Here is a 70,267-nt window from a genome sequence, read left to right on the forward strand (position 1 = left end):
GGAGTCTTATTTTTTGCTGAGGAGCAGGTCAATGAATTCCTGCCAGGGCTGCCCCGTCCCTCCCTCGGATGCTTCTGGCCTGTTGTGTACCCATCTCCAGGCACCGGGTGTCCTCTGGCCATCGCGGGGGTGTGGAGGAGCCATGGGGACGCTGCCTGCTCTGCCTCCACCCCATGCTGCCCTCACACACAGACGGGACCCAGGCAAGGGACCTCATGTGCACGTGTTCAAGGCCAGGAGGGTCCACAGACAGTTCCAGACACAGGTGAACCTTTGTGGTCTACCTACGCGGGGAGGCTGTGAAGTGAACCACCTCTCTGTAAACACCTCCCCATCCCCAGCCCTGCCACTTCATCCTTGGGACCAGAGAGGGGCTGCGTTCAGAGCCCACAGCCCAGCACTGGGTGGGGGGCAGAAGTCTTTGGCAGCAATGCCCAAGGTGAGGGGGTCCTAGAAGGCAGGGTCGGGGAGGGCAGGGGGAGGAGGAGGTAGGCACAGAGAAGAGAGACTGGGTGCCGGGGATGGCTGGAGGGGGACCCAGGAGAGGGGCGGGACGGGGAGGTGGGGCCAGGACCCTAATCGCTGGACACGTGGTTCTCGTTCTGAAGCTGGTGCCAGCGCTCGATCTTCTTGTCTTTGTTTTTCAGACACTCGTACCAGTGTTTCAGACGCTCTCCCTTGGCTGAGATCCCCAGCTGGCAGCCTCCTGGAGGTCAGGGAGGGCCGAGGGGGACAGGTGGTCAGGAAGCCCGAGTGTGAAGTTAGGGGGAAAACTGCCACCAAGCGGTGCCAATGGCCCCCACCCGCATCGAGCAGCCCGGAATCCATTCTCCGTGGATTTCTGTGGATATGACGTGGTCACCATCCTCGTCACTATTACCCTTGACTCTCTGTGCCTCAAGAGCCTGCAATGGCTCCCTACTACTGCCCCGCTCCTGGCTGTCTTGCCTGTTTCTCTCTTTTGAAGACTTTCTACAGATTGTCACCCTGTGCTCAGACGGTGCCCTTTGCCTGGACGTCCCTCCTTGCTCTGTCTTTAATGACTTCTCTTCCTTGTCTTTTAGAAACCCTCACCTGGACAGGCAAGCAGACTGAGGGGGGTTCCGGGGCACCTGCTTTCTGCTGTGGGTTAATTAACCCTCTTCGCCTTGCAAATCCCCAAGCTCTAAGGGCCCTTTCCTCTGGAGGCCATCCCAGATGGTGCCAGGGTCAGCATCCTGGGCCCCAGAGACCAGGCGGGAGCTCAGCCCCCGCAGCCCTGGGCGGGGCTCCCTGTTCTGGGAGGAGGGACGTGGGGTTTCCTCGGGAGTCGGGAGCACTCACCGATGTAGTCGTTGGACTTCCCGATGTCGTAGTCCCAGACAGAGATGTCCAGCGACTTCTTGGCCAGGTCACTGTGTTTGATGTCGTAGAAAAACTCCTGAGGACAGCAGAGGAAGATGAGAGAGGTCCCGAGCCTGCAGCAGCGAAGGGGCTGAGCTCCAAGGTTCATGGGCAGCCCTCGGGCTGGGCCGCCTGGGGCCAGGATTCCTCCCACTCTGATCCTCCCAGTAATCCCCCTTTTACCAACTCTCTGTACAACAAAGCCCTGTGATCCTCTTTCTAGTGAATTCTCGGTTCAAAATGGGAGCCTGCTGGGTTTCCTGGGCCTGCTCGGGTTTCCCCAGAAGGCAGATGACCAGGAACTCAGGTGTCCCTGCTGGTAGCTTTAGGAGGGGGGTCTTCCCCCTTCTTAGGGAGTAAGGCCGTTGGGGTGGACCTAGTGGTAGGTGTTTCTAAATAATCCCATTAAAAAATGACTCTTCTAACTAATTATAAAACTCATTCTTGTTCATTGTTAAAACATAATGGAGAAAAATAAATCCCCTGTAATCCAGCTGTCCAAGAATAACCTAGGTCACGATTTGCCCAAGCTGCTCCACATTTTAAAAAAATGACCTGATATGGAGTACACAGTGTTGTAGCATCTTTTTTGCGCTTTATGACCTACGGTAAAATCCAGCTTAGCGTGTTTGCAAATATCTTAAAAATATATTTCTACATCACCGTTTTTTTTTTAATCCCCCCTTTTTCCCCTTTGAGTGTAAAAGAGTGGGATTTGTTCAAATGAGAAGAAAAAAGACCGAATTCCTGTAGGGGGAGAGGGGGACCCAATAGGGGTTTCCTGTACATCACCATTTTAATGGCCATTTGGCTATACCATAAGCTAATCCCTAATAGTTGGGTATTTCTATTAGTTCCATTTTTTCACTATCATTAATGATCATTATTTACAATGATTTCCAGGGAGTTTCGATATTTAAAGATGGAGAACAATGGGTGTTCTGAGATGCCGGATGCCATTTGTATAAGATAAGGAGGGCTGGGTCACATGTAGATTTGCTTTGGAAATATTTAACTGAACGGCCTAATTCCCCAAATCAATGGAAGTGGAAATCCTTTGTAGTTTTGACGTGTTTAGACAGGCGTCCTCCACAGCTGGCCCGGGCAGCTTCTCACCAGCAGAGTGCCCATTCCCCCAGATGCTCACAGACCTTTTAAAGTATGTCGGGCCGTGTGCTATGAGCTCTGCTGGTGGGTGGTATTGCTTTGCCTGTTTCCTATTGTTCACTGGTATTTGGGTTCCTTGTTCTGTGGCTTGTTGGGATCCCAGGAGAGGCTGGTGCAGGAGGGGAGACCTGGCTCCTTATTCAACATCCACAAGCCTCGGCTGGGACATGAGGTGACCTGTTGAAAGGGCCCCGGGGGAAGGGCAGAGCGGAGGGGTCAGGATTCTCTGGGTCCTGTTCACATGGTCCCTTCCCCATGTGGACGTACCGTAGAGTCCCTTCCTGCTTGACATAGAATAAACCCCAGTGTTAGCTGGTTCTGCCCAACCTCAGATCTCAGGGGTCCAGAAGGGAGAAATGAATGGGCTGATGGGCACCAGGGCAGCGGCTCTGGGCATGGGGTGGCTGAGGGGGCGGCCCGGGCTCAGAGTTAGGTCCCCGTCAGCCGAGCATTCCTTCTGTCTGTGTCTCAGGTTTGAGGTGGAAACTGCACACATAGGTTAGATTAGCGCTCAGCGCCTTTTCTGCTGTCCTCTGTCCTGTCCCTCTTTAATGTAACGGATTCTCCTGGGGCCTAGTGTCCGCCAAGCTTGTCAGCAGGTGACTGAAACCCAGAGGGACCGAGTAGGTCACAGGGAAGCACAAGACCTGGAAGCGCAGGGGATGCGCCATCTGCAGGAGGCACCAGCGGTGCACCAGGACCTCCTTGGAATTCCGTGTGACTGGAGGTGAGGGCGTGGAGGTGAGCTAGAGAGGGGTGCGTTGCCAAGCCAAGAGATTCGAGGATCCTGGTTGAGTTTGTTGAGCAAGGGCAGCACGAATCCACACGTGTGTTTTACAGAGTTCACACTTATTTGCAGGGGGAGGCGAGTCAGGGGTCTACTGCAATAGTCCAGGCACGAGACTCCTGGGTCCGAACCAGGTGGCGGGAGGGAGAACAGAGAAGGAGTTTGACGGGCACCTAGATGGTGGTATTAGCAGAACTCGATGCCCTGGATGGATGTGGGGACAGGCAGCACCAACTGGAGTGGCTGGCCTCAGCCTCTGCAGTATACCCCCCACCCCCCGTGGTATTCCTGATCTGTGGGCCTTGGCCTGAGCCTCGATTCCCGCCAGTGACAGGGAGCTCATTCCCACGCCTGTGGCTGCTCGAGCCCATCGAGGACAACAAGCTCTGTGGATGTGCTCCACGAAATCCCAGCAGGAGTCTGTTCCTCTCACCCACAGGAAGTGCCCCAGAGCATGACCCAGGACGGGGCAGCCTCACCTCGTTAAATTCAGGATTCAAGGTTTTCTTTTTAATCTGAGTCTTGTGTTTGGCCTTCTTCCCCATGTCTGGTTTCAGCCAGCTGTAAGGGGACAGGATCTGCTGTTACAGATGACATTTAATGACGGGAGCAGCACTGTGACGGCCCCCCAGGCTCCTTCCAGCCATGGGATGAGAATGGAGGAGCAGGTCAGGAAATGAGCCACCCCTGGGGCCTGCAGGCTGCTGGGCAGGCACCAGACCCCCCGCACACATGTCACCCTCACACGAGCCCCACTTGTTGTGTTCCTACTGCCCAAGGTCCAGAGAGGTTGGGACATGTGCCCTGGGTCACACAGCCGACAATTATACCCAGCCGTTGTATCTGGAGCCTGTGTTCTTAGCTGCCACTTTCTCCCAATCAAATGGGGGCGCGTGGCTGATGGTACCTGGCACTTTCACCCCTTAGGCTGCCCCTCCCCTTAAGTCCTGGTGAGATTCTAGGTGTGTGGCGGGTTGGGGGAGTGGGGGGGAGACAATTCTGACCTGATGATGTCATCCCACTGCTGCTCCCTTTGACCTGGGAGGAGAGTTTAAAGCCCTCAGTAGCCTTAAGACCCTGTGTGGCTGGGTCCCTGCTCTATCCCAGCCTGATCCTGCTGCACCCTGTTCTTGCTCTCCTTTCCACCTCAGGGCCTTTGTACATACTGTTTTTTCTGTCTATAAGTCTTCCCTGGTTCAGGCACAAGGTTTGGCACATAGTAGATGCTCAGTCAATATGTTTGGGATGGACACTGCATACTTTAGGGACAATGTTTGACAAAAGTCAAATGTTCATTATCAAAATGTGTAAATAACATTCGTTGCCAATAAAGGTTTTTTTTAATCTATGCTAAAAACTTTTTTTAAAAAACTTAGACATTTAAACATAATGCTCTAAATTTTGCAGATGTCATTTGGATTCTCTCTGCCTGAGGCCATCACTAGCTGAGCTACTTTGAACATGAGTGTAAACTTACTGTTTGTGCCTCAGTTTCCTGACATGTAAAGAGAGCACACATTTCTGTCTCATTCACAGATTTAAAGATAATTTTTAGAAGAGTCACAAATAAGGAATTGAAAATTCCCCAAAGCTGAAAAAATTATAGGGCAATTCCGGCTTAAACATCCTTATTTGATTGTAAACTGCATAACGGTCTCCCATTACCTTTCCTGTGAGCTGGTTCGCTGGGGGCCCTCTGGAAGGATCAGGTTGGGAGGGGGATTGTTTTGGGGAAACCTCTGCCTGGGACTGAGACAGAATGGAGCCCAGGTCACTCCCTGTGGGGTGAGCTCCTTGTCCATCTTGGGCCTTATCCAAATCTCCCTGAGAAATCAAATTTAGCCCTGATGAGGGCTCCTGGTTAACAGAATCATCACTGGGAGAAATTCTGGAAGAAGGTTCACCGTGGCCTGTTCTTTCCCCAGGGCTCAGGGCTCACTGGGGGACAGTGGAGGTGGGAGTGTCCCCCGGTGGGAGAGAACATTAAGAAACACTCTGCCGTGAATAAGGAAAGTGATAACCACAACAGCGGTATTTACTGAGCACCTACTATGTGCCAGACCTCACAAAAGTGCACCTCTTGGGTCCCAGAGGGCAGGTGATGAAATTGACTGACAGGTGGATAGAGCTTTGAACTGTGTTCTATCTCGTGAGTTTGCAGGGACACGTGGTGGCTCATTCCTGGAGTGTGCAGGGTCCCCTGGAGGCTTTGTGTGGACCTGCACTGCAGCCGGAAATTCTTCCTGCCTAGATTTCCTTCTTGCCCTCTCCCCTCTGCAGGGATCAGACTTGTAATCGGGGTCTGTCTTCTATAGGGACCTCCTCTGGATGCCTCCTGGATCCCTTCACAGACATTTCCCCCATGAATCTCCTGCATATCTCATTCTTTCTTAGAGAATCTGCACTAACACACAGTGCTATTCTATTTTACAGAGGAAGACACTGAGGTTCAGGGAGGCTAAGCTACAAACCCCAGGCCACACAGCCAGAGAATACTGGAGAATTGGAGCTGAGAGTCAAACCCAGGCAGTATGAACCCAGAGCCTACCCTCTTAATTATTCCACAAAGACACATTTTGCTGCCACAGGGTAAGGCAGGATTCCATAGAGGCGCTAAACATGACTATACTTGGTGTAATTGTAATTGCTCTATATGGGTGGGCCTCTCTAATTCAGAATCTACAACGATCCAAAGTCTGAAGCTTCTTGGGGGAGAATTTCACCCCCAATTTCACGTGATCACATTTCACGTCATGTGATCAGCCTCAGTCAGAAAGCAGGTGCACTACAGATAGTCCATAAATTCGCCTCTGACTCTGTGTGGGGAAACCTCTGCCTGTAGTGTGTATTTCAAACATAAATGAATTTTGGGTGCAGAATTGGGTGCCACACACAAAAAGTTTCGCTGAGTATGTGCAGATTTTCCCAAAGCCCCAAACATCTGGATTAACAAGATATGACCCCTGTGATCGGGGCTTTTGAGGAATAACCTACAACCTATAACCCATCTAAGGTCTTGCAGCATTTCTAGGATGAATCTGGGGGAAGCCGGGTGGGTGCTTTGGGGCTGGGGCTCTGGGCTGCAGGAGAGGGTGCGGCTGATTCCTGGGGGCTGCACATGGGGTCATTGCCACCACCTGCCACTCCTTCTCCCAGGAGGGGGCAGAACTGCCAGCCTCGCAGGGAGACCCCACCTCCCCCTGGCTCCCATCCTGGTGCGCAGTTCACTGTGGGCCCGCCCCTCCCGGGCCTCGGGGCGCGAGGGTCTCAGGAAGCTCCCTGGCCCCGGGAGTCCCTTCGTGGTCCCCAGGCGCGGACTCACAGCTTGACGAACGGGTCCGAGTAGCCGTTGGCGTCCATGGCGGCCAGGTGCACACAGCGCACGATGCCCACGATGAGGCCCCCCTGCTGTGTGCTGTACATCAGGGACACCAGGATCTTGCCTCGTTCCTCAATGTCGCCAATGCGCTCCACCTGCTGCTTGGGGCGGGGAGGCAGGGTAGGCTCGTGGGCGGGGGTGGGGGGTGGGGGGTGTCCCCGAGCAGCGGGCCAGGGGCAGGGTCAGCACCACGGACAGCGGACGGACCCACCCTGATGGGCGCTGAGGCACCGGGGCCAATGGCCGGCTTTGACCCCGCCCGGGACTGAGCCCTGACTCTGAGCAGAGGCTGAGCCTGATGCTGGCCCCTCACTGGCCTTGACCCTGACCCAGGGCTGAGCTTGACCCTTGACTCTGCTCTCACCTCTCCCTGACCAAGTGCACTCCCTGGGGTCCCAGGAAGGACCTGGGTGGGAGATGGGCAGGGTCCGCCTGCTCCCGCCCACGGAGGGACCCGCTCCTGCTCTGGTCTTCCGTGAACTTGGGGGAGCAAGGCCAGGGGCATTCTGGGCGCGGGGGCTGCTCTGCTGCAGGACGGGGCTGGGGAGGAAGGGCAGAAACAGGAGCAGGGCAACCAGCACAGCACCCCGCCGCCCTTGACGCTCACCTCTTCCTCGTAGAGCGCCATGCCGCGGGCCGACCCAGTGGTCCCTGCGCGCTTCATCTGAAAGGAAGGAGACAACATTGTCTATGGGGCTCATCTCCTGGAACCCCTCAGGCAGACCACCCGTGATATAGGTTCTATTACAGTCCTCAATTTACAGATGAAGACACTGAGGGTCAGAACACGATCAGAACATCTCACACGTAAAATGTAAGATTTAATTCACTCGGATTGAGCGGCTCAGGGGGGTTCTGGCCCACCCGGTGCTTCTTCCCCTGTGACTCCTGAGCTTCTTTGGTAGACTCTCAGGCTTTGAGAAGCACAGTCTGCAAAACACTGGTTAAAATTCAACCTTAGAGATGAGGAGAGCCAGGATCAGAGGGAAGGGGTCAGCATTTAGTAGGCGCCAGTCCTCAGTGGGGCACCATGTGCGGGTTGGTGGTCGAACAGTGTCCTGGGACCGTGGCAGCCCCCACCTGTTCTGCCACCTCTGTCACAGGCCAGCTCTGTCCACCTAGCAAGAGGGAGCTGAGGGCCCCACTGGGGGCCTGCTGGGGTCCTGCCCAGCTGGACTCACTGAGTGAGGGTAAGAAGAGGAAGTCCAAAGGGCCGGGTGCTACCAGGCCAGGGCCCGCGGAGGTGGCTCACAGGGGGCTGCTCTGAATGACAGAGCTGTGCCTGGGGTTCAGTGTAAAGTGCCCCCCACAGTCTGCCTTGTGTGGGGGTCTTCCTCCTGTGCTTCAGCTATAAAAATGTGGCCTGGCTCCCAGGGAGTCCATCCCCAGGCTGGCCGTTGGGTGGAACAGGCTGCAGCACCCCGCCTGGCCCCCTGGATCCCCACGGGGAGCTGGCTGCTGCCTGGGGGGCTGGTGGCAGCGAGCTGTCGGCTCAACCCAGGATTTCTGGAGAGCAGGGTGCTGCCTCTCGAGAGCTCCGTCCATCCCGGACTCCGGGCCTGAGTTACCAACTTGGTTTGCTGAGTTCCTGTTCTAGAATTCCCCATAAGCTCTGGGGTGCTGCCTAATTGGGAAACCTCAATTTGATACCTGTTCTTTCTCTAAGGACAAGTGCCACCCCCAATGAGAACCATGATCCTACTCTGTATCACTGTCACGTGTAATCCTTAAAAGACCCCGTGAGGTGTGTACTACAGAGTCCCATTTAACAGGTGAGAAAACCAAGGGCCAGGGACATGGGGGCTGTGCCAAGCCCTGCCTCTCTGTATGGTGTCATATGGCTTTGGGACGGGCAGGAGGGTTAGGAGCAGTGTTCCTGTGACAAAAGCTGATCATTTACGATGCTTGCTACACAGTGGGCTCTGTTCTGGGCTTTGTTTGTTTGCGTTAAACACAACCATCTTATGTCACCGCTACGATGTCCATTTCCTAGGCTCAGAATGGCTCAGTTCACCACGGAACAGGAAGGGGCAGCTGGACCTTGACCCTTGACCCCAGGGCACCTTGGGAGAAATGATGTTAACTGGGATCTGCCTGGCAGAGGGGACAGGGCCTGATGCTACCTGCAGAGAGCGCCCCCTTCCTCTCCACAGAGGCCACAGCGCTTGGCCCCGGTGGGTGCCCTAAGGGTACCTGGTGGGTTTGACCCCAGAACAGACCCAGGAAGGTGGCAGGCACCCCTGCCTCTGGTCCCCCATTGAATCACCAGGCCAGGGCACTCACGGGGATCACCCGCTCCAGACAAATATTGAAATTCTTCCTCTGGTTGGGCTTCAGTTTCTTGAGCGAGAATCTGGTCTCCCCAATAAACTCATTGTGGCCGAATTTGTCCTCGTCACAGACGGAGATCCTGCCATGGAATAAGGGGGTGGGGAGGAGAGAGAAGCAAGTGCTGCACTCCTACTGTGTACCGGGCTTATGGCTGATGGTGGTGAGGGACGTGGGGGTGTCTAGGGGTGAGGGTGTCCTCTGTGTGGACCCCTGGGCTGGGCACTGTTTATCTCTTCCCGATTCACGGTAACGTCCACGCGGTCAAGTGCGCCTGGTCAGCACGCACGGCCTGACCACGCGAGCCCTGCACACACTGCTCAGCTCAGGATATGGGAGGTTCTAGGGTCAGCAGCCTCTGGGACTCCCTGCCTCCTGGGTCACCCCTCTCTTGGCCTCTGGCTGCATGGAAGCCACTTGTCTTGCATTTGGCTTTCAGATAAATAGAGTCGGAGAGCGCGAGCTCCTTCCCATAGGGCTTCCTTTGCTGAGCACCATAACTGGGAGACTCAGCTGTGCACCTTCGGCCTCTGAGTCCACCAGTTCTGCACCCGTGGGTCAGCCCCACCAGGGGCGGGAAACATTTGAAAATATTTTCAGCCTGCACTGAACGTGCATAGGTGTCTTTCTTGTCATTATGCCCTGACCGGACACTGTGACCGACCACTATTTACGCGACATCCACATGGTGTTAGGTGATAAGTCACCTAGAGGTGACCTGGGATGGCCAGGAAGACCTGCAGGCCGGGATGCCTTCGCTCTGCCGCTTCAGACACAGGCCTCCTGCCTCTGCGGACCAGTGTCCACCCAGCCCTGGGACCACTCCCTGTGGACACTGCTAGAACTCGACGTTGTTTTGGTAAATGGAATAAGGAAAGAATGATGCAGGGGATTTTTAAAAGGGGGACACCCAGGAGCTGTGCCCCAAGTCTCAGTTCTGCCCGGCCTTGGTCCCCTCTCGCCTCCCCCCGCCCTGAGGTACCTGAGGGTCTTCCTCTGCATGTCCTCGTCCGTGATGCCGTGGTACACAAGGGTCTCATTCCAGACAGGGTTCCGGGTGTTCCGCAGGGTTTTTGTACGTAGCTTGTTGGACTAGAGCCCCGGAGAGATGGACAGACAGATGCCCACCTCAGTGGGAGTGGCCCTGGAGACCCATCCCGTGAGCTTTTTTGGGGGTGGGCAGTGGCTTTTCCCAAAGGAGCATCCCAGGGCTTAGTGTTCCCAAATGCATGCTCTGAGCGTGTGGCATGTCCTCTAGACGGTGGCCACAGACACATGGGTTAATGTTGTGCACTGCTCCCTCCTTAAGGGAAGGAAGAAGAGACGTCGTCCTTTGAGACGTCCCTGGCACCTGTCCTTTGAGAAGCCAGACATCTTTACAAGTCAGGGAGGTAGAAATGAGTCTCCCGTCCCTAGGCAGGGGACACTGGGACAATTCCCTCCATTGCCCCAAATAGTATCCTTCCTGCCTGAAATGCCTTAGAGGAGACAGAATATGAAACTTTGTTCCAAGAGAGAAGAAATGTCACTGCATCAGAAGAGGAGAACTGGTGACAAATCTAATCCACGCTGACATGTAAGTGGCTCCTATTGGATCTTCTGACAAGGCGGGTTTGGAGTTGACAAAAAAGTGTCTTCAATGGCGGGGGGGAATGAGTTAGATATCATCATCCTAAGTACATGTGGGAAGTCACGAACTGTGTGAGAATACTTTGTGACCCATCAGTGACTTGAAAAATTGTGCTCTATATGTGTGACATGAAGTGAACTGCCTTCTGCCCTGGTGTATAACAAATTAGAATAAATAAATATGTAAAAGTGTGCCTTCATGGGAAGCAAAGGCTGCTGGGAGTGGGTAGAGTTTATGAGCTGGCCACGGCCAGGTGAGGGACTGTTTTTGATCCAAATAAAGGAAGAGCTGGGCGCTATGGTGCACACCTGTCATCTCAGCAGCTCAGGAGGCTGAGGCCGGAGGATTTCGAGTTCAAAGCCAGCCTCAGCAAAAAGCAAGGAGCTAAGCAACTCAGTGAGACCCTGTCTCTCAATAAAATGCAAAATAGGGCAGGGGATGTGGATCAGTGGTCAAGCCCCCTGAGTTCAATCCCCAGTACCCCCCCACCAAAAAGCAAACAAACAAACAAAAAACAACAAAGGAAGAATGAGCCAAAGTGTGCATGTGTGCACATGCATGTGCGTCCATGTCCTCTTTTGTCTTAGGGGGCACCTGAAACTTTCAGAGGTATTTAACAGGTGGGGCCCCCACCCCTCAGACACAGAATGCTGTCTGAAGGGCTTGGCACTAAAATCTGGAGAAAGTCACTCGTTTCTGTCCAGAGAGAGCCTTGGTCAGCACTGGGGAGCCATACCCCTCACGGCTTTGCACTCATGGGGTGGGGCCTAGATTGGGGGCAGATATGGCTATTTTAGGCTCTGAGCTGAGAGCCCTGTGGCTGCCAAGGCCCAGGCTCCAGCCTGCAGAAATGCCCAGGCCAGATGGTACCTTGCTGGCTCCTGGCAGGAGGTGCAGCTTCACATAGGGATCGGCCAGGCCATTGGAATCCATGGGCTTCAGTCCCTGCAAGAGACGGAGGCAACAGAGGTGAAGACCTGGGGAGGGCTGGGGTCCAGGCGTCCTGGGCAATGGGCATGTCCCCTGGCATCTGCCCCTCCTGTCCATCTACCCTGTGTGTTCCTCTTCCAAAGAGAAAAAAGGGGAACATGGTGTCATGGGAAGAGCACAGGGATCAGGCAGACAGGGCTCCAAGGCATGTCACTCCCTAGCTGTGTGACCTTAGGCAAGTTTCGTAACCTTTCTGGGCCTCAGTTTCCTCACTGGACAATCTCACCACTCGTTTTCAAGGAATGGGGAGATTTAAATGCAGTCCCACCTGTCAAGTGCCTGCTCCCCACCGCTTGGAAGCCTACATTAGTGCCTTTGTAGCTGTGGCCGCAGGCCCCCTGCTCCGGCTGAGGCTCCAGCTGGTCATGGGGAACCAGGCCCGGGAGGACACAGTGCTATTCTGCCTTGTCAGCTGTCAGGCCGAGCTGCGAGCTGGCATGACTTCCCAGGTGGCCCCTCCACGCCACCCCACCCAGGTGCTGAGCAGCCCTGGGCAGATCCTGGCTCCGCCCCCTAGAGGCAGCCAGAGGTAAATGCACCCCGGTGGACCATCCCAGGGTAAGTCCCACCCCCCCAAGGAATCTGCTGTGGCTAATGACTGTGCTGCCCTCATCACTGTCACTGTCCCAGGTAGGTGACAACAGACAGGCCTGGCAACCCATCCCCACCTGAGTCTCCTAAGAATGCCAGAGCATCCCGGGGTCCCCCAGGCCCCTCACCCACCTTGGCCTTCACGATGGTGCACTGCAGAGAGCTGTTGTCCTGGTCATAGAGCAGGCTGAATTCCAGGGCACCCAGGGTGGCTGAAGGGGACAGAGACAGGAGCTGGGAGGACACTTGTGTATTCATTCAACAAACATCTCCCGAGCACTTTCTATGTGCCCGGGCGGGGCTGGCCATGGAGACGACAGGGGGAGGAGGACACCGGCCCTGCTCTGGTCGCTCCCTCTGGCCGACCCCCCTCTTCACAGCCTCCTGGGTCAGTTAATTGTTTGTGCACTTGTTTAGTTAATGACTCCCCATCCTGCTGGATCGAGAGCCCCAGGAGGGCAAGGGTGGGCACTGTCTTGCTGACAGCTGGGTCCCCACTGTGCATGGTGAAGGACACACAGTAGGCCTCTCTTACTGGATGAAGGAACGAATGAGTTTGAGCCTTTGCCCTTCCCATTGCCTGGAATGCTCCCCCTCCACATCCTCACATGGCTCACACTGTCTCACAGAGAGGCCCCCCTGACCCCTCTGTGTGCCGCGGCCACCCTGGCCATCACGCCACGTCTTATCCCCTGCTCCGTGCTCTGTCTCCGTTTGCAGTGAGCTCGATTTGTTAACAATCCCTGCACTAGAGTGTTGGCTCCGGCGGCTCTGCCAGCTCGTCTGCCCATCATTCCAGCCGAGTTGTCCCCAGTTCTCCAGCAGTTCGAGGCGCCTGGCTCATTGAATGTTTGTCAAACATAAAGACATGAGCGGCGAGTGCCGGGTTGTGTCTGAGGACAGGCTTGTCACCAGCCGCATGGAGAGGCTTATGGAGAGGGCAGACAAGAGGCTGGGAGGGTTCCCCTATTGCTGGAGGGCTGGGGGACGTTCAGACACTGGGGGGCAGAGGTCCCGTCCAGGACAAGGAGCAGGACAGGGCAAGGCAGGCAGATGGCTTCTACCCGCCCGGAGAGGAAACAGCCCGTGGCCAGCAAGGCCAAGGGGAGCCTGAGACCCCTGACCCAGGGGAGAGCACGGAGATCATGGGGACAGCTGACGCTCACTCAGCCTGGCCTCTGACCTGTGTGAGCTCTGACAAGTCCCTAAGCCTCTCGGAGCCTCGCCCAGGCCATCTACAAGATGGGGCAATAGCAGGAGTTTCCCAGGTTCCCAGGAGGATGAGGTGAGCACAGGTGCCCAGCACACCTGGGCGGGGGGTGCAGAAGCAGCAAGTGTGACTGTCCAGTCCCCTGATGTCCAGATCACATCATAGTGACTCTTCTGTGTTTAGCACTTAGGGGGAGGATGGAGCCAGTCACGAAGCCCCTCCCAGGAGGGACCTCAGCTGACCACCCGTGCAGGAGGTGCCCTCTGTGCAATGAGGCGAGTTGGCCCGGAGGACCGAGGCCGAGCTGCTGGCCGCTGGGTGGGTCAGCTCCAGAGGGCTCTTGGAGCACCCATGGGACCCAGATGCTGCTAACCCTGCCTCCCCAGCTCTCCCGGCTGCACCCAGGAGAAGACTGTGCCCCCACGCGTCCCTGGGCCTCGGGGTCTGGGAGGGGCCAGATGCACAGAAGCCGGGGAAGGTGAAATGCTGGTTAGAAGTCCTGCCAGAGGACACCGTCAGGCAGTTTTTCCAACTGTAGACGGGCACACCCAGGATGGGGCTCCCCGGCCTGTGACAGCTCTGTCTGACTGAGGGAGAGGACACCCGCACGGCTCCTACCTTGCTGTCTTAAAATGACCACGGTAACTTTGATGTCGTGTGTGTTTCACCAGAAAACTGGGCATTTATCTTTAGGAAGCTGATCTCATTTGGGGAACTTGGAAACACAGGTTTGTATTTTTCTAACTCTAACATGTACGAGGGCTGGGTGGATGGGCGGACCCAGGGCGGGCCCTGACTTCCTGGGGTCAGCTCCTGGGGTGGCTTCTCCTAGACACTGCTTCTCAGGTGCCACCTACTTGCTTCATCGGAATCGTAGCTGTTGGCATCCTCTTCCTCCTCCGGGGGTGGCTGGCGGGCGGGGGCGCGGGCAGGCTGGGGCGCAGCTGCAGCTGCTTGGGAATAAGGGCCCCCAACTCCCCCTGTTCTCTCTTCCCGGGCTGGGGCCGTGGTTCCCGTATAGCCAGGGTCGCTGGGAGCCACTTCTGTAGGGACATGAGAGAGGACACATGAATCCCTGTTTTATACTAACAGTATTTAAGGAAGCGTAAGGGGCCTGCAGGTTCCCAGGCCATCCGTGGGCCGTGCATTGGGGCATGGGAACCTGTGTTGGACAGCAAACCCCTGGAGGCGATTCACACACGGGCAAAACAGACCTCTCAGGGTGCTGAGCAGTGGTGTGGACCCCAGACAGACAGCTTGGGTTTGTATTGTGGCTGTGTGACCTCAGGTGAGTTACTTAATGTCTCTGAGCCTCAGGTTTCTCATCTGTAGAATGGAAATCATACCTGAGTGTACTGTAATAGTAGTGGGTATTATTTTACACAATGCCCTAATTGCACAGCACTGAAACAGTACCTGGCACATTAGAAAGCAATGGCTACGTGGTGGCCCTGAGGGTTGATGATGGATGGCCACGCTATGGATCCTACACAGGGATCACTGCTGCTTACTGGGGGCTTAACACACACTGGGCTCTGTGCTAAGGTTTTTTTATTTATTAGTTTGCTTCACCCTCCTAACAACCCGGCTAATAGATAAGAAAACTGAGGTTCAGGGAAGTTCAGTGACTTGTCCTAGGTCACACAGTGAGAAAGTAAGGGAACAGGGATTTGAGACCTGACCATCTGTGCTCTGAACCCCATTCTGTGTTGGCATTGCCTGTCTATCGAATCAGCATGGATGACTTGGAGGGTTAGCATCAGGGGCTGCTTGGACCCCATCAGATAGTCTCAGAATGCAGGCTGAGCCCGTGGTGGGTACTGATTTCACCAGGGCAGTAAGCGGAGGTGGCCAGGTGGGTGGTGACGGAGAGGCGGGCACTTGGGAGGGAGCAAACACTTGCCTGGTCTCTGCTCTGGAAAGCGCCCTGCTGGCCCTGGCGCGGGTCTGCTGCCCCCTGGGGACCCTGAGGGTGAAGGAGAGAAGGGGTATAGCAGAGGGGCCATGTCACTTAGGCGCCTCCTCCTCCGCCCCCCCCCACCCCCCCTCCACCCCCACCTCACCTCCTCCTCGCTCCGCCCCTTCTCCTCTGCCCCGCCTCCTCCTCCGCCCGCCACCTCCTCTGCCCCTCATCTTCTGTCCCGCCTCCTCTGCTACAGCCTCGCCCCTTCTCCTCTGCCCTGCCTCCTCCTCCTCTGCCCTACCCCTCCCCCCTCTGACCTACCCCTCCTCTGCCCTACCCCTTCTCCTCTGCCCCACCCCTTCTCTGTCCCGCCCCTCCTCCTCCTCTGCCCCGCCCCTCCCCTTTGCCCCGCCCCCTCTTCCTCTGCCCCACGCCTTCTCCTCTACCCCGCCACCTCCTCCTCCTCTGCCCCACCCTTTCTCCTCTGCCCCACCCCTTCTCCTATGCCCCACCTCCTCCTCCTCTGCCCCGCCCCTCCTCCTATGCTCCTCCTCCCCCTCAGCACCTCCCCTTCTCTGCTTCACCACCTCCTCCTCTTTCTCCTCTGCCCTGCCCAGCATCTGCGCCTAGAGGATGACTCCTCTTAGGCGTCTCAGAAGATCTTAGGTTCAGTGAAGGCTGCATTGAAGAAAGCCCCGCAGCTCTGTAAGAAGGAGGGAGGGATGGGGTCGCTAAGGAGTGATGGCCTGGACAGGTGGGTGGGTGAGTGGCAGGTACCTGGCTGTCCAGGCTGAGGAGGTGCTGGGCTGGGCACCGAGGCGGGGGCGGGTCTCGAGGCCTGGACAGAGTTGGCTCGTCTCAAACCTGCAGGGGAGGGAAGGAAACAGCCGTCAGGACTCACAGGCGCACACCTGCGCAAGCGCATGCACACACTCGTGCGCACTGTAGGCAGGAGCTCGGTCTCTGATGAAGCAGCCCTCCACCCCCAGCTCTCCCCGCCCTTGCCCGGGCCCCCTGGGTGTTTTCTCTTTCCAACACTGAGCCCCTGCAGGTGAAGCCCAGCTGCAGCATGGGTGTTAAAAGGCACAAGTTTGTGATTATGTTTCTGCTGGTGACTTGACACAAGTGACCTGTTCTCTTGGGCCTGCCTCAACTTTGTCATCTGTGGAATGGGGATTACAGCCCCCACTACATGGGGCTGTGATGAGAGCACAAAGATCCAATCCAGGCACAGTGCTAGAAGGGATGCTTGGCCCACAGGCTGTGCTCAACGGGTGTCAGTCAATATTATTTCATTATTATTGAAATACTGCCATTACGTGGACCTGCTTTCGCATTCCAGCCTTTACCTTTATAAGCTGTGTGACCCTGGGCTCCTTGCTCAGCCTCTCTGAACCTATGCCTCATAGAATTGACAGCTCTACTGACCTTACAGTAATCACAAATTAATATTTACTCACTGTATACCATGTGCCAGGGACTTTACATATGAGCATTCAGTTAATCTCTACACTAATAATCCCATGAGGCGAGTGCTCTGTGGTCACCATTATACAGGTGGGAAAACTGAGGCACAGTGGGATAAGGAGCTCATCCAATGTCTCATGGCTGGTTAGCAGCAGTGCCAGGGTTTGAACTCAGGCAGCTGGTGTTGAGTCTGTGTCTGAGACTCTTGGATGAGGCTGGCAGGGGTCTGTGAGAAGCAGGTCCTGGCTCCAGCATGTGCTACATTTCGGGAAGAAATCCCCAGACTCTTATCTTACTGTTTGGATCATATCTTTCCTGAATTCAGATCAGCTCTTTTTTTCTGGACAGATGCTCATGACAGAGGGCACCTTGCTAGTGCTGCCAAGCCTTACAAACCCCCAAGTCTTGTCCTGCATCCTACATTAGCACCGCTGTTTGTTTTGCTCCTTTGCATTCTTGTATTTATTCATTTGTGCATCAGCAAATGTTCATTGAACATCCACAGAGTGCCCAGCCCTCTGCAGGGATGGGCAGCAGAGGTAATAGATGCCATCTGTTACCTCCAGGAGGGTGCAGCCTGGTCAAGGAAGGAGATGGACACTGAGTCCATGAGAAAAATAGCAACCAGAATTCTCTGGGGGCTTCCAGTATACCAGACCCTGAGCTGCTCAATGCTGCATGTGGCACTAGGGTCCCCAATCTGCAATTGAGGACCTTTCTTTCTGTGTTTTAACTTTGCATCCTGTGGGCTGACAATATTCACTCACTAGTTCTGATTGTCACTATAGGTTCCTTTAGGAGTGTCTCATGCGATCTGTGATAGAAACTGTTTTGCTTCTTCCTTTATAAACTTTCTGCCTCATATTTTTTCCTGTCTTATTGCGATGGCTGAGATCGCCAGTGCAGTGTTGAATAGGAAGGGTTGAGAAGGGAAGATGGCAATAGTAAGGAAGCTGATATCACAAGGTTGTTGTGAGGACTCAATGAACATGACAAGGGCTTACTTGGGTGTCTGGCTTTTGGAATGCTACATAAATGTTTGCCATCATTAGAACAGTAGGTGCTCAATAAATGTTGGGTGGACAGATTAATATTTTGTAAATTCCTGGTTATTCAGTTGGAAGTGAGGGCAGAAGGATAACCTTACAGTGGAAGAAGAAACTTGAGAATTTTATTCTGGAGTCACAGAAGAGAAAAACAGCAGTCTGGGACAGAAAGAGAACAATTGGCTATGTGCAACGGGGAAGCCATTTGGCTCTAGTACAAGGTAACACTGTTTCTCAAGTTCAACCTCTTTTTTTCTTGGCATAGGAAGCCCTGCCTGGACTGGCTCTGGGATATCTCCAAGGGAGGGCTGTGGTGTAGAGTAGTTCGGGTTGTGCACTGTCCAATTTTAGGAGGGGCACCTCTATCACCACTCCATATTACGGACTCCTGGACCACTGTTAGCCTGGCCATGCGTTGTCTCTGGACCTTTGCACATGCTGTTCCTCTACCTGGAATGTATTACCCCACCCACCCCCACCACACACACACGCTGAATGTGCTGTACCTAGTTTATTTATTTTCCTGATATAGTTCTCCCTTAGAAGCCACCTTCTTTGTGAAGTCTTTCTGGGACTCCAAAAATAGATGTTCTGGGTTCCCAGGTCCCTCTCAATGTCCTCTTGGGGGCTTCCTCTGGAAATGCATATACAGAACTTGGTGCCTGGCACACCTTGAACACTCAATAAATGTGAGTGATAACCCATCCTCCTTGGTCTTGGCACCTCTATTATGGCGGTTATAAATCTCTCTTGCTATTTCTGGGTTATGTTGCTTTTCCTTCTGCTGGAGTGTGAGCTCCTAAGGTTGGGACAAGGTCTGCATGATACCTTTATCTCCATCACTTAATACCAGGCTTGGAGTATAGTAGGTGCTTACTAAATAGTTGTGGAGCCTGGCATGGTGGCGCACCCCTGAAATCTCAGTGGCTCCAGAGGCTGAGGCAGGAGGATCTCGAGTTCAAAGCCAGCCTCAGCAACAACGAGGCCCTAAGCCACTCAGTGAGACCCTGTCTCTAAATAAAATACAAAATAGGGCTGGGATGTGGCTCAGTGGTCGAGTGCTCCTGAGTTCAATCCATGGTACCCAAATAAATAAATATGTACTTGTGGAATGAGCCATGTTTTATGACAGGGGCTCTTTAGGAGATCCCGTTATGGAGAGTATAGCAGAAGAGCATCAAGTCCCTCTCAGAGAACCACTGGAGGGGTTTCCACACTGTGTCAAGGGTGGATCCTGAGACTCCAGGGTTAAGCTCTGGAACAAAAGAGTCTCACTGGCAATTTGTTCCCTGGAGCTACTCTCAACCCCGCCAGCCAGTAGGAGCTACAGAGCAGCTAACGGCAGAGGCTCTGCACGGGAACTGCTTGGGTTCTGATACCAGACAGGCCATGACTTTTATGTGACTCTGGGCAAGGTTTCTTTATTAGCCCCTTTTCCATATCAGTTAGGTGAGGGTGACTGGTACCGTTGACAGGGCTAAACACCTGCAGAGTTTGATCACATGCCTGGTGCAGGGTCGGTGCTCAGGACACTTGAGTTGTGATACTAACTGTGCATTCAAGTCTGCAAATCTTGAACAGCCTACAATCTACCGGAAATCTTAGTGCAGCTAGAAAACAAGGAGAAAGAGCTCAAATCGTAGTTGTGCTCAATAAATATTTGCAAACTTGAGTTAATGGAGAGAGACACACGTTGGTGTGAATCGGACCAGGGAGAGAGACAATGGCTAGTGCTGCCTCCCGGCCCCGTCTCTGGGAATTCAGGGCAGGGAGTGGTTAGCTCAGCTACAGGTGGAGCAGGAGGAATCCCAAAGCGCCATCCACCCAGGGGACATTACATTGACTCCTGAGGGACAGGAGCTCTAAGTCCGGCTTAGGATTGTCCTGGGAGTGTCTGTAGCCCCAGGAGGCAAAATGATATAGAGATTAAAAGCATAGGATTGGATATACAAAAATTAGATCAAAATGGACCAGAGACTCAAATGCAAAAGCTAAAAATTCTAAAATTCTTAGAAGAAAACACAAGGGGAATCTCCATCACTGTGATTTCTTCACTATGACACTAAAACTACAGGAAGCAGAAGAAAAAGTAGATAGATTGGACTTCATTAAAAAACAACAAACAATCTTCTGTGCATCAAATGGAAAGTGAATAAGCAACCCGTGGAATGGGTGAAGGTATTTACAAATTGTGTATCTGATGAGGCATCAATATCCAGAATCCACGAAGAGCTCCTACAACACAACAGCCCCCACCCCCTGACTTAGAAAATGGGCCAAAGACCGAAATAGACGTTTCTCGGAAGGAGACATACAGAGGGCCGATGAGCACATGAAAAGACGTGTCGTGTCACTCATCTTAGGGAAATGCAAACCAAATCTACAATACCTCAAGGAGCCCTTCACACTCTAGGATGGCTACTATTTAACAACCAGACAAAACAACAAAGAGAAACCAAGAAAAACCAGAAAATCACAAGCGTCAGAGAGAATGTACTGAAACTGAGACCCTGTGCACTATTGGAAGAAATGCAAAAGTAGTGCAGACACTGTGGAGAATAGCACAGCGGGTCCTCAAAAAATTAAACATAGAATTGTCATTAGATGTGGCAATTCTACTTGTAGGTATAACCCCAAGAGACTCAAACAGGTATTTGTATGCCGTGCTCAGCAGCACTATTCACAACCACAATGCCCCACTGACGGATGGATGGATAAATAAAATATGGCATATCCATGCAACAGAATATTACACAACCTTGAAAAGGAAGGGAATCCAGATACATGTTACAACTTGGGTAAGCCGTGAATATATTACAGTAAGTGAAATAAGCTACATACAAAAAGACAGATACTGTATGATTCCACTTACATGTGGTATCTAGAATAGTCAAATTCCTAGAAAGAAGAGTCATGGTCACCAGGGACAGAGAATGGGCAAAATGAGAAGCTACTGTTGAATGGACACAAAATTTGAGTTTGGAATGATGAAGAAGCTCTGGAGATGGATGGTGGTGATGGTTGCACCACAGTGTACTTTCTGTCACTGAACTGTGCATGAAAAAAAAATTTGAAATAGCAAATGATACTTCTAATGAAACACAGAATTTTAATACATTTTACAAAAATATAGAAGACATAGAATAGAAATTTCACCTCTGGCAAAAAAAAGACAAGCTTTTGTGATAAGATGTGGGTTGAATTGTCATTTTAACCAGTCATGGGTAATGTACCCCAGGGAACGTGGTGGCTTCACCACCTGTAAGATGGGAATCGTGACATCTCACAGCTGGATCTGGGGTGTGGCAAGGGTTAACTGGGATGGTTTGTGGGAAGTGCCTGGGATGGCATCAAGGACACAGTATGCACCCAGTAAGCATTTTGGGATGTTGTGGATCTAGAAATTCATTTTTCTCTGTCCATCTGAACCACAGGTTCATGGAGGGGTCTGGGAAGCTGATGGCATGTGCCCAATTTTGTCACCAAGAAGAAGGGGGCACTGAAGTGCTATGCCATGAGCCCCAATTTGGAAAGTAAAGACCCAAACTCAACATGGGACCTCAACATTCAGCCTGTCTGACTTAGACCTGGGCTCAACCGAGGTCTCAGACAGGTGCATATGGAACATAGATGTCCCCAACCTATTTGGCATTTTCTTTAAAATCTAGGGTCAGAGGACTCTCCCCAGTGGGCACCCTTGCTGTGTAAATCTGCCCCTGGTGGGCCCAGAGGTACCAGGCTAGACGACAGCATCTGTGATGACAACCTGGTCCTGCTGACCCACCCCATCCTCACAGAGAGCAGAGGCCACGTGCCCAGGGAAGGGAGAGCTTGGGAGGGTCTTGAGAGTGAAGCATCTTTACTTTTCTCAAAGCCAAGGGGTATTTTCCCTCAGGTATTTTTTTTTAAAAAACAAGGCAAAAGGAACTGGGGATATGGCTCAATTGGTAGAGTACTTGCCTCCCATGCACAAGACCCTGGGTTCAATCCCCAGCACCACACACACACAAAAAGGCAAAAAATCATGTTTTTCTTACATATGATGATAGGGTAAGAAATGGACACAATCAAAATCATGAATGTCCAGAACCTGAATTGGTCATGATCCTGTGTTTCCTCCAGCATAGACTAGAACCAGCATTTAGAAGAGTCCATGGTGCATAGTAGGTACTTAATAAACACAGCATGAAAAAATGAAGAGAACACACTGTCCTCTGCATTCTTTCCAATTCTCCTCGTTCAGGGGCGTAACTGGGTTTCCCCATCTTGCTTACCCGCTGGGCTGCGGCTGGCGTCTCCAGCTCCCCCACCTTGACCATGGTCCCAGCTCTCTGGATCCCGGGTAGATGAGCTCATGCGGGCCTCGGAGGCCCTGCGCACAGGAGGCCCATAGCTTCCTCTCCCTGGAGCAGATGCTGGGTCAGGTCCTGGAAGGAAAAGCATTGAATAGATAAAGGGCAAAGAGGAACGGGGTAAAAGGACTCCTGTCCAAAATTGCAAGGCAGGCGGCAGAACCCACCTGTTTTGGGACCCGGGCCCCTCCTGTCTTCAGTGTCAGCTGGAGGGAGAGAAACAATAGGGAGCGTGATTTTCTGGTGTCTGGAGAGTGATAACTGAAGAAGCCCTCAAAGGGGTTCGTTCACCTCTCCCAGGACATGGAAAAACTCTAAAACGTCTCCTTCTGGTTTCCCCTCTGATCTAGTTCCTCTTTACCATGTGATATTGTTTCCTTGGCACATGCGAACACACACAAACACACAGAGAGGCTTAAAAAAGAACAGCCCGGCTGCACAATCTGGCAGCCCAGAGGGAGCAGGGCTTGCTCTGCCAACAGGGTGACCCAGTGGTGGAGACTGGGCTGCAGCCTCTGCTGAACTCGGCAATTCCTGTAGGCAGTGGAAGTCGCTCGTGCCTTGCCAGGAAGAAAGCATTTGCCGAACGTCTTTTGGGTGCCGAGCACTGAGCAGGTACCTTAGGAGGCCGTCCCGTGGGAGACACGGGTGGATGCTGTAATTTTTGAGACCTTCAATTAGGACGGTCCTTCCAGAAACTCGGCTGCGCTCCTCCCCGGAGCGGCCATTAGGGCCAGATTTTATCACTTGGTGTTAATTGAAATTATTGCGAGGGCCTTGTTGGGGCAGCCTGAGTGGCCTAATCCAATTAAGATAAGTGTGTTTTTATTGAGGCTGCCTTTTTCTGGATTCTTTTAGTCTTCACTTTAATATTTAATAATAATAATACTCGGATCAGCGCGATACCATCAATAGTAGTGATAATTTTCTTTTACTAATTTCCTTTCTATTCATCTTTCACTTTTAATTTGTCCAATTTCACATTTGCTTAGGGCTGAGAGAAAGAATGGGAAGGGCCAGAAAGGCCTTCCCAGCAACACCCCCACCCCCATCCCCATCTCCACCCCCACCCCCACCCCAGGGCTCCAGTGTGTCTCTCTCAATTCCTAATTTTAACTTCCCCTTCTTTGATACCTCTACACATCCCACCAGGAACAGGAACGATAGCAAAGATTTTTGGCAGCCTGGCTTCTCTGGAGAGTTCCCTGAGCTGCCACCAACCCAGTGGAAACCAGCCCACCGCAGGGACAGCTCCAGGTAGACCAGTTGGCCGGGAGCTGTCGGTGGTGCTGAAAGAGCCCCTTGTCCTACCTTGGGCTGGCACGCGGGCCGTGTGCTTGGGCTCAGGGGGCTGCTCTGGGGCAGCAGGCTCACTCGTGGGCGGCTGGGGCTTGTTCTTCTTTATGGGCATGGGCTGTGGGAGGAGCTGCTTGGGGAAACCCTTGAAGAACCAGGCTCCAGAGCGCTTCCACACCTGGGGAGGGAGGAGGAGCTGTGGCCACCACTCTCGCCTTCATGAACCAATTTCAAGATTTTTTTGCTCTTAGTCCACGGCACGTGGACACAATGGCAGTCACATTTATTGACTCCACATGCCAGCCCTGAAAACTCAATCTGAAGGGTCTGATGAGACCCATTTCACAGATGGGGAAATGTAAGGTCAGAAATGTTATGGGTGTCCTGACAGTGCAGAGCCTGGGAGTGGAAAGGCGAGGGCTTGGCGTCAAGCCGTCCATCTCTTGGATGGGGCATGTTCTCTACTGCACTCCTGGGAGAGAGGGTGATCTGCCCATAGCTGTCCCAAGACCTCTGGCCTTTGTGCTGCCCTGTGGGTTAGGGCCAGGCAGGACAGTGTGCTGAACATCTCATGTCGATCCTTTTCCACCCAACTTTGTGCCCCAGAGGGCTGCCCAGTGCGGACAGGAGTAAGTGGGCTTCGGTGACCTCTGTCTTCAGCAGGAGTTGGCAGGACATTTAGGCCATGCTATGTGTTTCTTTGGTTCCCTCCCTGCTGGCTGGGCAGTGGTTGGTTCCTGTCTTCCAGTCTGCCAACTGCTCCCTCCCTAGCCAGTCGGTCCCAGGAGTGGTCACAGCAGGCCTGTGTTGCACAGGACACTTCCCTGCCACCGACTCCCCTCCACCCTGCCCTGCTCCGTGGAAAGGGCATCTTTATGGAACTCTCCTCGATTGCCCTGCTGGAGAGTGCCCACTGCATCCTGCCAGGCCCCTGGCTGCTACTGATGGGGACATGGTCATTGGGACAGTCTCAGAGGCAAGGCTCTGTAGCAGGGGGGTGAGCGGAGAAGAAACTGTGGGGAGGAGAAAGCATTGCATTGAGATAAAATGAATAATAAAAAGCAGGTCTGGGAGGAAGAGAGAGAGAGAGAGAGAGCGAGAGCACGCAAGAGCGCAAAGGGAGAGACGGCAGAGGGAAGAAACCATGGACACAGGACCAGGAGGAGAAATGCCTCAAATGAAGGGGAGACTTGGAGGAAAGAAAAATGGAGAAGAGACTTGGGAAAGAAGGAAAGAGAAACAGCAGATGTTGGAAGAGGAAAACCCAGAATGCGAGAGACAGATGAGGGCAGAATGGCAACCAGAAGGCTGAGGATGGAGAGGGAGGTGGGGAGGGAAGGCAAAGTCTCAGGCACAGGTGAGGAGACAAGAAGTTCATCCAACCACCCAGAGGCCGTCCTGCCAGTTCACAGCTGGCCGAGCTGATCCCCTTCAAAGTTAAGGCCCAAGACCCACCCAGAACGCCCAGCCTCCAGCCCTCTAGTCTCCCTGATCCCAGGGAGGAGAAGGGGGCCGGCAAAGGGGAGGGGCCACTCACCTCTCTCTGCTCCATGCAGATCTTACAGAGCCACACGGGGTGCGGGCGGTTGTTGGAGGTCTCCACCCCACACTTGGTGCAGACGTTCTGGGGACAAAAGAACCCAACCAGCACTCAGGGGAGCCATGCCCTGAGCTGCTGGGGATGGAGAAGGGTCTGGGAGGGGCCGGAGATCTAGAACTCTCCTTCCTTCGCACCCTTTCTTTCATGATCAAGGTCCATTAGAATCAAGTTCCAATTTGAGTCTTATTTCCAATAATGAGCACTGGAGTCATTCCCAAGCCCTGGAGGAAGGAATTCTCCAGGGGTCCATTAGGGACAGTTTTCAGTAACTATGCAGCATTGACATGATTTTTAAGAGGAAAGACCATACACCCATTTTCTTCTTTCTTCCCTCAAAGGATCCAGGGCAACCTTGGCAATGACCAGTTCAACTCTCCATGGAGAAGGAGGCTACCTGACTACAGGCCATGTCTGTGGGTTGAATTTCTTGACAGCCAAACAGCAAGGAAAACCTGATAAGTCACACGATTCTTCTTATCTGGTTGGCTGAATCAGATAAGTTTTTCAGAAGAGATAAGCTTTCCCCAATATTCCACGTTAATTGCTAAATGGGATACCACGCAGAAGGGACCGAGGGGCATCACGAATGTCCTCCCTCTGGAGACATTAATTGGAATCGCCTTGATCACAATCAAATAGATCTAAAGACAGGGCTATCTCTGGCCTGGCATTGTCAAGTGCAGACAGTTTGGGGCAAAGGGCGGAGGGGGAAGAGAGCTCAGAGAGATTTTCCTTTGAGGACAAATGGTCTCAGAGACCAAGAGCTCTAACTGGCCTGCACAGGGGATTTCTGAGTCTCCTTTACCCATAACCCTGGGTGAGAGGATGCTGGCCCTCCACGCATGAGTGTGTGCACGTGTGCCCAGCACGCTCTTTAGCTGACAAGTAACTCACTAAGACACAGCCAAGTCCATCCTGTGTGGAGCTGAGCTCTAAAGGGACATCAGGGGAGGAAGTGGGATCAGGATGACCTTGGGAGACACTTGGGCATGGGAGCATCGCAGGAGAATTCCTATTTTGCAGGATTCAAGCTCCATCCCCGAGACTCAAGGCCCCCAGAGCCAGCACTGAGCAAGAAAGGAGGGGAGTGGGCGAGGTACCTTCTTACAGTCCTCACACACGACACAGGCTGAGCCCAGCATCCCCAGCTGCTCTCCGCATAGTATGCAGCGGTTCACCCCATCCCCAGCTACGCTCTTCCTCATGTTCTCCAGTCGGTCCACCAGGCGTCTGGAAGCAGAGACAAGGCACTAAGGACCCCACAGGACCAGGGCCCACAAGATTACCCTTCAGTGCCATCTGCCCTCGAGCATCTGACCATGGCTGTGGACCCTTCTCCAGGGAAGCGCACATGTGTGCAAACTTCTAATACCTTCTCAGAACCACCGAAGACTGGCTCAAAGCATCACGCCCCCAATAGCTATTCTATTGACTTACCATGAAGAACCTGCGGTGGCCCTTTCCATCTCAAGTTGCCTTCTCCTGAGGAACTGCCTTCCGAGCTCCAGCCCTGTGACCTAACTATCCACGCGACGTCACCTGGATCTGACACTCATGCTTTCAAACCAAACTTGACATCGTGGAGGCTCTCCATCTCTGTCCCCATCCCTAGCAAGCCTGATCCCCATGCTCAGGAGATGATGTGGCCACAAGTTAACTAGCTCAAACCAGAAGGCTTGGGGTCTTCCTGGACCCCCGGCTCCCCCGACATTCAACGATCCAGCCCAATCACCAATTGCTATGTGTCCGCCTCTCTGACTCTTCTGGAATCTGTCCATTCCTCTCCGTCTTCACCTCAACCCAGCCACTGCCGTCTCTCTTCTGGATAACTGAGTAGCCTCCTCACAGGCTTCCTGTTGCCACCCATGTTCTTCTACAACCTGCTCTTCCCCCCACTGCCATGTTGACATTCCTCAAACAAGCTGGATCCAGTCACCCCCAGCCCCTGTGCCTTGCAGCTCCCGTGGCCCTACGTGGGAAACCTTGAACTTCTTCTTCTCCTCTTGGTCTTGCCTGACTGTCCCCATGCATCGGGTCTCCAAGCATTGTCACAGACCAGTAGCATGAGAGTCACCCAGGAACTTGTGTGATGTGTGCCTTCTTGGGTCCCAGCCCAGCTGAAGCCGAAATTCTAGAGGTGGGCCCAGCAATCTAGGTTTGCAAGCCCTCCGGGTGGCTTGGATGCAACTTCAGGGGTGAGAGCAGCGTCTCTGGTTACACCAGCCTTCCTTCAGTTCCTGTTGTCCCCTGTGCTTTCACTCGCTCTGTCACCCTTGCCTGGAATGCACCCCCATGCACGTGCCTGTGACCTCTTTTTCTGTAACACACACCCCCTTGTGTTCTCTCTGCCTGGGTCCCCTCCTCCTTCAGGATCCATTACTCCCCTGAAGCCTCTTACCACCTACTGTCCTTGCAGGAAGAGTGACAAGTACTTCCCCGGGGCACCTGTCACATTTATAAGCAGCTACGAGATCATCTGCATTAAGCTCTTAGCTGATGGTGAAACCAACTCTGCTCACCCCCGGCCCGGGAGATCCTCTGGGCAGGGACCTGGTCTGCTCTGATCCCTGCTGTGCGCTCGAAGCCACTTCAGCACATCTGGGCACTTGTCTCAATGACTGGGTAGGTCACAGCAGCTGTCTCGTCATGCTTGTATCCCAGTAAAAGCGAGCGGAACTCCATGTCCAGTGGGGCATAATAACAGCTTACCCTAACTCAGCAGCACGTGCCCGGCACAGTATGAAGTGCTTTGCCCCCCTCCCCAGGAGTTCAGCACCAGTGTTATGCCAGTTTTCACATGAGGAAAGGGAGGCACAGGGATTTTAAGTGACTTGCCCAAGGCCACACAGTTGGGAACCGGCAGAGTCAAAACCAGAACCCGAGTCTTGGGTAGGTGACATTAGTTCTTGCTAAATGTAACGTGCACACTGGTGACAAGGGACCTTAGCGAATTGCAGATTCTGAACCACCGGGCTTCTGAGGTGCTGCTTTTCTAGAAAGCTCCAAAGTGCTGCTGCTGCTGGTCCCAGGGTCCCTGAGTAACAAGGCGACGTGGCTGTGTGAGATGACCTGGGCCTGGCCATCCTGTTTTGGCTTCAGGTTTGGGGGGTTTTAAGCGTCACCAAGCTGGAGCCCTCTCCTTGACCTGAGCACTTACTGTCTCAGTGCAGTCACAGGAGCTACTCTGTCCCGGAGGAGCCCTGGCTGCAGGTCCCAGAGCCTCCCCAGGGACCTAGGTCGGAAGAACTGGGCTGGAGGCAGGAGGCACAGAGCTGAAGGCAGCAGCCCTCCCCAGCTCCTCCTCACCTCCCCGTCCTCGCTGGCTCCTCCCTGGCTGATGGGGAGTAAGTGAGACCAGGAGCAGCCCGAAGCCCATGGTCTCAGACCCCTGGACTAACTGGAGCACTAACTAGGACCAGGTTCAGAGAAAGGACTCCATGCTGATTTTCTTAACAAATCCTTCCAGCCACGTTAGGAGTCGAGGACTACGGACTCTTCTGGGACTTTAAGATTCTTAGCCTTACCATGGCGCAAAACAGCATGCCTTAGTAGGAGCTGCGCTTTGAAGTCTGAAGTCTGATCTGCTGCCAGCCCCACTGTCCCGAGGGGAAACGGCCCGTATCCACGGCATGGCTGTGTGGCTAAGCTGTGCCGAGCCGCAGGCCAGGTGTATTCGACGCATTCTCGACCTATAATCATTTCGACCGGGAGCACCCTGCTTTATTAAATGAGAAAACTGCAGCACAGAGGGGTTAAGCAATTTGCCCAAGTCACACAGCTAAGAAGTGGTAAAAGCCAAGATTCAGATCTAAGCGGTCTGACTCCCGAGTTCCCATTCGAACTACTTCTCCACACAGCTGCAGGCCAGGAATAGCCCTGGAGGTCCCCTCGAGCTGTCCCTTCTCTGCCCTGGTTGATAACTCTGCCTTTCCCATCCTAAGGGACCCTCAGTCATTGGCAAGTACCCAGTTGCATGTGCTCTGGGTTGTCATCCCAGCTGCTTCTGTCCCCTGCAGTTGGGACAAGAAACCCAACTGCTGCCTGTCCCTCCTTCTGCTTCCCTAAATAACCCTCTAGAAACCTGGATTTTCGTCCTGGGTTTCGCCTGCTAGGGTTTCAGCTTCCCCTGGGAAACAGGAGGCATCAGGCTACATCAGCGCTTCTCCAAAGGTGCTTCTTGGCCCCCCAGGGGACCCATAGAGCCAGTTCAGGGCTGTTCCCAGTGATGGCCTGGTGGGAGATCGTGAGTGGCCACCATGATCCATGTCTCCCGAGCATGTCTGCATTGATCTGTCCTGCCTGTCTGCGCTCCTCAATTGGGTCTCCTTTGCAAAGCTGGTTCCAGGGTTTAAAAACAATTCGAAGAAGCCGGGAATAGATAAATTTCAGGAAGCCTTTCAATGCCTCTGATTTACAAAATATTATGAGACCATGAATTAGGTTTGAAGGACAGGGAAAAGTGCCCTGGTGACATTTACTTGTCCACCGTCTTGTCTCGATCACTCATCTCCGCCCACTTCCCTAGCAAGAAAATAGTTAGATCTTGCTCTTCTACCCTTGTTGGTGCCGAAGCACAGAGATGGGACGAGGCTTGCCGGGATCACACAGCCAGGCTGGGAACTGGTTCTCCACTTCAGGAGACCATGGTCACGTTCCACAAAGCCCCCAGTGGCTCCCTGCCTCGTGGCCAGCTTTGCTGGGGCCTCGTGGGAAGATAACATGTAATAGAGGATCCCGTTCTAAACTGCAGAGCGCTTGCTTAGGGCAACCAAAGGGTCTCCTGACTCTTCCTGAACAACAAAGGCTATTGATTTACACGCCATTTGCAAACCGACATGAAACCCTGCCCCTTCCTGCCCAATCCTACAGGCCCCATTAGCACTCCAGGTCTGATCAGAGACTGCAGATGGCACCCGAAGCCCCCAGGTCTGAGACCATTATTCCGTTGTCCCAGCTCATGGCCTTGTTATTTATGGATTCAGGACCAATAAAGAGGATGGGCGGGAGGCACAGATGGCCAAAGATGGGGAGTGAGCGGGGAGCTTCCTGAAGCCTGCTTGTTGGGACCCCCTCTCTGCACCCTCAAATGCTAGGGACACAGAGGCTAAGCCAAAGATTTTAAACTCAAAAATAAAACTGCAGGAAACTAAATCAAAGTGTGCCATAGAAGGACCATGAGGCTACCAAGGGGTTCATATCCTGGAGATAGAGCAGTTTTGTCTGTCATCCCAGAAGAAGTATTTATTTTTATGTGTCCTGATGAGAGAGAGATGTATAAGAGATGCTGTTGACTCTCACTGGGTGTCAGTCACCAGCATCAGACAAACACCAGTGCCCGGGGCTCTGGCTCAACCTTCTCAGAGAAGGATCTGGCTGGGCCCAGAAGCCAGTAGGTTAAGCCCACACACAGTCCTGTTGGGACTCGAAAAATGTCGGGCACAGCTAGACCCATATGGGGACAGGGCTCCACACACAGAGGACGAGTCCTTGGGATTGGGTAAGGCCTGAGAATCTGCACTGATCTCATTCTGCAGCCAGGGAATCACTGGCCTCACTTTGAGAAATGCTGTGCCGGGGATGGACGGGGGAGGCAGAGCACGGGGGTGAGCGGGGGACGCTGTCCTGATCATGCTACGTGGGAAAACTGAAAAAACCCAGGAGCAGAATCGTAATCAGGGCGCAAGAGGAGGTCGCAGCACGCTCACCAGAAAGTCTCTACTGTGTGCACTCAACAAAAACGAAAACAAGGAAAGAGACGCATAAAATATTCATAGTGATCATCGTCAGGTGCTGGGATTATGTGTTTATTTCTTCTTCGATGCCTTTATCTCCTCTGCCCTTCACATTAAGAGCATCCAATGAGCTGGACTCGTCGACTTTCTTAACTCTCTTATAATCAAATGCATTACCTTGCATTAGAGAGGAAAGCACATTTGTGAAGGAAAATGTCTGCAGAACAAGTGTTACAAGATGTGGGTCTGATCCTTCGTCTCAGCCAGGGACCTTGGAAGAACTTGGTTCTCTGGGTCCCCTTTTCCCAGATTGAGCCAAGAAGCTTAGGTGAGATGCACCTAGGCTTCCTCCACAGATGTAAGTCAGGGCTTTCCAGATCCTGGGGCTGAAACATCAAAATTTTCTCTTCTTTTTTGAAACGGAAGGACCCCCAATCATAAGGAGACCAGTCCCTGCAGACAGACTGGTTTTATTTGCCTGGGCAAATGTTAAGTGCCAATGAGCTGGACACTGTAAGAAGCTGTCACCCTCTAGCTAGCTCTTTACATGCCACATTCGCTATGTGACCCTGCTCACGTCCAGGAGGTGTCCGTCACAGACCAGTGCTTAAAGGAAACTGTTGGTCACTCGGTGAAGTCAGTGGGCACCTTCTATTTCTCAGGAGGCTCCAGAGGCACCAGAGAGGGTCTGTCCTCTCCTCTGGGCATCAGTGGATGCTCTTTGGAGGTGGTGGGAAGTGGATTCCTGACTTTGCTACCCAAACATTGTCATCTGATCGACGCTTATTTATGGAGCACCTGCTGCGAGCCGGGCAGGCAGGAGTCGACGGTGAGAAAGACGGTCGGTCCTTCCCTCAGGGAGCTGAGGCTCTAGGGAGGGATTCAGACGTTATTTAAATGATCACTCAGATCCTCATGATGACACTCACCGTGAGCACTCTGAAGACAAGTAGGGACAGCTGTGAGAACTCATGAAGAGGCACAGGGACTTTCAGGATGGTCCTTAAAAGGGTGGGATCAGCAGGTACAAAGGTCGTGCTCGGCAGGGCTGGTGGGCTGGGTGGAAGGAGTTGAGGGTCCCTGGCCCAGGACAGCGGCAAGGTCTTAGGCAGAGAAGACCCAACTTGCCCCCTTTGGAACGTGTGAACAGAGCCCCCGAGGCTCGGAGAGTGAGGGCCTGGTGGAACGAGGTAGGTTCTGGACTTTGTCTACGTATGGGACTCAGCCAGGTCTTTCCAAGTGACAATGCTGACCCAAGAGGGTCCAACTCAGGGGTGGGGCCAGAGCCCCTTAGGAGGCCATGAGATGTCTCTGCAAGCCACTGGGCCTTGGGAGTCACACTGTGCATTTCCTGTTGCTGTTGCAATAAATAATCACAGACTTGGTGGCCTAAAATGATGGGAGTCCAAGGACAGTTCTGCAGGGCAGATGCTCACGCGCACTTCACTGGGGTAAAGTCGAGGTGTTGGCGGGGGTCCATTCTTGGGGGGGGCGCTCTGGGGGAGAAGCGGCTCCCTGACTTTTCTAGCCTCCGGCAGCTGTCTGAGTTTCCTGGCTTGTGGCTGCTCCCTTCACTGTCTTCAAAGCCAGTGGTGTGTGGCGTCTCCCACTCTGTGACGCTGACTCTCCCGCCTCCCTCGCACGGGCACCTCTGCCACGACGTGGGGTCTCCCTGGATAATCTGGGGTTATCTTGCCATCCCAAGATTCTTGGTCACATCTGCAAAGTCCCTTGGAAGGACCATCCTAGGAATGCAGATGTGCACATCTTGGGGGGCCATCTAACCCTAGCTTCCTCCCCTGGCGCCTGGCTGTGGACGTCAGCCCAGGCAAGCTTTGGATTCTGAGAGTGTCCGGTCACCTTCTCCAGGTGTTCCTGCCCAGCCCCATGTCACTGTAGAGTCCCTCCACAGAGACATCACACACACACACACACACACACACACTCACTCACTTACACACACACACACACACACACACACTTGCAGAATCTAGGCCGGGTGCCAACTCTGGACTGAGTTTTCTGGGTTCTGTATCTGAGTTTTTCCACTGCCTGGCTCTGGGACCCCAGGAAAGTGATTTAACCTTTCTGAGCCTCAGTTCCCTTCATTTGTAACTTAGGGAAAATAAAGTCCTTACCTCTGAGGATTGTTGCAAAGATAAAATCAGAGTGTTGGCAGAATGCCTGCGGGTGGTCCCTACTCAATGACAGTGGCTGCTCCTTCTTTGTTCTGGAGAGGTGTGGCTTTTATAATTCCCTGGACTCGGTTTCCCTTGTGACCAGGGTGTGGCCATCTGCCTCTGCCACCTGTCCTTCTAAAGCTTTTCAAGGGGCTGAACCGACTAGGGCTTCATGGACCTCACGGCCCATTTCTAGACACACACAGATGGCAGGTGCTACGTGTGAACGCGTCTGCCTTGGCACTTCTCCAGAGGCACAAGTTCCCCGTGTGTTCAGAACCCACATGCACTGACATGCCTCCTCGAGCCGGCAGGCTGCTCAGCCCAGGGGCCATGGGGATCTGTTTGCTTCTGCAAACAAGCGCCGGAGGCCACCGGAGGATCACAGCCGCCTGCTTGTTCAGCTCAGGTTCCTTGGAAAAGCCCAAAGTATCCTCCGAAAACATCAAGAGACAGCTCTAGAGCCGTCCAGCTCTGTTGCTGCAGAGACCCGGGACACGGAGGAGATGGACGGAGCACGCACCACCCCGCTGATCCCTGTGACCCTCTCTGCGCCCATCCTTGAGGAGAGCAGGAAATGACACGCAGTGGGCAGAGCCCAGCGGCTGCCTTTGAACACTTGAACTTGGAAGATCAAGTTCACCAGGATTTAGGAAAACGTAGCCCAGCGGGGCGGGGTGCATGCGACTCTCTGTCTCTGTCTGTCTGTTTGTCTGTCTCTTTCTTCTCTCACTCGCCATCACCTCCAGACTCGGCCCCTCACTCGTCCCCCACCCTCTTTGTTCCATTGAGTTTATTGAACTTGGCACTTTCTGAAGCCAGCGCTGCACCATCTGCTGCGCACGGGGAGCGGCTGTGGGCCGAGGCCGGCCTGGGGCTCTGGCGCAGGGTCTCTCGGGAATGTGTCCTCAGATGACCAACCGAGCGGCTGTCGAGCGAGGTGTGCGCCTGTCAGACTCGTTCATCCTCATGATGTTTATCACTGTCACCTGCCGGGAGCCAGAGGTCCCAGTCTCCAGCTCCATGAACGGGATTCCTGCCTAAGCCTCAGCACTTTGGGGAGGGGGTCAGCCCGGCATCCGGATCGAGGAAGCCAAGAGACAAAGACACAGAGAGGGCTCTGCCAAGCTGAGGTAGCGCTACGCAAGGCGCTGCGCCAACCCAGGTCCAGTCACAGAAACAGTAGTGTGAATGCTTACTGTGCCTGGGTGCTGTGCTAAGTACTCCACATGCATGTTTTCCTTAAGCCATCATCAACCTGTGAGATCAGTTCCATTATGCATTTCCACTTTACAGATGGAGAAATCAAGGCACCTGCCCAAGGAATGCAGCCCAATAGGGGCAGAGAAGGGACTGGCAGCTAGAAGCAAAAACTAAGAACAAAGTCTTAGTTTTGTTCAGTGCTTATAGTTGGGGCTCAGTCCTGCTGAGCTCCTTGTGGTGCCTGCCTTCCTTGTGGTGGTAAACAGTGTCTAGAGAATCTAGTTCTGGGGGCTGCAGGGGACAAAGCCCACTGTGGCAGGCAGGCAGGAACTGTCCTATTGAAGGAAGATATAGGTGAATCCATTAGGCTGATGAATATGTGGGCCAACCTGTGGATATTATCGATTCTCTCCCTGAAACCATCTGCCAGGTGCCTTCCCCGCTGCAGGCTCCAAAGACAAGAGGAGAAAATGAAAGACAGATTCAAGTTCAAAGTCTGGTTTGGTTACATAAAGACTGTGTACCCCTGGGCAAGTGGCTTAACCTTACTGAGCTTCAGTTTTCTTGATGGTAAAACAAGGACAAAAGTCTGTTTCTCAGTAAGAACATTAAGAAGAATAAAGGAAATATAAAATGTTCAGAATTCCCTGTACAGCCCTTGGAGGTGAATGTTTCTCTGTGGAAGGCAGGATAGGACGCTAGCCCTAGGGCCAGCCATCCCGGGTTCATAATCCCACTCCCACGACTTATGAATTGTGACTCTGAGAAATTTGCTTAACCTCTCTGTGCCTCAGTTTTCTCATCTGTGAAATAGGGATGGTGGTGATATGGGGTACCACAAATAAGGCCGTGGTGAGGATTTCATTAATACACGTACATAAAACTTGGTGCCGGCCTGGGATGCTTTACACCAGCCATCTGTTGTGATTACTTCCCTGAGAAAGGAGGAGGATTATGGGAAGATTCCAAGCAAATGTTTTTTCCTCTTTGTGAACCACCAGCAAAAGGGCAAGGGTGACGGTTCTCAACAGGGGGTGACTCAGCCGCCTCGGGGGACACTGGGCAGTGTCTGCAAACACTATTGGTGGTCACAACTGGAGAGGTGTTATTACAGGCATCCAGTGGACAGAGGCCATCGAGGCTGCTAAGCACCTGACAGTGCACACGACGGCTCTCCAGCAAAGAACCGGCTGTCCCAAATGTCACGAGTACTGAGGCCGAAAAGCCCTGGGCCACCGGGACTTGGCGGCTGCGTGGCTGTACCGAATTCCCATCGCACAATGAGGTCAGGGAGGCCTCGAGGTGAACGTGGACCCATGGGGGCGGGTGGCCATCTGGGTTGTGGGTCACACGGTGTTTGCTGATCTGTGCCCTCCTGGGTGGCAGGCGCCGTGCTGGTTGTGGAATTCAGAAAGCTCTCGTTGGCAGCTAAGGCCGATGCCTTGAAGCACAGGGTGGGGCGCGGCGGGTGTTGGAGTGCACTGCTCTAATCCCTGGGGAGACTGGTTCTCAGCCCTGGGGGGGGGTTCAGCGCTCCCCCCAAACATGATGAGATCTCTGAATATGTCTTCTGAAAATGCCCATGTGAACATGCATAAATGAGCCTATGATTCTGGCGAGCCCCAAACCTCTGAATCCTATCCATGGAGCGTCTAGAACTAGGTTGGGCAGGGGCGGGGGGTGTCCTCTTTTAGGAAGAGGAGAGCGGGGTGCATTCACGATCTCCTTGTCACCACCCGGGGAAGGCGCTGACATCGGTGGGTGCAGCAAGTTTCAGCCGTCACTAATGACTTTGTCCTCTGTCCATAGTTTGGAAACGTTCTGTGCCAGGATGGGGCGTGGGGGAGCCCAGGTGGGGAGGTGGACGGAGTGCAGCATCTTCTGTCCATGACAGGTCTCTCTCTGTCCCTCCGACTTCCTCCTCCATCACTGTGTCTGGTCGCCAAGGTTAATGACAAATCCTAATTACTTTTGGGGGCCATCTGTTGAGGGAAGCTGACCTCAGGTGGAAGCTACCCAGCTGCCAGTCTGTCCGTGGACGAGCAGGATACACAAGCAGATGTCTCTGGGAGGCTCTGGACAGAGAGCCATAGGATGGGGACACAGAGACACCCCCAGACTCAATACATCCTAAAAGCCCCGTGGACAGCCCACGTCTGGCTTTCCTGCTCACTGAGGCCTTTTGGACTTGAAGCCCTTAGCAGCAGGTACGCTTGGTACCTGTGGCCCCAGCTGATTGGTTGAGGGGCAGACAAAGAGGGTGAACTGGGCCAATCAGAGCTCCTTCCCTGGGAGTTTGGAATTAGGACCAAGAAGAGCTATAGAAGCCGAGGATGAGTGGCCTGGGTGTGTTTTCTCCCACTGGGGGTGAGAAGCAGGCTTTTCCTGAGGCAGACCATGTCCTCCTTGGCTCCGCTGATACATCTGAATTCTTATATTAAATTTCTGCTTTTACATAGTGCGAGAGTCTTTAAAGATGGTTCCCAATAATGGCCTCATCCCTGGAAACACATGCTGTTCTTTCCACAGGGAGATGGGGTCTATCTCCCCCTCTATGATAGAATGTGGTGGAAAAGGTGTCCGTCATCTAAGAGACCCAACAACTCCCACCTATCCTGGGATCTAGCTGTCGTGTCAAGGTGCCGGGGCCAGGCTACTGAATAAGGACAGATCACACACAGAGAGAGGTGGCCATGTGGCACAGGAGAGGGACCCAGTTCAGCCCAGCCACCAGCTGGGAGCAGCAAGGGAAGTAACCCTGGCCAACCCCTGGCACAGCGGAATCCTGCTGGGCGGAGCCCTGCCCAGGCTCTTCCCCTCATGGGGTACAAGACTGCGGTGGCTTTAAGTCTGTACGTCTGGATGGTTTATTACGTTGTAACAGGTAATGGAGGCGACTTGTCTGGATTTGTTTTTCTAATTCTTGAAAGCAATGCCTCGCATCAAATATAGAAAGTTGGTCACAGCCAGGGGTGCTGAAGAAGCCCCAGGATCCCGCTTAGACTTGAGTAAGGACCGTGAGGGCAAAGTGACGCCACTTAATGAGTCTCTTTCATGGACCTCACTTCCCCTCCTTGGATGCTAACGGGGGCAGAGCCGGGTTGAGGCTTGCGGTGAGTGATGGTCTGACAGATGCTCAGGGCTCCAGGAGAAGGCAGCTCTGGTCTGAGGTGGGCCTGCGCTCCAGGGCCCCCAGAATGGCCAATGCTAGTGAAGCTACCCATGGAGCTGGAGAGTCTGAAGGCCCTTCCCCCTGGAGCTCTCTGGACACAGCGGCACGGCACAGGGCCAGCTCTGGCAGCAATGACCGTGACTGATTGATAAATGCAACAAAGAATCACTGGGCAGGCATGGAAGAGGGTCCTACCTCCAGCCCCCAAACTGTCCCCTCCAAACCTGGGCTCTTAAAAATTTCGGGTCATACAGAGTCCAAGAATAGGGTGACAGGTTTTGAGGAAAGACGTCTCATAGTTAAGAGCATAGTTCTGAGAGTCAGCCAGAGAGGGATGGGTACCTTGCCTCTCTGTGGCCTTGGAGAAGTGACCCAAACAACTTAATTCTCACTTTCCTCATCTGAAAAACGAGAGGATAATAGGATATACTTGATAGGGTTGGGAGGTTGTTACGTTGTAACAGGTAATGGAGGGAATCAGAGAACTGGAGTTAAGGAGTTCCTTCCAATGAGGTTTTACAATGATAGCACTTGGCACATAGTAAGTGCTCAGTAAGCAGTACCTGTTATGATGAGTATTCGTCATGTTTGTTAATAATGATCCTATACCTTACTATGATGACTTCGCCTCAGGTAATAGAGAAAATCCAGCCTTGCCGAGGTGGGATCTGGGGCCAGAAGGGGGCACGGACACACACTCCTGCCATTTCATCAGTTAGGGCTCCTTTGCTTCAAGAGCTCAGTCAACCATGCAGGGTGGGGTCCCCCCCCCCCCGAGCAGCCCCACTGTGGATGGGTGAGAAGCTGGGCTCCTGACGTCTTGTTCACTGAGCGCCTCAGGTTCTACAGCGGGAGCCCAGATGGCACCCCTCTTCCCGTCTTCCTCCAGGTCTGATGTCTCACTCCACTTTTATCCAACTCTGCTCTGATCCCCTCCTGTGGAAGGGTGGGTGGAGCAGGAAGGAGGGCAGGTGGGAGCTTAGAAGACACAAATAGCACCGGGGTTGCCTCTGGCAATGCTACCAGTCCGGGCTGCTGCTGGGAGGTGCAGAGAGACAGCCGCAGCTAGAATCTTCCGAGACTGTCCCCCGGACTCGGGGAAGCCAGGCAGAAATCACAGCCTCAGCAAAGGTACACTCTGTCGGCAGGGATTTGACGGAGCTTCCCTGGAGGCTTCTCACGTCTCCTTCAGGGGAAGCCAGAGGCTGCAGAATTCCCAGGCTTGATTGTAAACCGAGGCTTCACTTAGCGTCAAAAATGAGCCTCCTCTCTCTCTCCTTTAACTCTCTGTTAAGTAGTTGCCCTTGTCCACTGAGCATGTGACCTGGGCAAAGCCCTGACAGTCCTTTGCATGCTAATCCATTACTCACCAAGAAGTACCTGCGGAAGTGCCCTCCACCTTGCAGGTGAGGAAACTGAGGCACAGGGAAATAACCTGATTTACCTAAGATCCCATGCAGAATGAGTGACAGATCCAGTTTCAACCCAGTTCTAACTTCGGGTCCTCAGTCGCTAACCACTGTGGTCTGCTGCCACTTGGTGGGAGAATGTGCCAGGCCATGGAGACCAGAGCAGGGCCACACCTACCCTGTTGTCAAAGGCCCAAGCTGGAATCTGCTCAGTCTCCAGGGATGCTCTCAACTTGACCTCCCAAAGTAGCTCCTGGTATTGATACAACCTGGGCTCTTATCCCTGGCTGCAGCTGATTGGAGGAGGGAATATCACGTGACATGTGCCAGCCAATCAGAGAACTCTCCCTGGGAATTTGGACCCCCAGCTAGATTCTATACTCCCTGGGCCACAGGGGATGCGCAGAGAAACTGGCAGGCAGCATGGTGGGCCAAGTTCATTCATTCACTCTAAAAAGTATATTGCTATGCACCTACTATGTGCCAGGTTCTATCAGAGCCCCCTACTTTGGGGACTCTCATATTTGATCCATCCAGAGTGGCATACAGTTATCAAACTAAATATATAGAGTGTTAAATATGGTAGCTGGTGGGAAGTGATCTGCAGGAAAAAGAGTGAGAGGAACATTTGCTTCCAGAGGCTAGACTTGACCTTCATGCCTGCAGGCTGAGGCCTGTGGCTGTACGAGGGGTCAGTAAACACACACACACACACACACACACATTTTCACACCTGTGGCCTGCAGAACTCCTCACTCCTAAAATGTCTTTTAAAATACAAATAGGAATCCAACCTGAGCAGAGCTGCTGAGCCCATAGGAGCCCCTCTGGGGAGGAAGCACACAGCGAGAACGTGCCGGCCTGCAGGAGTCTGTCCTTTGTCAACAGCGTCTCTGATCTCCCCAGCCAGCCCCACATAAAAGTGTCTGCCAAAACTGAAATCAAAGTCACCCACATCCTGCGTCTGGGGAACATCATTTTCCTCCAAGAACCTGGTTAACCCCCCGCTGGGTGTGCCCGAGGGGGGTCAGCGGCAGAGGTTGTCAGTGGCTGGCAGCGGCGGCTGCTGCCGGGAGAGCCTGGGGTGGGGTTCTCATTTCACTGCACCCTCAAATTTCCCACTTGAGACCCAGGTCTCTGGGAGCCCTCTGCCGGCCTCTCTGCACCCGAGCACCCAGTTTCCGCCCACTTCAAGAGGCCCCCACCGCTGTCTCCCCTTTTCTCTAGGTCACCCCCTCACCCTGTGATCACCCACATTTCCCCGGCTGCCCCTTCTCCAGCCCACCCATGTGCCATCCATGTCCCTAGCGCTGTCTTTGCTCCTGGATTTCGTCACTCTCTTCTGCACACGCCACACCTGCTTCCTATCAGCCTGGCCTCTCTGCCATCCACCGAGTTCTCCCCTCCTGCTCACTAAGCACAGGGCGCAGGGGGACCTGGACCGGGACCTGGATTCCGTCCCCTAGCCTGCCAGTGGGGGTTCCTTCCCCCATCCTGCCACTCCGGGCACAGAGGGCAGAGGCCACAGGCCCAGGACCCACAACAGCCAAGTGGGGACCTGTGATGGGCCCCCGTCCTCTTACAGAATTCATTCGAGGTTCAAATCCTCCTGCTCGCTATTTTGACATAGTGGACTCGCTGCTGAGCACAGTCACCGTCCCTGCGCTCTAGGAGGGCAGGCGCTGTTTCTCCTGTTCAGCTGCGCCCCCTGCCCATAGCCCCCACTCCGCCGTCTGGGTGCGCTGCACCTGCCAGTCACACGTGCCAGAGCCCCGAGGCAGCCCAGACCTGCCCCTGCACCCCGCGCCTCACCCGATTCTCTCCTGCTCCATCTCTTCCATTTTCTCAGCTCGAGCGATCACCCTGTTGATAATCTCCTTCTCCTCGTCCGTCAGCTCTTCCTGCTTCCTCTGTCTGTCGGGCTGACCGCTGGGGTGGACATTCCAGCCTGCCTGGAGCCTGAAAGGCAATTTGGGATGGTGTGAGGCTGGACGCAAAGCCCAGCAGGCAGCGTGGAGGAGTGGTCAGGCCCTGACGCTGGCGGCTGGGAAACTCTCGCTGTGCAAGAAGAGCTGCCCGCAGCGTCCCAGGCCCAGCCGCTCATCTGCAGAGTGGGACTCAGCCTCCCTCACAGGGTTGTTTGTTTTTTGGGGTACCGGGGATTGAACCAGGGGCACTTAATCACCGAGCCACATCTCCAGCACTTACATTTTATTTAGAGACAGAGTCTTGCTGAGTTGCTTAGGGCCTCGCTAAGTGGCTGAGTCTGGCTTTAAACTCACAATCCTCCTGCCTCAGCCTCCCAAGCTGCTGGGATTACATCTGATGGGAGTTTTTATTAAGTACTTGCACTTGTAGGTGCTCTGCAAGGAACATTGGCTGCAAGCTCATGGGAACCAGGAAGGTAATGACCTTCTCAGGAAGATTCCAGAGCAGACTTCCACAGCTGGACCCCTGCCTGGCAGTCACAGCCCTGGGTCCCAGGATGACCCCAGTGCCTCTGGATCTCACATAACATCCAGGCTCCCAGCCCCAAAGTCTCCAGTAACATTTGGGTTCCTCCCTGTGCTCATCTCCTTTTTAAAAAGCAGACACTGCCATAGTTCCTACAGGGTGCCCATGTCACCTCACCGAGTCCTCACACCACCCTACAAGGCGGGGACTGTCCTTGTCCTTATTTCCCGATGGGGAGACTGAGGCTAGAGAAAGCAGGTGGTCTAGCAGAGCAGAGGCTGCTGGGAGCAGTCAATGCTGTGGCCTGTGGCAAAATCATGTCCTCTCCCCTCACACCATGGGACCCACCCAGGGTGCTGAGGAGCAGCACCCAGTTGGAATGCAGGGCTGAACACCCCTGGAAGTTCTTTTCCCCATTAGGGAAAAAATCAGTACCTCCCAAACCTCAGGAGCCAGCACCCATTAGCCACCAGTTTCGATGACTCTCCCTGCTCCCTTCATGCGTCCGCAAGAAATTGCCTTTGAAACTCAGAGTTGGAAATGAAAATCCCACCTCTCCTTCCCTGATTCTGACTTCCTCCCTCTCGGCTGATTTGTTCCCAAGAACAGAGAAGGCAGAGTTTGGGGCCAGTCTTGTGTGAGAGAGAAGAGCTGTGGTCTGGAATGTTCTGGAAGAAACACAGGTGCTTCTAGGGGACACAAATGCAGCGCCCCCCCCCCCAGACCCCTCCAGTGGCATCTCATTGACTTAGAACAAAACCCAGGACTAGGTGCGTGGGCACCAGAATGAATGCACCAGATGGCAGGACCGACCTTGGGCTCTTTCAGATGGTCGGTCTCCACGTGGGAGAATTTGACCTGAAGAAAAATGAAGCCCAGCCTCTGCCCCATTCTGTGACATCCTGCCTGTCCTTCCCTGTCCCGCCTCTCTGTCCCCACTGCCACCTCTTCCCCTGGGCACACACTCCAGCCACCTCAGCCTCTGCTCACTATTGAAGCCCCAGCCCTGGTTTTGGCCTCAGGGTCTCAGCCCCTGTCCCTGCCAGGATCACGGCTGTCCCAGGTCCTCCGATGTCTGGCTCCTCCTCGTGCCAGGCTCAGAGACGGCCTCCTCCAGCCCCGGCCTGGCTTGCTTTCTCCACGGCACCTTCTCTGGCTCAAGGTATCTTTAGAATTTTTTCCTGGCTGCCGGTGTCTGCCACCCCACCCCACTATGACGTAGAGTAGGAGGCAGCGGGGACCTTGTCTGGCTCAGAATCACCACAGCGTCTGGAGCATGCAGATGGCTATCTAAGAGGGAGCACACAGGAAGGGCTTTGGAGGACGACCCAGCCCCTGTGGCTGAAGACACGTTAGCATCTCCTTGTACACGTGACTCAGGGAGACCGAGGCCACGGAGGGTCCTCGGTCCACAGAGAGCACCTGGAGGGACAAAGGGAATTCACTATGATCCTGGTGACACCAAAAGGTCAGGACCTTTGTCTGTGTGGCTCCTCCTGATCCCCTGAGATGGCCCTCTCGTGACATCTTAGTAGCCAAGGGATTAGGAAAAATTGAAAAAAGATATTTTTTGTCTTGATCCCGAGGAGATCCTCTAAGTTACATAGGCTTCAGGCCCCATAAACCTTTGGCTTTCAGGTCTGTGGAGATCCCAGACTGAGAGGGACACGGGGAGGAGGTTGGCTCTGCACACCAAGGACGGCAAGAAGAACAGAACAGGAGCCCGCTGCAGCAGGCCCCTGGGGATCCCTGCCTCCTGGCATACGCCACCCCCCCCCCCCCCGGGCATGACCCTCCCACATGGAATCCAGACTGGTCCTGCATAAGCCACTAAGCACAGTGGAAGTGACCCTGGGTGGCTTCCTAGGTCACAAAGTACATGGCAGCATCTACTTTGATCTCTGGGGTTGCTTGCCCTGGGGGAAGACCAGCCCCTGGAGGGCAGACACAGGCTGGACCAAGTCCTGACCCTCCGTGGTGTCCATATTTATCTTCTGTCGCTGCATAATGGATTCTTCCAAACCGAGGGGCTTAAAGCAACAGTGTTAGGATCTCCCAGGCTCCCTGGGTCAGGAGTCGGCAGGGCTGCACCGGGTCCTCTGCTGGGCCTTCCCGAGGCAGCAGTCACGATGTGGGTCTGCTGTGTTCTCATCTGCAGGCTCAACAGGGGAAGCATCAGCTTCCATGCAAACCTGGGCTGTTGGTAGAGGTCATTCCTTGGGAATGCAGGACAGAGGGCCCCAGGTCCCCCTGGATCTTAGAGTCTGCCTGCAGTCTCTACTCATGGGCAATTCTCCAGGAAAGGGGTCACTTCCTCTGTCCAATCCACGAGGAGAATCTCTAGTTCTGACTGCTGGGCAGAGTCCTATACATAACCCCTCCCCTTTGCTGCATCTCGTGGGTTAGAAGCCAGCCCCAGGTCCTGCCCACACTAGGGGGAAGGGGATTCTACAGGACCATGGGACCAGGAGGTGGGGTCGTTGGGGATCATCTTAAAGTCTGTCTGCCACAGTCTCCCAGGCAGGGTCCCCCATCCTTGCTTGGGTGCTCCCTGTGATGGGGGCCTCACTCTCGCACGTGGAGTCCCTACCATCCTGTTGGAGAGTGTTAGAGTCTGTAAACAAGCCAAAATAACACCAGGCCATGTGCGGACACCCCTCAGCCTGGTGTTTCTGCAAGTGCAGGCAGGTGTTCTGGGAGGGGCCTTGGGACACCCCAACACAGGGTGTCTCCCGGTCGATGGAGACCAGGTACCCCTCCTGGAAACCCTGGTCATGACCTAATCCAGCCCCAGCCCCAGCCCCCGTGGTTTTCCATAGAGGTGACATTGTACCTGACCCTCCCTCTCCTTCCTTCTTTCGTCCCCATTTCTCTTCCTCGATGGTCTTTGGATCCCCCGTCCGTCCCCGCCATCATTCCCAGCCTTTACAGAGCAGCTCAGTAACCCACACGCAGCCCAGAGGTCATGGGCGTGGCCAGCCACCAGTCAGACCTGAAGCCAGTGCCTCACCCCATCCCGCACCTCACCCCACACAGCCCGCCAGATCAGAATGCACAGGAAGCGGAAGTTCCTGGACCCACAGCTCCAAGACACAGCAGGGACAGGGATGTCCCCGAGGCCCCTTCCACAACACCTGCTTCCATCCACAGACGGCAATCAGCAGAAGGTCCCCTGGAGGCCGGGGCAGCGCTCCAAACCCTCCCCCCGTCTTCTGCTCCAGAACAGGCCGGTGACAAACAGCTCATCCAGTATTTGGAAATGGCCTGATTGGCCTCAGTGGGAGCCGCAAGCCTCCTGTGGATTTTTGGGTTTTAATTCCAAAAAGGAGACTGGCTTTGCAAACAGAAGCCTCTGCTCTCAGGGAACAGGATGGGCCTGTGTGGGACCCCTGGGCTGGGGAGCAACGTAGGTATGGGGGCCTCAAGAGTCTGCCCTTGTGACCAGACAGTGGCTCCCTTGCCCTGGGCCTCTGGATGCCAGCTCCGTGTCCTGAAGCCAGGAGCCCCGTGTTAGGACCTGGTTAAAAAACCAGGGCTGGAAGCCAAAGGGCTTCTTTCCTTGGACAGGTGGCTCAGAGGACCGTACCCAGTCCAGGACCTTCCCAGAGGGCCTACTGTGTGCCCCCGGGCCTCCTTGACTTGGTGGAGTGAATGCCTGGGGCCCCGTTTGTCACTCCCTGGTGGTGTGCACAGCTCTGCATGTTGGCTCCCGGGTCTGGGAAGTGGGACTTGGGGCCATCGCAGGATTCAGTGGGAAAACGTACCTGAGGTCCTTAGCACATGGCAAGCGCCCGGAGGGCAGCGGCACCCTAACTCTTTACTAAGAAATGGACTCAGATCAATGAACTGAAGACCTACTGTGTACTGGGACCCTGGGAGCTTCTGAGATGTCAGGCCGGGCCAGAAGCCGTGGGGCTTGCTAACTCCAGGCGAGCGCTGGGGCTGCCGCTAGTCCAGAGTTGAAGGCTGGGCTGGCCCTCAACCTAAGCAGCCCTGGCAGCCACCTACGATGACAGCCTCAGAGACACATCCCTCGGGTTCCTGGGAAGACTCGTAGCCTAAGGGAAAGGTACAAGGCTTTGGGTCTCGTCCTGGCTCCGCCCCTGCCTGATGTGTCACTGTAAGCACCAGCTCCGTAACGTCCCCAGGCCTGAGTTTGCTCATCTGTCAAAGGACACCAGTGACCCCTCAGGACTCCTGTGAGGCCGAGCTAGACCACGCTACCGCATGTTCACCGCAGACCTCGGAGCAAGGCAAAGGCTCCGGAAAGGTCAGTGGTGTCTCCTTCTTCTCTCCCTCCCACCTCGTCATTCTTCTCCAATGTTTTGGCATAAGTACTTCTGAAATCCTTGCCGTGACAAATTTGGTGGAAAATTACCTCCAGGGCTGCACAGATAGTGGACTCCAGATTTGAATAAATGAGTAGGCTGCTTTGATAGTGAGGAGCAGGGAGGAGAGTGAGTCACCAGCCCTGGGCAGGGAGGGAGACCAATGGAAGAAACAGAACGTGCGGCCAAGGTCATTAACTCCTGTTTGCTGTTCGAAGATCAGGAATCTCTTTAGACATCTGCAGACTCCCCTTATGCCCTGGCAACAGAAGTCTCTAAGTTCAGTTCCCCACCCAGCTGCACCGGCAGGAATGTTGGAGAGAGAAAGAGATGGGGGGGGGGAATGAGATGTTCAGGTAGACTAGCCTGACTTTAAATGACAGAAATATATATCAGTATAGGAATCTTATGTCAGTGATGTAACTTTTTGTTTGTTTTTCTTATAAAAAGTTGGGGGAAAAAACAGGAGCCCATCAGTAGGATTTTTTTTAATAAATCATGGTTTTAAATTGTGTGTTGCTTGTTACGCAGCAATAGCTAGCTGATACAGCATTCACTCTGGCCAAAAAGAAAAAAAAAAAAAGGAATCATGAGCCTTTTTGGATTTCCTACACTTATTTTATACATTAGTATTACTTCAAATTCCAGATGTGTAAAGTTCACCATGATATTTTTAATGTTTTCAGTCACTAAAGTCTTTATCCACCTCCATACTTATCATTCTTAAACATTTAGCTTTTGAATAAAATATTATTCTAAGAAAAAAATTTCACTAACAAAAGTCTGAAGATCATTGTCACTGACCTGCTCATGTCCCTGTGTCTGACACAAGAGGGAAGGGGCTTGCTGAAGGTCATGGAGCAGAGAAGGTGTGGCCAGGACTGGAGCACCCAGCCTTCCAGATCCGCTTCCCTGCTACCTGGAGCATCTGCCGCTGCCACCCACCAAAGCCGGCATCATCGGAGGCCCCCAAACAAAGGAAATGCGCCTCCTGCAGGTGGAGGCCCCTCTGAAACTGCAGAGGACAGCCTCTGCCTCCTCCTGCCTCCATCTTGATGGTTCATTTCTTGAACACCATAGGCATATAATAAATATCTGCCAGATGCCTCTATGAATAAATGTTCACTCCCCAGAGGGGCGGGATGATGGTGCGCTGCCGGCCCCAAAGCTTCCCACAGCGTGACGTGCAGAAAACAGGTCCTTTTCCTTCCTCCTCCTCTCCCCTCCCCTCCCGCAGACACCTGCCCATGAGGTCTCTTTTCAGCTCCGTGGGAGAGATTTTAGTGAATCCTGAAGGAAAGCAGGGGAAGGAGAAGCAGCCAGAGGCCCAGGGCTGGAGAGACCCAGGACTGGAGAGGCCCGTGGGTGAAATGGAACCAGCCACACTGGTGGGGGGTGCAGAGGGAAGCTGTGGTCTCTCTGCCCTCTCAATGCCAGAGGCACCCTGGCTCCTGCCAGGCGGAATTCCAGCCAGCCCTCCTCAAACCCCGGGCTCTCTCTCCCACTTGGACTTTGCAGATCCCTCTCCCCACGAGGGGCTCCCCTGCTCCTCCCGGCCGCACTCTCTCTTCACCTGGTCTCAGTTCCCACATCACTTCTTCCAGAAAGTTCTCCCACTGTGACGCCAAGTCTGGGCTAGGTGACACTCCTGTGTTCCTACCAGTAGGGCTCCTTACATGCTGGGTGTTATTTGTTGGTGACTGGCTGTTTATTTGTTTGTAGACCTCACTAGACACCATTCATACTTTGCCCACGTCTGTCTGTATCTCTGGTGCTTAGCAAAGTGTTTGGCATACAGTAGGTGCTTAATAAACATTCTGGAAAGAAGGAAGGAAGGGGGAACGGAGGGAGCAAGTGAGGAAGGGAGAGAAGGAGGGAAGGATCAGTGGGTGAAGGAGGCAGGGGAGGAGGATGGACATAGATTTTACCTTCTACCCTTCAGCATTCTGGAAGCTTCTAAGAGCCCTGTGACCCTCTGGAGTCCCCAAACTCATATTTATATATCTCTCCCTGATGCGTCTAAATAATACATGTATAATTCCATACAAAGCAGATCTGCCCTGGCCAGGTCCTGCCAGCCAGCCACAGGGATTGCGGAGATTCAAATAGGGTCACCGTGTCGGAAGCTCCCAAGGGACCGAGGGAGAACAGGCACAGAGCAGGGGGACCTTCCCCAGGTCACCTGGTGAAGTGTTACCGGCATCAAGTAAACTTTCAAAGGTTCTGATACCGTGATCATCGGGGTTGAAAAGGCTGAGCAAACTGTACCCGTGTTCTCCACATAGAGACCCGGGAGGGCCAGGGTGTGATTCGCACCTTTGTTGAATTTCCTGGGTGCTTTACAGTTTACAAAGCTTTCCTGTGCTCGTCGTTTGATCATGCCACCACCCCGTGAGGGATAAAGGGCATTTTGCAGACCAGAGAGTCAGGGCTTGGGGACGTGAGGGGCAGTGCCCGAGGCCACACAGACGGTGAGTCCCAGGGTCCCATCGGGCCAGGGGAACAGTCACTTCCCGCGGTTTCTGAACGTGTGCACGTAACTAAGACCAGGTTGCAGGCGGTTCATCTGCGAGACCCACGTCTGGTCCATGGTGCGTCTTTAGGAAATGAATCCAATTGAAAGCACAAAAGTTATGTGCAAAGATCTGGCCACAGCATTTCGCTGGGAAATTAGGATGACCTCAGAGGAGGGGACAGGACCCAAGGTACAGCACAGTACATCCCAGGAACTGTTCTGTCCATTGTCGACTGTGGTTAACAGCAGCAGTTATGGGAGCCAACATGTTCCTTATCTAAGATCAGCGCTCTCAGCGAACGCTGAAGAAGTGGGCAGAGACCTATCAAGGAACTCAATGAACTTGCTGTGAACCCACAAATGACTTAACAGGAATCAACTGAGGACTCTCCTGAGAAATACCCGTACTTTTGTCAAGTTCTTTTTTTTTTTAATTTCATAATTTTTTTATGGAGATGGGTGTTTTCTTTCTCCCCCATGGAACTTAAATTTTTTAAGGTATGTAGATTTTTCTAGTTCCCTCTTTAAACATCTCTCTTTAGGAGCAAGCCATTTTGATCAGAAAAAAAAAGAGATGAAATTCAATTTGCAGAAAAACAAAAGTGTCATAAAAATACTCACTGTTCTTTATCACTGAAGGAAGGCAGAGCAAAGAGAGAAAGGAAAAAAAAATGAATAAAGTTAGGTGAGAAATCTGAGAGCAACACCAATACTATCTGGATGCAACAACCACACAATTCAGATTATGAGGACCTACTTCCTTTGTTTTTTGGTCACTGTCTTATTTCAACACATCTAACACAGGGTGGCTTCAACGTAGGGTTGCGAGACCCACATCTGTGATGAAATTGACCAATCTGTTCTGCTTTCTCATTAACGGAAACAATCATTCTTAGGTTTGAATATTTGGGCACTGTTGAGAAATCACTCAGTGACAATCTGATCACTGTGTGCTTGATTTTGAGTGTTTCAAACACTGGGGGGTTAGGGACACGTTAGGTAGAGCCAGGAGACTTGAACAGCAGAATGCACAGATCCCTGGTTGAGGAAAGCAATTTCTTCCATTCTAGAAAGGAAAGCAATCCCCCCATCTCTTGCATGGGCAACCACAGGGAGGTGGCACCCTGTGTGTTTCTCAGTTCCCTCCTCCCACCAGACGTCACAGCTAGAAATACCAACTTTTAGGGACCCTCTCCCCACACACTCCCCGCACGGGGAAATAAGCCATTGTTCATCAAGCTAGAAGCAGGCACATTTTTATTTTTATTTATTTTTCTTTCAAACCCCACGTTGCTGGCTTCAGACACAATCAAGTTCAAGGATGCGGGAAGAGCAAGACATCTGAAAATCACAAAAGCAATAAGTGTCTTTGGCCAGCCAGCGGTTAATGAGGACTCGATGCCTTCATTTACTGGAGAAAGGAGAATTGGCTGCAGTAACCCAGCCCCACTGCAGCCGACCAGATAGCATGTGCGACAGCTGTAATTCCCCCATTAGCATTTATTGAAAAATAATTTCAATATCTGGAGAAGATGCAGCTGGGGGCATTCAGAAAGCCAGGACATTCCGCGGGAGCCCAGGAGAACGCTAATGAAGTTGCATCCAGACCGTTGGAATAATTCTGATTTAATTGTAAGGCAAATTGTTTGGCTTCATATCCACTAAAGTAAACTCTGATGGATGGGATTTTAATTAGCTGACATTTCTTAAACAAAATAAATACCCCAACCCCGCTCCAGGGTACTGTTTATCTTACAGAGACACACTTTTTAGCTGATGGAATATTTTCTGCTAAGTAAGTTTGGCTGCCAGAAGACATCACGGGAGGGCTTTAGAGACTAGAAGTTTCCTATTGATAAAGAAACCAGCAGGGTTCAGCAGTGTCTTCAAAACAGTGAAGCTCTTAGATCTGGAGAAGGTTTTAGGTAAAGGTAGAAGACAGAGGGATTTTTTTTTTTTGCTCTGAGTATGTGGTGGACAGGAAAAATCCTTCCCCAACCTACAGTCAGGTGCTACGCAAATTAAAGCAAACCTTTTAAAATGCAGCTTGGGAATTGCTAGAAAGTAAGGGGCTTTTCTAAGATTTTGCCACTCTTCAAAACAAATAGACAAAACAGACTTCATAAAAATACAATTTTTTTTCTCTCTTCTAAAGATATTCTTGAATGAAAAAGAAAATGTTAAGTCATCGCCTGGGGGAAAGGATTTGCAAGTTGTCTATCCAACAAAGGATTTTTTACCTAAAATGTTTTAAAAAGTGCAAAACTTAACAACAAGAAAGCAAATAACCTGATTTTTTTTTTTTAGTAACTTGATATTTTAAAGGGGTAAAAGATTTAAACGGGTACTTCAACAAAGAGGTTAGATAGATGACATTAGGGAAATGCAAATTAGAAGCCATAACAAAATGCCACTGTACACTCACTGGAATGGTTAAAATTGGAGAGTCTGGTCCTACCCAGTGCTGGGGAGGTGGTAGGAGAGCTGGAACTCTCATACATCCCTGGCGGGAGTTTTTAAAAATGGCACAACTGATTTAGAAAACCATTTGGCAATTTCTTGAAAAGCTAAATCAATACCTCCCAAATGGCTGGGACATTCCACTCCTAGATAGTTCCCCAAGAGAAGTGAAAAGCACTTCCTACACAGAGTTTCGTTTGTGCTAGCCCAAACCTGGGAACAGTGCAAGTGTTCACAATGGACAGAGGTGGCCTATTCACACAGTGGACTACTACTCTGCAAGAAAAAGAGACCAGCTCTTGATATGTGAAGAAATACAGTTGGATCCAAAATAATTACTCTGAGCAAAACAGGTCGGCCATGTTTCCCCTCTCTCCAAAAGTACATATTGTTTGATTCCATTTGTATCAAATTCTAGGAAAGGTAAATTAATTTATAGTTAAAGAACAGACATTAATTACTACTTGGGGATGGGCGAGTGGGTAGGGGAGCCCAAAGGAGGGACTCAGAAGTGGCAGGGACTGTTTTGGGACAGATGGAAATATTTATTATCTTGATTGTTTGTTATCTTGGTTTCATGGGTACACACATTTGCTTAAAAATTATCAAGCTGTACTTTACATGACTTTAGAAGGTGTGCTCTGGAAGGTACGTTAGTTAAGTCTTTACAAGACAACTGAGAACAGAAAGGAAAAGAAAACCCAGAAGCTGACCCATACCAACAGCAGCACAGTGTTCTAGAGGATGACACTGACCTCCCCACAAGGTGGGGATCCGAGACCCCCGTGCGCAGCCAGGACCCTCAATGGGAGCAAGCATGATCCTGGATCAAAGGTACCTCTGACTCCTGGCAGAAACGAGTGTCATTCTCCCTGAAGAAAAATGTCCCCAAGGTAGGTCCCCAGGATTCTCAAGGACTGAGCTCACAATAACCCTCATAAAGAGGCAAACCAGCCGGCCACGGTAGCACACGCCTGTAATCCCAAAGGCTCGGGAGGCTGAGGCAGGAGGATCCCGAGTTCAAAGCAGTCTCAGCAAAAGCAAGGCACTAAGCAACTAACTCAGTGGGACCCTGTCTCTAAATAAAATACAAAATAGGGCTGGGGGTGGGGCTCAGTGGTCGAGTGCCCCTGAGTTCAATCCCTGATATCCAAAAAAAAAAAAAAAAAAAAAAAAAAAAAAAGAGCAAGTCATTATGAATGAAAATCTTCAGGGACAGTAAACAGTAGAGTTGGATTGTCACAGACTTTGGGCAGTGGTACATTGGTGAATGTTCAATGACATTTTCTCAGGCCAAAACCCCATTGTGACCGATTTCAAGTGCCAAGAGGAGGTCATACAGGGTTGGGAGGAAATGGGCAGTAGGTACCACATTATAAGTATTTCTTCCACACAGGAATCAGAGACATAACTAATAGAGAATAGCAACCTGTACTAGGAAAAAAATTAAATGATTAATTTTGAGTATTTGTCACTGTTGTGTAAAATGCAACTTAATTGTAAATTTACAAAACTTGATTTTTTTGTGACGGTAGTGCTTAATAAGAGGGTTGCATAAATCCTGCAAATTTAACATCGGCTCTCAGACAACCCTGTGGTACAGGTCAGCGCACCACGGGGTCAGGTAATTATTGGATACAGAATGTGAAGTTCCTGCCTGTTAAAAGAGGTTATTAAATTTTAATTCACATTAAAAACTGAGCAAGGGGCTGGAAACTCAAAAAGTGGTTAAGAATATACTAAAAAAAATGAGAAAGAATTTTTAGAAGTAAAATAGTTGACTATGAAAATTCTAAAACTGGAATAGGGTGGTTTAGTGGAGGGTTGGTGGGCTTGAAGATAATAGGTGGCCAGGATATCATTGTGAAGAAAGGCAGCCTCCAATAACCTCAGGGAGAAATGGGCGAAGTCACTGTACTAGAAGCTTCCCCCACACAGAACAATAGCAAAGGGGGCAATGCCAGCAACCCATGAGCTCATTCCAACATGACTGACCTTCGGGCAGTACTTAGAGAATGCACATTTCCCTCGCGTATCCATGAGCATGTTCTAGTTCATATGTCAAAACTTTTTTTTTTTTTTAATATTTTTTTTAGTTGTGGATAGACATAATACCTTTATTTTATTTATTTGTTTTTATGTGGTGCCTCAGACATGCTAGGCAAACGCTCTACCAACTGAGCCCCAGCCCCAGCCCCTCGGATGTCAAATCTTAACCTGCATCAGAGAGTCAGCCTCATCCAAAGCACATTCTCCAACATAATGCAATTAGAGATTCATAACGATGATCATAAATGAACGATCCCCGAAGAGCCAGGAAAGTTTGAGTGTGCCGGCAGACCGCTCTTGGGTTAAAGAAGAAATCGTAAGACTTAAAATACTTGGAAATGGGAAATAATGAGAACGCTGTCTGTCGAAGCTTGTGGGATAATTCAAATGAGAAGCCTCGTGAATCCTGTATCATAATTACTAATAGTGGGGAGAGAGGACCATCGGGAAGACGTGATCAACACAATAAGCCCAAGAAATGGGCAAGGGTGTCGATCGGAGGTCAAAGAAGATATTGAAGGAAGAGTGAACCTCAGGGCAATGTTGAATAATGGGGGGAAAAACCCTTCCCTTTTCAATCTTCTTCCCAGCCTATGATCACCTCTAGGAGAAACGCTCAGATTGTTGCTAATCAGTCTTGGATACCTGTCTGCGGCTTGCCAAGTCCCTTGAGAGAAAGTGGAAAAGGGCTCAGAACCTTGGAGGGGCTACTTACTGTGTAACAATGTATAACATTGTTTTGTTTTGTTTTTTCTTTTTGCAGTGGGGAGGAGGGTTGAAGCCAGGGGCGCTCTACCACCAGCTCCATCTCTAGCCCTTTTTAACTTTTATTTTGAGACAGAATCTAGCTAAATGGCTCAGGCTGACCTTGAACTTGGGGTCCTCCTGCCTCAGCCTCCTGAGAGGACTGGAGGGCACCACCGATGCCCTGTAATAACCTTGTTTCTTTTGATTGTTTGTCTTCCTGGTTTTGCCCTTTGCTGTGGGTAGTGAACTGGTTATTCACTTACATCCACTGGCCACCTAAAATGATCTTGTTCAACAAAAGTGTTTTGCAAGTGAGTCCATTTAGAGAGGACAAGGACAGCCCTGTGGTAGCAATAAGGTAGCAGTTGTGAAGGGGGTACCCTGATGGCCATGTTTAGGGATACTCTGCTATCCAGGGAGAAAGGATCTCTGCTGAAAATCCTCCCCACATAAGTTGGGTGAGCCGCAGTCATTAGGAAACAACCACATTTGTTCCTTCCATCAAAATGGTCACTTCTCATCTGTTCTTCCCAGTACCTAAACTCTGCACGTGGCCTTAAGATGCTTCCCAACATACCCCACAAGGGACATAAAGACACAGAGGTAGCCAGGTGTGGTGGCCACGGCTGAGTCCCTGTGCAAACCTACTTACACACTGTCCATCAACGCTCCAATGATTAAATTAAGCCCAAAGTGATAGGATGCCTTGAGGGACCCCAATTATATTTGGGGGACTTTTTGGAGCTATCTGCTGATCAGATAATGAGGACCATGTTGGCTTGAGGATCCTGGAGCTGACCAGACCACTAGACGCCATCTTGAGATCACTGGGCTGATACCTTCCCACACCCACCCCTGAGCCCATTCCCTTTAAAAGAAGAGCCGGGAACCCACAAGGGCACCTCTCGCTCTTGAGACCTCGTCCATTCTCCTTGACTATGGACCTGCTTCCGAAATGAACCTCTGTCTCTGCCTTTGACGGGTGTGTGCTGGGATCTTTATGTGTCACATATGCCAAGAGCCCAGCTGATCCCGAGGGGAGTCCCATTCTCTCCGGGAACTCCTTGAACCCTTCCTGGGACACTGCCAGTCAGAGTGGGCCTGAGGGGGCGTTGGTGACCTCCCGTCTAGCCTGGCCGCCTTATTTGATGAATGAGGAAATCGAGGTCCGGGAGGAAGGAGAGTGTGGCCTCTGGTCACCCGGTGAGTTGGCCCAAACCCAGAGCTGGGCCCAGGTCTGTGTCTGTCACCAGACCAAGTCTCTCCCTCCCGGGCCACCTCTAATTCGGGGCCTGGAGCTCGGTCTTCTAACCTTGCTCCTTTAACCCTTGCAAAGCAGCCGCGTCAGGGAAGCTTCTAGAGGAAAACTCTCCCGGGTTCCTTCCCCCCACCCCAGGGAAGGAAAAGGGATGTCTTTTCCCGTGATTCCCTCCTTCTTTGGGGTGTAGACAGTTAGGACCTCACTGACCCGCAAACCAGCCGCTCCCAGGAAAACCCTGAGACTTACTTGGACTGCAGGGGCCGGTCGCTGGGGTACATCCATCGGTTGGCGCTGTTGCTGACCACGGTGTCCGTCATAGTGGATGGCGGGTGCTCCTGGAAAACAACCCAGAGAGGATGTCACCCTGTCACTCTGTGTCATACAAAGGAACTTTATCCACATCTCCATTCTCCAGATGGGGACCCTTGGGCGTTGCTGGGGGACGCTGTGGACCTTCGACACAGGCAGCCTGGTGAGAGGCCCTTAGGCCGCTGAGGGACTACCCTCAAAGAGAAGCACGGGACTCTTGTCCCACAGGTCCTCTGTTTCCCGGGTCCTGGTGTAAGTGGACTGCTCCTGCCATGCTGTGCTTGGGATTTGATGGAGGTAGAAATGATGGGGCTCCCATCTTGAATCTCCAGAAATCTAAGCCCCAATAAGCCTGTGTTTACTTCCTAAGCAGCAGATGTTGGGTGTTTCATTATAGCAATGGCAAGCTGGCCAAGACCGACTCTCTGTGCCTACCCTTGCCCTGGGGCCACTTATGCTTCACAGAGTGGCCAGGGAGGTCTTGAGAAAGCTGGCTCCTAGCTTGTAAGAACAGCCCCCACCACGGCTAGACCCAGAGAGACCGTTTTGGCATTGATTGTGGTGATGGGTGTGAAACTGTGAATATTCCAAAATCCACTGGCTGGTCCACTTTAAATGGGTGAATTGAATGACATGGGAATTATACCTCATTAAAGCTGAAAATGGTACATTACTTTGGAAAATGCTTTGGCCATGTCTATTAACGTCTATTAATGTCTACCCTGTGACCAAGAATCGTGCTCAGGTATACATCCAAGAAAAATGGTGCTTGTACACTAAGACAAGTAGAGGGTATTCACAGAAAAAAAAATTGGGTGGGTGGGGAATAGCTAAAAATTGGAATTAACCCAGGTATCCACCGCAGAAGAGCAGAGAGATCAAGGGTGGTTTGATCATATTGTGGAATACTGGTCAGTGCTAACACACAAATTCCTGGTAGCCTTGAAACCCTGGTGGCAAACGCCTATAATCCCAGCGGCTTGGGAGGCTGAGGCAGGAGGAACATGAGTTCAAAGGCAGCCTCAGCAAAAGTGAGGCATGAAGCAACTTAGTGAGACCCTGTCTCTAAATAAAATGCAAAATAGGGCTGGGGATGGGGCTCAGGGGTCCAGTCCTTCTGAGTTCAATCCCTGGTTACCCCCCATCTCCCCCAACCCCCCCCCAAAAAAAAAAAAAAAACCCTGGATGGATCAGGAGAACATCAGGTTTAGTCCAAGAAGCGAGGCTGAAAGCAAACGCACTATTTGATAGTATTTCCCTGAAAGTTAAGAAGATAGAGCAAATGGCTCACCAACTCTGGGGAGATCATCAATTGGGAGGGGACATGGGGGTTTCCTGGTCTGGGTGGTCAGGAACTAGGTGTACACGTCTGCAGAAGCCCTAAGCTGGCCATTTAAGACAGTGTTCCCCATGTCCTTCCCTTTGCCCCCAAAGGTAAGGAGCTCAAGTCGCTCTTTTGCTCAAGAGTCTTCTATGGATCTCATTTGCTCCCAGAATCAAATCCAAACCCCTCGGCACGGCCCAACTCCCTGTGATCTCCCTGCTCCAGAAGGATGCTGCTCTTTCTGGAACATTCCAGCACTTTCCCACAAATTCGCTCTGCCCGGGACCCCTTCCCTGCCGCGTGCCCACCGCCATCAGGAAGGTCTCTTCTCCAATGTCGCCTCCCCAGAGAGGCCTCCCTGGCTGCTCAATTCATTTACTTTGTGCCTTTTTAATTAAAAAAAAATTAATAGATGTGTTTGAAGAATGCATATTTAAATGCATAAATGACATAAATCCTACAAACGAGGGCATCGCGGAACAGATGAGCTTCCGTCACCCCCTGCGGCTGCCTATTTTCGGCTCTGCTGTTTTGCAGGCAGGTCGGCTGCCATCCACTCATTTAGGAAAACTCTGAACACAACCCCCGACCAGAGGCCGCGGTCGGTCATCTTGGTGCCTTGCTGGCCCCTCCGTCCACCCTGCACATCGGCCACTGTGGATCCTTCAGTTCAGTCCCTTTCAGACGCCCCCCTCCCCCACCTCTCCCCCCAGGTTCTCTTTACTCTGATTTATTTTCCTTCGCAGCTCCCCATGATTGTAATTTATTTTCGAATTTGGCCAGTTGCTTGGAGTCTGGGTCTCCCTGCCAAAACAGAAGCCCCTGGCAGAGCTCCTGGTGGGTCTTGCTGCTCGACTCCCGAGGCCCAGGGGACGAGGCCACGGACAGAAGGGGGATGGGCGTGTTCGGGGGATGCTGGTCCCCTGCGGCTCCTGCTCCCTCTGAAGCTGGATGGGTGACAAGGGAAGGTGAATAGCCGAGCCCCTTCCCTGCCCTGCAGCCTCGGGATCATCCTCTTTGTGTGGGGGAAGCTGCTGGGGGAGAAGACCCCTCCTGAAAAGCCATTTCCTCGGCTCCTATGTGGGGGGACATAATCTTCCCAGATTAATGCAGCCATTTGGTTGTTGCTTGCATGTCAAAAACGGAAAGAAAGGAGAGAGAGAAATTTCCTGTTGTGAAGGAAATTTGCTGAGAAGAACCTTTAATGTCTCCTTATTGCTGTTGCGGGAGCTGAGCTGCTTCCCTGGCCCCCCTGGGGACCCCTGGCCCCCGCTGGGCCCGTGAGTTTCAGCTGGTTTGAACCAGCGCCTGCAACTGGGTGGCTCCCTTCTTTCAGCAGAGGGGAGACGCGGCCCTTGGGGGAACCTGGAAGGCAAGGGTCCGTCCTCTCCCAGGAACTCTGGTCCCCAAATCCTGCTGCCCTGGGGGCAGAGCCCTCTTGTGCATTTAGTCACCCCCACACAGGTCCCACTAAAATTCCATCTGCCAAGTTCAGACCCACAGGCCAACCTCCCAGGGGAAACTTCCCAGCTCCTTCCCCCAGGCCAAGAGCCACCCTGGACAAACAAGGCTATTTCACGGTGGCCAAGTTCAACATCCCTGGACTGGACTCCGTGTCCAGTGCTCGCCCCCATCCCAGACCAGGAGGGGGGAGATCTGAGCCAAACTACAGGAAAAATGGTGTAGGGAAGGCGGATCTGGGATGGCTGGGAGGCGGTGGGAGGGCTGCCGGTCGCCTCTGGGGACCCCCCTACAGCAGGCGCACACCCCCAGCCTCCAGGGGTGTCGGCCACTCCTAGGAGCCAGTCCCAAGGAGCTGCCTGGCTCAGACACCTGGAAGGCACAGCCCCAGTTCAGGGTGTGACAGTTCTGGGATGCCGTCCTGTTCCAGGGCTCCCTGGGGACCAAGCTGCACTGAGGTCCCGTCTCCTGGCCTCCTCTGACCCACTGTCTGTTTCCCTTGTTCCTTGTGGGTCCTGCTCGGAGCATCTGTGCGTCTACCTCTGGCCCAGGAAGCCCATCTCGGGTCCTGCTCCTAGACAGCGCGACGACGCGTGCAGGTTGTCAGGAGAGCCAGGGACCCACGGCCACATGCTCCTTACAGCACTGGGCGGCCACTGAGCTGTCCTCTAACCTGACAGCACGTGACCCTAGGTGTCCCACCTGCCTGCAGATGACACTCCATGAAGGCCAGCCACGCTCTCAGGAGGGAGGGTGAGTTAACAGGGGTGGGGACAGTCAACGGTGAGCGCCTGAGGTCCAGTGCCCCAGCCCGTGCCCACTGCCCACTACAGAGAAGCCCTCAATGACAGAGGAGCCCCGGACTCCGTGGGGGACAGAGGAGGAAAGCAGCCACTGACAGCAGAAAGATGTGTCAGAAAAAAAGTACAGGTTTCCAAGCCGCTTGACCTCAGGAACTCAGTGTCACTGAGCTCATGAGGTGAATCCCCACCTACAGTCCCTGATACACAGGAGGGACTTTGGAAAACAACAATTAATTTCTTTTTCCTGCTTCTCCTATAGTTGATACCCAACAGTAAAATGAGTCATTATTTCTTGAACATCTACTATGCACCAAATTCCATGCCCTCCTTATTGCATTCATCTTTATAATTCTCATTTTACAGCTCAAGAACTCAGGCTCAGAGTGGTTAAGCCACCTGCTCAACCTCACACAGCTACTGAGGAGCAGAGCCAGTGTGTTTCTTCACTTCTCTGTCATCCCTGCACGGGCTTGTTGGGTCCTGGTGAGCAGGTGGGCATTGCCAGCTGTCCAGTCCTGACCCTCTGCCCCCTGGCTGTATTCCCACCTCTCAGCCCCAGAAGAGAAAGAGAGACTTGCCCAGCCTGTCCCCTGCCAGGTGCCTGTGGGAGCTGGTGTGCTGCAGCCTGGGCAGGACTGGGGCACTGGCTTCCATCCAGTCCTGCAGCTGTGACTTCAGACAGTGAAACATGAACTGTGGCTCTGGGAACCAGGGCTTCTCCCCAGCCCGCAGCCCCTGCAGCCCCCGAAGATGCCCTGGGGGAGCAGTGACAATCGAGATGACTGTGTTGGCTCTCAGATGGGCGGAGCACCTCGAGAGCCTTGTCTTCTTCTTGCCCCGTGTTGCAGGTGGGGTGACTGAGCCACGGAGAGGTGGAGTAGGCTTCCCGAGGCCCTGCGTCCAGTCCCTCCAGGGGCCATCTAAATGGCCGCCTGGGCAACGGAACATCTGTATGGGAGGGAAGTGCACAGCTGGGAAGGGGGCTGATGCTCTTCATAACTGATGTGAAGGGACCAGCAAGATAAAGTGTCTAGTGAGGAGACCACGCCTTGGGACCATGAGCCTTAGTGCCACCTGTATGGTCCCGGGAAACGCAGAATGTGTGCTGGTGATGTCGCCGTGGTGTGTGGGGCCGGGAGCTGGGGCGGAGCTGCAGGAGCCTCCTGAGGACAGACCCTTCGATTCGCAGCCACAGGATAAGGCACCTCCTCGAACACAAGTGATCGTTTGTCTTTACAAAATGCAATTTTAAAAGAAAAAGGTGTTTCCAGGGCTGCCCCTTGCAAGGAGGAGATTTGAGGCCTTTCTGTGACCTCTGGGAATGGCCATGACCTTCTGTGTCTCCTCCGTTCCCGCTCCTCTCTCCGGGCCTCTTCCTCTGCTGTTCTCTCTGCCTGGAGAGCACCTTCCTCCCACGGTCACGTGGCTCTGCTGGTCTCTGCACAAACGTCACCCCCTCCAAGAAGCCTTCCCTGAATACACACTGTCATCTCCCCTTGCCCCATTATGGAGTCTCATTCTGTTTATTGCCATTATAATGTTTATCGACGTGTGATCTTTTTGATTTGCTGTGTGTCTCTCCACCTGCTCTGTAAGCTCCCCAAGCACGGCCCGGGGCCTGTATTTGTTCAAGGCTCCCTCATAGGTATGCCCAGCTTCGCAGCCTAGGCTGCTGCACGGGGCTTCACACATAAAAGGACCCCCGGCTTAGAAGGACCCTGTGCTTGGCTTCCCACTCCGCTGTCATCTTTTGATTCATGGGCCTTAAATTTTTTACTTTGTAATCAGCCCCATAGTAGGTGCTCAGTAAATATTTAGGTAAGTCACGAAGCTGGGGGAATGCAGCAGGGGCCCAATAAATCCACATGTAGGTGCACCCCCCCACACACCTGGTGCCAACCCTCAAGACTCCCTGCGTCTTCAACTGCCACAAAGACCTGTCCCACCCCCAGTGCCTGTTCCCCACACTAGGCCACTTACAGGCCGAGCTAATGTCCAAGGCCCTGCTTGCTTGTCAACAGGACTGGCCTCGTCACAGTGGCTGTCCCTGGCACTGGGTTGGACACTCTTCTTGGATGGCCTCATTTGATTAATTAACTTAATTTAATTAATTCTCCTGGGGCGTTATCTCCATTTTGCAGAGGGGACACTGAAGCTGAGGAGGGTGAGTGGCTCGTCTGCCCGGCAGGCACTTGGCGGGGCTGACGCCAGGTCCCCACGCTTCATCACTCCACCACGTCATCCTGGGAGCACGTGAGGAAGAGGGAGAGAAGGTGCAGGGGACAAGCGGCAGTGTGACAGACTAACATGAGCTCAGCCACCACCGTGGTCATCACCTCTGGCGTCGTTCACTGCTGTTCTCTCCCTCCAGCTGCAAGAGACCTGAAGGACACTAACGGCCCCTTGGCTGCCACTGTGGGGATGTGGGTTGACCAGTTGGCAACAGGGGCCCCATCTCTCCCCTTCCTGCAGCCACAACCCCTCCGGGCCCCTCCTCCAGAGGTGGCATCCCCTCCTCCACCCTGGCGTCTGAGCCTGAGCGGGAGGCAGCCCCTCTGTGCCCGGCGGGTGGAGAGCGTGATGCCATCCGGGGCCTGGGAATGTCGGGCCTCCTCTGTGCTGAATTGGAGCTGCCTTCACCACAGGAGCACCCAGGCTCTCCTGATGGGGGAGACGTGTGGCAGGAGGCTGCAGCTGTCCCCGAGGTGTGCCTGCACCAGCCCTTCCAGGGTCGAGGGAGCCTGGCCCAGGCCAGAAGAACCACCTGGCTGAACTCAGCCGGATCGCCGACCTGAACCTTCATGAGATAAATAATGGTGGCTGTTCTGAGCTGAGGATTGTCAAGTGTTTGTTACGCAGCAAAAACTGACCGTTGGAGTCACCCGCTGCCGTGGACGATGGCTGGCCACAGACCCAGAATCCCGAGATCCAATGGGGCCCCTGTCTTGGTTTTCCGAGTGACTCCTGGGGGTTGGTCAGGCCTGGGTGAGGCATGGTAGTGGACATCTGGGGCAGATGGACCTTGTTTTGGCCCACCTAGCAGTTATCTGGATAGTCTTTGCTGGGGTAAAAGCACCCCCAACTTTCCTTCAGGAAATGACCTTTCTCAGGGTCCATCTGTGTGGTTCAGGTGGGGGTCATCAAGCCTGGCTCCCAGAGGTGGGCCAGTGTGGTCCTCCCAGCCAATCAGTGCCTTACTTCTGTCGGCCGACTGTGATTGGCCGGGGATGGGCATGTGACCTCATCTGGACCAGTGAAGGTCACCAGGCTTGGCCAAGGCCTGGAGAAAAATCCACCAGCCTCCGGCCCCTCTCACAGCTCTCCCTCCCTCCCAGAGGCTGGCCGCCCGAGCTTCCTGCAGGACAGGACGCATTTCCAAGCCACCCCAGCGGAGGCCTGCTGGGACGCTGCACTGACAATTAAAATTCAGTGGCAATAAACAATGCTAATTAAAAGCAAAACCAAGTACTTAATAAGACAAATGAGGTGGCAGCGTTAAAAGCCAGGCTGAGGGAGCGGAATTAATTAAAAACAAAGGCGAGTTTCTTCCCTTTTCTAGAAAAGGGTGTGTTTGTGTGTGCGTGTGTGTAGAATGGATTTTTTACAAAATGTCATGGGAGCAGACAGACTGTGGGGTTCATTAGGCTGGGGAGGGGTGGAGGGGCTCCTCGAGGGGCGGGAGTTTGGGCGGGGCTCTGAGAGGTGAGCTGTGGCAGGCAGGGCCCAGAGGATGCAGGAGAGGAACAGTGTGGCACGTCAGGGGTGGACATTCCTGAGGATGGGGCCTCAGGTGCTGGGAGACAGGGAGAAAGAACAGGGCAGGACGAGAGCAGGGCACAGTGGTGAGCGCTGCTTCCAAGAGTTAGAGATGACAGTGCAGAGTGTCCCCGACCCTGGCTGCTCAGACAACCGCAGCTTGCACTGGGCAATCGAGAGCCTGAGGTCTCCTGCAGACATCCAGCAGGATGGCTCAGGTACCCACGGGCTCGGGGTCCAAGGCCATTGTGCCAGACAACCCTGGGCAAATCTGCTCACTTCCTGTATCTCGGTTTCCTCCTGGGCAGACTGGGGAGAAAAATAACACCCCTCTCAAAATGGGATAGTGAGGATCAAATGAGATGATCTACATGAAGAGCTGGCACCGAACACCTGCCAAGTGGGAGCTCCTGTTAATTTATTACTATCACATAATGGTCACATCCACAGGCTCCCTGGGCAGGAACAATTCACTCAGGGACCCAGACTCATTCTACCCAACATGTCCAGGTAGAATGAGTAAGAAATCATTCTGGAGCTTTGGGAAATGTTTGTTATCGCTGCGCAACCAGACACATCCTACCTGTGATTGCTACAGGGCCAGGGACTACTGCAATGATCCCCATGTAATGAACGGCACATTTGACCCTCATAATAATCCTAGAAAGTAGCATCTTTCCCTACTTGTTTTTGTAGATTGGGAAACTGAAGCCCAGAGAGGTAAAGTCATTTGCCATGAGACCCACAGCCCATTGAGTTCCAACAAGGAGTACGTTTGAAATGAGGCTGCAGAATTAATGGCATGACTCTCACATGACTCATCCAGAAATGACCCCAAAGGGAGAATCTAGGGGAATCCCAGACTTCTTCCTCTCCTGGACTACAGAGTCCTTCTGAGCCCTGAGTCCACTAAACCCAAATGCAGCAGACACAGCTAACACATTAGCCCTGCAGGGCCCCCTGTGTAGTCCAGCCAGTCACCAGATTCCTTGATAAAGCAGGAACCGGTCCTCGCCACCTTGCTAAGTGGGCTGATCTCGGCGCCAGCTCCACCGCAGCCCAGCAAGCAAAAGAGCACCATGCGGGGCTGATTTCCAGGCTCAGGCATGCGCACAACTCCCAGGCCCAACAGGAAGATGGGATTAGATGGGCCTGAATATTAAAACAAGCCATTTAGTTTAATGGCCCCTGGCTGCCACTCAGAGCCAGGCTGCAAGGACACCCGTTCTGCTTGGAACTGGGCTGGCGCTGAGCAGCCTGCAGCCCTAGGTCCCGCCCTGCTCCAGGAGACCACAGGTGACCTCCTGCCTTGGCCTGAGCAAGAAGCCCTGGGAACAAAGAGGGACTCGGACCCCAGCAGCCCAAGACCCCAGAATCCAGGGATGTTTCTTTCAATCTCACAAAGTGCAGGCAGGAGACAGCAATCCCGCTCTAGGGATGAGAAATGATGTTTGCGGGGGGGGGGGGGGGGGGGCGGGCGTTTCGCGAGGCTCAGCTGCATAAGTGTTCCCGGCTGCGTGGCGTCTGCTCGCTCTTACAGAGCCACAGGCACCCACCGTGCTCTGGACCCTCGGACATTCCTGACATGTGACACAGTGGTCACATCCACAGGCTCCCCTGTCCACTGGCTGGGTTTGTCCAACAAGAGGCAGGAGCAGGAGATTGGAGGGAGGGAGGTGAGGCTTGGTGGACGGTCCCTGGATCCTCCTGGGGGTGCAGGAGTTGGCCATGGGCCTCCATGTGGAGAGCTGCTCTCTCCCTCACAGACCTCCCGCTCCCTCCCCAGCCCCCCCAGACCTCCCGCTCACACAGCCAATGGGGCCGTATTCAGAGTCCCCGCCTGTGGCTGCAGAGCCTGCGCTTGTCCAGCTTGCTGTCCTTCCTGGAGGCTCATCTATGCAGAGGGTGGGGTGGCCCTGAGATTGACAGCGCCCATCTTCAGTTGGCCAGTTCCCCTAAACCACCCCTTTAATCTCCGTCACTGTCCTGCGGTGGGTTCTGAAGTGCTTCCCATTCAGAGGGGTGAGGGAACTTGCCCAAGGTCACAGACAGGGAGGGTGGAGGCATCCAGGTGGCACCCCTGGGAGCCAGGCACTCCGCAGCCCCGCGCGGGAGCTCCTCCAGCAGGGCGCCCTCACCAGATCCACACGGCGCCCCCGGGCAGCCCAAGGAGACACCAAGAAGGGTCTGGCTGGAGACCAAAGCAGGTCTCCAGCCATCAGAGCCATGGAAAAGGCAGGGTGGTGCTTTGATGGGTGATGAGGGCCCCGTCTCCGGGGTAACCAAGTGCGAGCAGGAGCTCGCGTGCCCGGGCTGTGCAGGAGCACGGCCTGCTTTCCTGAAACTGCCCAGCTGCATCCGGAAAGGAAAGGCTCAGGGCCTCAGACCCTCGGACATTCCTGAGCCAGGCCTGGCCCTTTGTCACCAGGCAGAGCAGGTTTCTAGTTCCAAGACAGAAAGTGCAAGTGTTCTGGTCCAAGCCGCTCGGGCCCCGAAGCTCGCCTCGCACTTCAGCCTTGTGAGCAAGTGGGGCGGCCCCTGGAGGGCTCTTCTTCCTTCTTGCCACACTCACACTCACACCCACACGCACTCACACTCACACACACACGCACACCCCACCCTGCCTTCCACCCACAGTACAGAGTTAGGGGCGCGTCCCCTCCGGCGGGGACCGCCAGCACAGGCTTGGGAGCCACACCATCTGCCTTCCAGCCCTGAGCCCCGCAGACAGCCGAGCACCCAGAGCCCCCGCCAGCCCTGCACCCCTCCCCAGGGTTGTTTGAGGCTGATATGAACAGGGGATGGTGGGGAGCGGCTGGTCCCCGGCCAGCGCAGGTGCAGCCTCACCTGGAGTCACTCAGCTGTTTCTGACTCTCCCCCCACCCCCCAGGACAGTCAGCCCAGAGCTCCTGAGAGCAGCAGGGGCCTTCCCACCCCTGGTCCAGCTGCGGCCTCTCCCCGGAGGATGGAGCCTAAGAAACCCGAGAGCACTTCAGAGAGAGCACAAAGCTTCTCTCCCTCCATCCCATGAATAATAGATCACCAAGACCTGCCTCATCCATTCCTCTCCCACTCGAGTCCTCCTGGCGCCAGGAGGGGAAGGTGACAGAAAGAGGAAACCTTGGTCTGGTTGGCTGGAAAGTGCGCGTGAACCGCAGGGCTCCCCCTCCCCCCAGGAAAGCAGCCATCAAAACCTGAAGGAAGGTGGATGCAGAACTCGGCAATTTCCAACACCCTTAGTCTTCATGCAGACAGGTGGGTGTTAGGACCCTCATCATTGGAGGCAGAGGAGTACAGAGACTGAGAGTTGCCTGGGTTCAAATCCCAGCTTTGCCTCTTTTAGCTGTGTGATGTTAAGACCATTACTCAACCTCTCTGTGCTTTTCTTTCCTCCAATGAAAATCAAGGATTATAACAATAGTCATGATAATACCTACTTAGAGGGATGTTGAAGGATTAAATGGCTTGATACTTTTAAGGTTCATAGAACATCAGTCCTGATGCATGGTTAAGTAAAGAGGATTAAGTTATCTTAGCCATCATCTCCAAAATATAAAGGCTGCTAAATATATGAAAGTATCAATCACCAACTGTGTGCCAGGAACCATACCAAGGAACGTGGTATATACGAGGCTGGACAGGAACACCACCTAGTTCATTTGAAAAATAGAAAAATAAAGCTTTATAAAGGTTAATTGGCTTTTCTCCAGCATTGGAAGATGGAGGAGGTAGAAGAAAGCAGGAGAGGACTTAGGGCCAGACATATCCAGCCCTACTCCTTACTGGCTCCTTTATTATGTTAGAAATCCAGTCAACCCTGTTTGCACGGCCAGCCAAGAAGTTCAGCAGCCCCAGGCATCCACGGAGCTACCCAGTTATGAAGCCTCAGCTCAGCCACGTGAGTGCCCAGGCAAGATCAGCAGATGGACTAACCCACCAATTCCAGCCCATGTTGTGCAGATGTGAGCAAAGAAAAGGTGATCCTTGTGCGAAGCCACTAACTTTGGGGTGTGGTTGTTACCCAGCATAGCTAGCTGATGTTGGCAGTGTGCCTTCCTTCTGCCCATCATGCACGTCTGCTCCCCACCCTGACCTCCCTGTTCTCTTCCCCTGAAGCTGGCTGTTATGTATTATGTCACAGTTCCCCTGGGCTTCTGGCCTCCATTTGGATTCAGCCCATGGGGAGCACCAGGGGAGGCTGGGTGGAGGGAGGGGCAGCAGGACAGGGCTCCTTTTCTGCAATGTCCATATCCTCCCCCGTGGCCACAGCTCAGGTCAGCAGCCCTCCCCCACACCGCCCCTCCAGCTCCCCCCCACCCTGCCCTGGCTGTGGCCCCTGTCAAGCCTGGAGGTGGCAGGCAGCAGCTCCCAGTACTGCAGCCCCGGGAGGTTCCACGGGTTCTTTAATCCTATTCACACCTTCACTCCTTTTCAAAATTCTCCTCAAATTGCACACTTTGAATTGCCATCTGTTTCCCGCTGGGACCCTGATTCACACGGGCAGTGTCGTCCGTGCATATTTTCCACGAAGACAGAAAACAGACACAACAAGAGTCTTGTCCTTGAGGAAGGTTGGATTGCAGTCAGCAGGGGCCCAGGCTGCGGCTCAGGACCACGGACAGCGGCACGTGCCACCCTCCAAGCCCACAGGTAGGACTTCAAGTTGGTCCCCAAGCTTCTGCAGAAGCCCCCTGGATGGCACAGACAGGAGTGAGAAGGCTTTGTCAGCCCCCGAGATGCTCCTGATCCTCTGTTTAGCCCCTCGGACCCCAGCTCAGCTCACCTGTCCCATAACGCCATCTCCCATCCTCTGAGCCTTTCTTGTCTGACTTTCTGGTAGGCTGGGAATTCAGAACCCCAGCAGGTGGCCTCTCACAGTTGACATAACTCACCCTCCACAGACTGCAAGTTCCTTAGGGGTGGGGAGCAGTCAGCTGCTCCCTTCCTCCTGGTACCAACACCCCAACTTTCTTTTAAGGAACCACCCTTATCCGGGCTCAGCCTATGGTGTTCTGATGAGATCGACGTCCACTCCCAGCCCCAGGGGTGGTCCCCCACCCCAACCTGGTGACCATCAGCACACTCCCCACTTCCCACGACAGTTACTGAATTTGAAGCTGAATCAATGCCCCAATTCCAGTCAAGTAGACTCCATTCTCAAACTTTGGTTGGAATCTCTGTCTCCTCTCTTTCCTACTGAGCCGATGTGCGGATAAGCCTGACTTGGACTTGGTGAAGAAAGTCTTCCTGAAGGCAAGGCCGATTCAGAAAAGGCAGAAGTCAGAGGGGACGGGGGCTCTGTGGGGATGCTCTTGAGAGCCTCTGGTTCCAGTCACACCCCCGCCACGTCAGCCTCTCCAGCTGCACCATCTGAATGGGTTTGACTCAAGTCAACAGCGTCTGAGGCCCAGACCGACAGACTCACGGCCTGCAAACACTCGTGATTCGTGGATTCCTTGTTATGAACTTGCCTGTGAGCGAAAACGTATTTGTTCTCCCCAAATCAACATCTGTGAAGCCTTTGTGCTCGATCGCAGATATTCAGAGAGGACAAAATTGAGTCCCTTAACCCACCTGTCCCCAGCTCAACATCAAGAAGGCCGTGACGCACCTCATGGAGAAAAAAGATGTGTGAACCAAGCCCCGTTCAGTCACGAGCTGCAGGGCTGCTGGCTGTGAAGTCAATGTTGACAGATCAATAATGCATGCTCAGTGAGGTGGCTTTAGGTAGAAACACGCATAAGGCAAGGTCACGGGCTGACCCACTGATGCTGGAAGGCACCTGGCCAGTCTTTCCCCGGGAGCAGAGATTCTGCATTCACTCATTCAGGGTCTGCAGCAAGTCTGCAGCACAGAGCTGCCAGGAGTATGGATGGACCCCCTGCCTCCTACAAACGGATCTAAGAAAAACAGATATGTGCTATAACCTGTCCTGTATTGCTTAAAGTGCTATGTGATCCACTCAATATAAATCCCAATGATAACCTGAAAATGTCCCTGGCTTTCCACTCCCCCTCTTATCATGTGCTGTACTATTTGGACAGGTGCCGAGGACGTTGGTCTATTTGCTGTCTTATTTTATGAGTGTGTTGGGGGCCAGGGGCAGATCACAAGGTAGTTGATGCACTTTGGAAGGGAAGGTGCCAGGGACATGCATGGTGTCATTAGGGCTTGCATCTGGGACTTCTTCTTTTCCCACAAGAAGCCTCAGTTGCATCTCCACCAGCCTCCTCCACCGTCACCTCTGGGGGGCAGGGGGGCGAGTCGGTGAGGGGGCTCCAGAGTGGACACTTGGGCTTGGGGATTTGCCGGGGACTGAGAACTTGCAGGAATCCCCCAGCCGCTGCCTCGCCAGACTGGATCAGAGAACCAACCAGGCTGGGCGATAAGTGGGGTGATAAGTGTGTTTTCAGCCCCTCGTGTCTACAAGACATGATCAGAAGCGCAGGTTTGCAGGGAGCTCAGGGTGAATCGGGGTAAAGTAGTGTGTCCCAAGCCCGACCACCAGCTCAGTTTCTGCAATACCATGTGTCCCCCCTGACACTGTGCTTGGAGGCTAGGAAGACTCCCATCTTCCAAGGCTGAGGGTGCGAGAGGATCAGATTCCCTCAGTCCTGATTTCTAGCCCTTTCTCAAGGAAAGAAAGGAAAGGTCATTTCTCCCTGGAAGAAGAGTTGAGGCTTTGCGGGTGGTTGCTGAGCTACTGGTCTGGTTTGGCACGGCCAAGTTGCCACATGAAAAAACAAGAAACAGAACGTGTCCCCAACGCATGGTCTTGATGTCCTCCCTTTCTGCTCATGGGGGACGCAGAAGCCTTGGGTGGGAAACCCAGTTCCCTGAGGCAGACAGAAGCCAGGAGCAGGAGGTGGTGTGTCATTGCTGGGCGGTGACAGTTCTGGTGGCCCTGGTTCTCCGGAGTGAGAGGACAGGGAGACGGGGTAATTGGCAGGAAGTGGTCCAGACACAGCCCGTCCCAGGAAGCCCTCCCGGCTCCCCGCTGGCATTTCCACAGCCCGCAGAGTTCACAGCACCCGTCTTAAGCTCCTTAGTTTTCTCGCAAGTTCCGGAGATGAGAGACTTAGGATCCAGTTTACGGATACCCCAACTAAGGACCTGATGTGAGACGACTCCCCGAAGTCACATCAGTGCTGAACAAGGGACACCACCCTGGATGCACCCTGGAATTACCTGGGAAGGAGGTAGTATAAAAATGCCAAGGCCAGAATGCCACCCATGCTACAGAAGAGACTCCAAGGCTGAGTGCTGGGAAACAAGCCTGTCATCTCAGTGGCTTGGGAGGCTGAGGCAGGAGGATCACGAGTTCAAAGCCAGCCTCAGCACAAGTGAGGCCCTAAGCAACTCAGGGAGACCCTGTCTCTAAATAAAATACTAAATAGGGCTGGGGATGGGGCTCAGGGGTGGAGTGCCCCTGAGTTCAGTCCCTGGTACCAGAGAGAGAGAGAGAGGGAGAGAGACTCCAAGAGGGTCCTAGCACCCTGTTGGGTGTGTTCAAGTGCCCAGCTGAGGATAACGTGCAGCCAGGGCTGAGAAGCCCCCGCGGGCGCCCCACCACACCTCTTCCCTTCCTCCAACCAAGGCACACGTCAGGATTCCCTGGAGCAATAGGGGCCGTTTCCAGCTCCCAGTTTCTGATGCAGGTCTGAGAATTTGTTGTTTCTAGTAAGTTCCCAGGCGAGATGGGCCCTGCTGGCCTGAGAATCACATTCTGAGCACCCTGCTTTGTGTGATGCCAGGAGACGGGACCCAGGACCCCCGATCCCTGGGCCCCCGTTTCCCATCTGCTGGCAGCGACGACCTGCTCTGAATCAGAGCTAATGACTCTGGGGCGAGCTGCTCAACATCAGCCAGAAACCTGGGCAGCCGGGAGCCGCGGGCTTTGTGGTTTTTTCCTCTTCTTCTTTCTCTCCTTTTAAAACTAATCCAGCACTTAAGAGACCGTCTCTGAGCATTTCTG

At 53.2% G+C, this 70,267-nt stretch overlaps 1 protein-coding gene across 2 annotated transcripts; it reads right to left on the minus strand.

Moving 5' to 3' along the window:
• Window positions 1-250: 250 nt before the first annotated feature.
• Window positions 251-54,956, minus strand: Rph3a (rabphilin 3A). Of its 2 annotated transcripts, XM_027923331.2 has the most exons (20): window positions 54,886-54,956; window positions 48,744-48,755; window positions 40,638-40,784; window positions 26,230-26,359; window positions 25,067-25,153; window positions 23,545-23,707; window positions 22,401-22,439; window positions 22,156-22,308; window positions 16,146-16,232; window positions 15,369-15,431; window positions 14,323-14,508; window positions 12,388-12,467; window positions 11,545-11,619; window positions 10,027-10,136; window positions 9,000-9,126; window positions 7,324-7,380; window positions 6,660-6,814; window positions 3,817-3,898; window positions 1,324-1,420; window positions 251-706 (listed from the first exon to the last, which is right to left on the minus strand). In XM_027923331.2, the coding sequence occupies exons 1-20, from the start codon at window positions 54,954-54,956 to the stop codon at window positions 576-578; spliced, it is 2,052 nt and encodes a 683-aa protein (XP_027779132.2). In that variant the 3' UTR covers window positions 251-575. The 2 variants fall into 2 exon arrangements, with proteins under 2 accessions (XP_027779132.2, XP_027779131.2); XM_027923330.2 differs by lacking the exon at window positions 48,744-48,755.
• Window positions 54,957-70,267: the final 15,311 nt, after the last annotated feature.

Source organism: Marmota flaviventris, chromosome 1, assembly GCF_047511675.1.
Source record: "Marmota flaviventris isolate mMarFla1 chromosome 1, mMarFla1.hap1, whole genome shotgun sequence".
Taxonomy (NCBI): Eukaryota; Metazoa; Chordata; class Mammalia; order Rodentia; family Sciuridae; genus Marmota; species Marmota flaviventris.

Excerpts from the sequence above, each read along its gene's own strand:
- Rph3a (XM_027923331.2), bottom strand. The coding sequence starts at position 54,956 with ATGACGGACACCGTGGTCAGCAACAGCGCCAACCGATGGATGTACCCC. Across the intron at positions 11,620-12,387 it reads GCACCATCGTGAAGGCCAAG|GGACTGAAGCCCATGGATTC; the intron begins GTGGGTGAGGGG and ends CGTCTCTTGCAG. Across the intron at positions 1,421-3,816 it reads TGAATCCTGAATTTAACGAG|GAGTTTTTCTACGACATCAA; the intron begins GTGAGGCTGCCC and ends TGCTGTCCTCAG.